Here is a 72,089-nt window from a genome sequence, read left to right on the forward strand (position 1 = left end):
CATGGAACACAGTCCGAGTAGGCATGAGTTGCTTCGTCTTGACATTCAGCTTCTCCATGGTGTCACGGTACAGGATGTTGATGCTGCTCCCGCCGTCTATCAGCACGCGGGAGAAACGGGCAGCGCGTCTATCTGTTGCAAGGGTGGCATCCAAAACCAACGCATAAGAGCCAGGAGACGGCATCACCTCTGGGTGGTCGGTCCGGCTCCAGCTGATAGGTTTTTCTGACCAGTGCATGTGCTCGGCGGGGTTGGCAGCAACCATGCTGACTTCTTGGTGCTCTCGGCGTTTGCTGCGCCGGTCTTCGGGCTGGCTCGTAAAGATGACATAGGCGGCATGCTCGTTGGGGAACTCATCGTGCACGGCTCCGACCGTGGGCCGAGCGGCCGGCGGCTGCGGAGCCGGAGGCGGCAGATCGGCAGGCGGAGGCGGTGCGAGCCCTTCGCCTTTGGAGATTCGGGTGAGCCAGTGGCACTTCCAGGTCGTGTGGTTGGACGGCTTCGCGCCGCTGTGGAACTTGCACGGGGCGTCGAGAGTCTGTTCGTAGGAGAAGGCCGGCTGCCAAGCCGGCTTGCCGCCCCTCTGCTTCTTGGGTGCGGGCCGCGCTTCGGGCTGCTTGTCTTCGACTGTTGCCACCTGCCGACTGGTGGAGGGCGGCACGGGGCCCTTGCGCTTGTGGTCGTTTTGGTGTGGGCGTCGGCTGGAGTCCCCAGCCGGCGTCTTGGGCGCCGGGTTGAGTACCTTTCCGGACGCGTCTACCCGGAGTTCGGTCTTCATCGAGGAGTCGGCGGTGGCGTACTTGTCCGCTATGACCAGAAGCTCGTCGAGGGTAGTCGGCTCGTCGCAGAGGAGCTTGTGCTTGAGGAGGGTGCCTTCTCGGCACCCGGCAGTGAAGTATTCTATGGCTTGCACCTCGTGCACCCCTTCGCAAGAGTTGCGGAGCTCAGCCCAACGCGTGAGGTAGTCGCGAGTGGACTCGGCGGGGCCTTGTACGCACAAGGAGAGCTGTCTGGGCTTGGGAGCCTGCTTGTAGGTGCTGGTGAAGTTGCGGACGAAGGCTTCTGTGAAGTCTAGCCAGCTGTTGATGCTGTATGGGTTGAGGCTGTTGAGCCAGGTCCACGCCGTGCCCTGCAGCATGAGGGGCACGTACTTCACGGCAACGCGCCTGTTGCCGTTGGCTATGATAACCGCCGTGGAGTAGTCGATCAACCAATCTTCCGGCTTCACGGAGCCGTTGTACTTGGGTGTGTCTCTTGGGAGCGAGAACCCTTTGGGGAAGGGCTCGTCACGGATGCGGGGGCCGAAGCAAGGCGGGCCGACATCGTCTTCTTCTTCTAGCGCCAGGGATCGCGCCAGGCGGTCGATCCGATGGCGGGCGTCGTTCTCGCCGACTCCTTCACGGCGACCTAGCCGGCCGCTGAGAGTTGGATGCGCAAGAGGCGGCAGGGTGGGATATCTTTCTCCATGGGGCCGGGGCGGAGGCGGGTTGCCCCGCCACTCCACGGCCCGGGGGTGGCCTTCTGCGTCTCGCTCGATGGAGATTTGGGTTCGGCTTCGGCTGGGAGCCGGCTCTTTCTCGCGCCGCGCGCGGGTTTTGCCCGTAGTCGGCGTCCGGGACGTCGCGCCGTGATCTCGGCATGGGGGAGGGCTTTCCGCGCGGGCGTCGGCTTCGTGCCGCCGTGCGGCCGCATCGATCAGCTGCTGGATGCGTCGGGTCATGTGGGGGAGTTCTTCGGCTCCCAGCCCATCCAGCTCGTCTACGGCCGCCTGGGCGGCGCGCAGGTTCTCGAGCGGAGTGGCGTAGACTGGGCGGTCGACTCCTAGCGTATCAGCGATGACAGCGCCGCGCTGTCTGACAACGCCGGCCTGGCTGGGCCCGCCTGGGGGCGGCGTGCCAAAGGCGGCGCGGTCGGCCTCGCGTCGGTGGGCCTCAGCGAGGCGTTTCATGGAAACCAACTTCCGGCCCTCCGCGAGGAGGGCAAGGCGGCGAGCTTCCAGTGCTTCAGCGTCGGCATCGGCCGGGAGGGGGATGGACAAGTCGTGGACCGCCGCGTGCGGGGCGTCGTGGGCGCTTTCGTCGGAAGCGCCGCCGTGGCCGATGACCATCACCTCGGTGGTGACAGCGTCGTAGCCATCGGCCCGGGGAAGCGGGTCATTGTAGATCGCGACGTCGGTGGGGAAAGTGTCGAGTGAGGCCGTGTCGGAGTCGACAGGCATCGGATCGGTGGAGCCAACCGACTCCAAGTCCACGGCAGGCTCGCCGGAGACGTGGAGCTGGCCGAGGAGGTTGACAAGGTGGTCGGTGCCCGCGTCGGAGGCGAGCTCGTCGGAGATGAGGGTCTTGTCAAGGAGATCGGCGAGGCTGCTCGCCGCACAGATGTTGGTGACGCCTTGTAGCGCGTCGTGGCAAGCGCCATCGGGCGTGCCGGGCTGGCTACGCTCGCGGGGGAGGAAGAGGGTTCCCGTCCAGAACAGGTCTCCGGACGACGGTGCACCTGGCCCCACGGTGGGTGCCAAATGTCGGGTGGTAGGTGCGACATATGCCAACGGGTGGCTTATCATTGTGGGAGCCAATAAGATGTCGCCGGTGCCTGGAAACGGGATGAGGTGAAGACATGCACGCCGGCGAATCTTACCCAGCTTCGGGGCTCTCCGTGGAGATAACACCCCTACTGCTGCTCTGCGGGGTCTCCGCATGATCACTAGATGAATAAGTAGCTACGCGATGCTCCTTGAGCTGTTTGGCAAGAGGAGGAAGAAGGGCAAGGCTTGCTCTCTTCTCCTCCCTACGTGGTGTCTAAAACTAGCAGGGATCGATCTCCCTTTGCATGGATGCCCCGGGGGGTTTATATAGGCCTACCCCCCGGGGGTACAATGTTAATCCGGCTGGGCGCGGGGCCCAGCCGTCTGTGTCTACACTCTCCGGCTTCTGCGCCGGCTGCTGGGGCCCGCCGGCTCGTGGGTCCCGCCGCCTGCCGGCTCCTTGGTCGACAGGCAGGCCCCACTGTCCAGGGCCTTGTCGGCGGCTGGTTACTGTTGCTTAATCTTGGTGACGAGGGCTTCGCCGAGGTGGGCATGGCTACAGTGCCGCCGCCCAGCGGGCGATCGCTGTAGCCTCACCGCGTCTTGTCTCCTTAATGGGGCGTCTTCTTCGAGAGAGGTGGCAAGCCGGCTGTGGGGAGCCGGCTCTATCTTGGGCCGACTGGGGGAGGCCTGGCCGCCTTCGGGTGGCTCTCTGCCCGAATGGGCCCACCGCCCATGGGCCGCGCCGGCGGTCCGTCGTGGTTGACATCAGGGTGATCGTGGCAACAGTGCCGCGCCGGACGGGTCATGGCCACCCGTATGGCGCACTGTGCCAGGCGTGCTCCGGGATTCGGGGGTGGCAGGCTTCACTGTAGCCACGCCCCGTCACATCGCCGTTATGTGGATGCAAACTTCGAGGGTACGATCTTGACCGCTTTATGGGAGCCGGCTTCTCGGAGCCGGCCTTCCCGCGGCGTTTCTTCATGAGGGCTGAAGTCGGGCCGCCTTCCGATAGCCGGCCTGGAGACAGCCGGCAAGGGGAAGGCGGCCCTGTGTCTTGGATTCTTGAGGGCCGAATCGGCTCGTAATTTTTCAGAAGGGCCAGGGGGAGCCGGCTAGGCTACCCATGGTTATTTACTCCGACACCGGCATACCACCATTGGTGGACTCAGGATCAAAAGGTCAAGGGCCTCCTTCTCACCTCCATGGAGGAGGGCATCGTCTGTCAGCTCATCAGCTGCGAGACGGCGCAGGCGGTATGGACGACCGTCGATGCCATGTACGGCGCGCAGAGTCGCGCTAACATCCGTCACATCTGGCGTCAACTCCAGACACTGAGGAAGGAGGAGATGTCCGCGACTGAGTACATGCACAAGATGAAGGCCCTCGCCGACACCATGGCTGCCGCCGGCTCTCCGATTCATGATGATGATCTCATTGATCACATCCTCACAGGACTCAGCTCCGCGTACAACCCCATCGCCGCTTCCCTAGGTGTGAGTAACGCACCTATGCCCTACTCTAGCTTCTACTCGCTCGTCTTGTCATTTGAAGCATTGCAGGCTCAGCAGAGTGCGTCGGAATGGTGGACTCCCTCGGCCAATGCCGTGACTCGCTCCGGCCCCTACGGCCAGGGCAGACGCACTCCCTACTCGGAGCCCTACCGCTCCCAGGGTGGGGGTCGCCCGACCGATGGCAACAGCCAACCCGGGCACGGCCGCCAAGGCGGCAACGGTGGCCGCGACCGCAACCCCTCCTACACTCGCAATGGTCGGCAAGGAGGCAGGGGTAACGGCGGCAACAACGGTGGCGGTGGCCGTTGCAACAATCGCTGGCGCCCCCGGTGTCAAATTTGCAAAAACTGGGGGCACGAGGCCGATGATTGTCGCAAGCGCTATGACCAAGACAACAACACTTGCTCCGCCAACTCGGCCTCCACCAACACCGTCGACTTGAAGGAAATGTGCCCTAGAGGCAATAATAAGTTATTATTTATTTCCTTTATATCATTGATAAATGTTTATTATTCATGGTAGAATTGTATTAACCAGAAACATAATAAATGTGTGAATACATAGACAAATAGTATGTCACTAGTATGCCTCTACTTGACTAGCTCGTTGATCAGAGATGGTTAAGTTTCCTAACCATAGACAAAGAGTTGTCATTTGATTAATGAGATCACATCTTTAGGAGAATGATGTGATTGACTTGACCCATTCCGTTAGCTTAGCACACCATCGTTTAGTATGTTGCTATTGCTTTCTTCATGATTTATACATGTTCATATGACTATGAGATTATGCAACTCCCGCTTACCGGAGGAACACTTTGTGTGCTACCAAACGTCACAACGTAACTGGGTGATTATAAAGGAGCTCTACAGGTGTCTCCAAAGGTACATGTTGGGTTGGCGTATTTCGAGATTAGGATTTGTCACTCCGATTGTCGGAGAGGTATCTCTGGGCCCTCTCGGTAATGCACATCACATAAGCCTTGCAAGCATTGCAACTAATGAGTTAGTTGCGAGATGATGTATTACGAAACGAGTAAAGAGACTTGCTGGTAACGAGATTGAACTAGGTATTGAGATACCGACGATCGAATCTCGGGCAAGTAACATACCAATGACAAAGGGAACAACGTATGTTGTTATGCGGTCTGACCAATAAAGATCTTCGTAGAATATGTGGGAGCCAATATGAGCATCCAGGTTCCGCTATTGGTTATTGACCGGAGACGTGTCTTGGTCATGTCTACATTGTTCTCGAACCCGTAGGGTCCGCACGCTTAAGGTTTCGATGACAATTATATTATGAGTTTATGAGTTTTGATGTACCGAAGGAGTTCGGAGTCCCGGATGAGATCCGGGACATGACGAGGAGTCTCGAAATGGTCGAGATGTAAAAATCGATATATTGGATGACTATATTCGGACATCGGAAAGGTTCCGAGTGATTCGAGTATTTTTCGGAGTACCGGAGAGTTACGGGAATTCGCCGGGGAGTATATGGGCCTTATTGGGCTTTAGGGGAAAGAGATAGGAGAGGTTGGGCGCCCCCCCAAGGCCTAGTCCGAATTGGACTAGGGGAAAGGGCTGCGCCCCCTCCTTCCTTCTCTTCTCTTTTCCCTTGCCTTGACTCCTACTCCTACTACATGGAAGGACTCCTAGTTGGACTAGGAAAGGGGGAATCCTACTCCCGGTGGGAGTAGGACTCCCCTAGGGCGCGCCATAGAGAGGGCCGGCCCTCCCCTCCTCCACTCCTTTATATACGGGGGCAGGGGGCACCCCATAGACACAAGTTGATCCACGTGATCATATTCTTAGCCGTGTGCGGTGCCCCCTTCCACCATAATCCTCGATAATATTGTAGCGGTGCTTAGGCGAAGCCCTGCGATGGTAGAACATCAAGATCGTCACCACGCCGTCGTGCTGACGGAACTCTTCCCCGACACTTTGCTGGATCGGAGTCCGGGGATCGTCATCGAGCTGAACGTGTGCTAGAACTCGGAGGTGCCGTAGTTTCGGTGCTTGATCGGTCGGGCCATGAAGACGTACGACTACATCAACCGCGTTGTGCTGACGCTTCCGCTGTCGGTCTACAAGGGTACGTAGATCACACTCTCCCCTTTCGTTGCTATGCATCACCATGATCTTGAGTGTGCATAGGAAATTTTTGAAATTACTACGTTCCCCAACAGTGGCATCCGAGCCTAGGTTTTTATGGTTTGATGTTATATGCACGAGTAGAACACAAGTGAGTTGTGGGCGATATAAGTCATACTGCTTACCAGCATGTCATACTTTGGTTCGGCGGTATTGTTGGATGAAGCGGCCCGGACCGACATTACGCGTACGCTTACGCGAGACTGGTTCTACCGCCGTGCTTGGCACACAGGTGGCTGGCGGGTGTCAGTTTCTCCAACTTTAGTTGAACTGAGTGTGGCTACGCCCGGTCCTTGCGAAGGTTAAAACAGCACCAACTTGACAAACTATCATTGTGGTTTTGATGCGTAGGTAAGATTGGTTCTTGCTTAAGCCCGTAGCAGCCACGTAAAAATTGCAACAACAAAGTAGAGGACGTCTAACTTGTTTTTGCAGGGCATGTTGTGATGTGATATGGTCAAGACATGATGCTAAATTTTATTGTATGAGATGATCATGTTTTGTAACCGAGTTATCGGCAACTGGCAGGAGCCATATGGTTGTCGCTTTATTGTATGCAATGCAATCGCGCTGTAATGCTTTACTTTATCACTAAGCGGTAGCGATAGTCGTGGAAGCATAAGATTGGCGAGATGACAACGATGCTACGATGGAGATCAAGGTGTCGCGCCGGTGACGATGGTGATCACGACGGTGCTTCGGAGATGGAGATCACAAGCACAAGATGATGATGGCCATATCATATCACTTATATTGATTGCATGTGATGTTTATCTTTTATGCATCTTATCTTGCTTTGATTGACGGTAGCATTATAAGATGATCTCTCACTAAATTATCAAGAAGTGTTCTCCCTGAGTATGCACCGTTGCGAAAGTTCTTCGTGCTGAGACACCACGTGATGATCGGGTGTGATAGGCTCTACGTTCAAATACAACGGGTGCAAAACAGTTGCACACGCGGAATACTCAGGTTATACTTGACGAGCCAAGCATATACAGATATGGCCTCGGAACACGGAGACCGAAAGGTCGAGCGTGAATCATATAGTAGATATGATCAACATAGTGATGTTCACCTATGAAACTACTCCATCTCACGTGATGATCGGACATGGTTTAGTTGATTTGGATCACGTGATCACTTAGAGGATTAGAGGGATGTCTATCTAAGTGGGAGTTCTTAAGTAATATGATTAATTGAACTTAAATTTATCATGAACTTAGTCCTGTTAGTATTTTGCAAATTATGTTGTAGATCAATAGCTCGCATTGTTGCTTCCCTGTGTTTATTTTGATATGTTCCTAGAGAAAATTGTGTTGAAAGATGTTAGTAGCAATGATGCGGATTGGATCTGTGATCTGAGGTTTATCCTCATTGCTGCACAGAAGAATTATGTCCTTGATGCACCGCTAGGTGATAGATCTATTGCAGGAGCAGATGTAGACGTTATGAACGTTTGGCTAGCTCAATATGATGACTACTTGATAGTTTAGTGCACCATGCTTAATGGCTTAGAATCGGGACTTCAAAGACGTTTTGAACGTCATGGACCATATGAGATGTTCCAGGAGTTGAAGTTAATATTTCAAGCAAATACCCGAGTTGAGAGATATGAAGTCTCCAACAAGTTCTATAGCTAAAAGATGGAGGAGAATCGCACAACTAGTGAGCATGTGCTCAGATTGTCTGGGTACTACAATCGCTTAAATCAAGTGGGAGTTAATCTTCCAGATAAGATAGTGATTGACAGAATTCTCTAGTCACCATCACCAAGTTAGTAGAACTCCGTGATGAACTATAGTATGCAAGGGATGACGAAAATGATTCCTGAGTTTTTCATGATGATGAAATCGATGAAGGTAGAAATCAAGAAAAACATCAAGTGTTGATGGTTGACAAGACCACTAGTTTCAAGAAAAGGGCAAAGGGAAGAAGGGGAACTTCAAGAAGAACGGCAAGCGAGTTGCTGCTCAAGTGAAGAAGCCCAAGTCTGGACCTAAGCCTGAGACTGAGTGCTTCTACTGCAAAGGGATTGGTCACTGGAAGCGGAACTACCCCAAGTATTTGGTGGATAAGAAAGGATGGCAAAGTAAACAAAGGTATATTTGATATACATGTTATTTATGTGTGCTTTACTAGTGTTCATAGAAACCCCTCAGTATTTGGTACTAGTTCAGTTGCTAAGATTAGTAACTCGAAACAGGAGTTGCAGAGTGAACAGAGACTAGTTAAGGGTGAAGTGACGATGTGTGTTGGAAGTGGTTCCAAGATTGATATGATCATCATCGCAAACTCCCTATACTTTCGGGATTAGTGTTGAACCTAAATAAGTGTTATTTGGTGTTTGCGTTGAGCATGAATATGATTTGATCATGTTTATTGTAATACGGTTATTCATTTAAGAAAAAGAATAAATTGTTGTTCTGTTTACATGAATAAAACCTTATATGGTTACACACCCAATGAAAATGGTTCATTGGATCTCGATCGTAGTGATACACATATTCATAATATTAAAACCAAAAGATGCAAAGTTAATAATGATAGTGCAGCTTATTTGTGGCACTGCCGTTTAGGTCATATTGGTGTAAAGCGCATGAAGAAACTCCATGCTGATGGGCTTTTGGAATCACTTGATTATGAATCAGTTGATGCTTGCGAACCATGCCTCATGGGCAAGATGACTAAGACTCCGTTCTTCGGAACAATGGAGCGAGCAACAGATTTGTTGGAAATCATACATACTGATGTATGTGGTCCGATGAATATTGAGGCTCGCGACAGGTATCATTATTTTCTGTTCTTCATAGATAATTTGAGCAGATATGAGTATATCTACTTGATGAAACATAAGTCTGAAGCATTTGAAAAGTTCAAAGAATTTCAGAGTGAAGTGGAAAATCATCGTAATAAGAAAATAAAGTTTCTGCGATCTGAACGTAGAGAAGAGAGTATTTGAGTTACGAGTTTGGCCTTCAATTAAAACAATGTGGAATAGTTTCACAAACTGATGCCACCTGGAACACCACAGGATAATGGTGTGTCCGAACATCATAACCGTACTTTATTGGATATAGTACAATCTATGATGTTTCTTACCGATTTACCAATATCATTTTGGGATCATGCATTAGAGACAGCTGCATTCACATTAAAAAGGGGCACCATCTAAGTCCGTTGAGACGACACAATATGAACTATGGTTTGGCAAGAAACCAAAGTTGTCGTTTCTTAAAGTTTGGGCATGTTTTTTTGAATTAAATCATAAGTATTTGAATTTGGGCATTTAAATGCTATAAAATAATTTAAATGCTCAAATAATTCTGGAAATAAGTGTGGGCTGTTGGAAATAATCTAAACAGAGCCCCTGATTATTTTCAGGATTTTTAAAGATGTGTAGGTATTTTTAATAAAGCCCAATAGTTACAGAAAAATAGAAAAAGAAAACAAATCAGAAAAAGAGAGAGAGAAACCTACCTGGCGCGGCCCAGCTATCTCACCCGCCGGCCCACCTGGCGGCCCAGCACTGTGCTGGCCCGCGCCAGCCAGCTGCTTCTTCCCCGCCAGGCAGGCAGGGAGGTGACGCCGGCGTGCCCGAGCTCGCCACGGCGTCACCTGCTTGCCGCCCGCGCCCCTGGACGCCTGGACTCCTCCACGTCGCACCCCGCAGCCCCTAGACACGCCATTCCCCCTGTCTCTCTCCCTTCGCCGTTCACCACCATGGCCGACGCTCCTGTCGCTGCACCATCGTCGTAGCCGTGCCCTCCGTCGTCCTTGCGCCGCGCCATCGTGTCCATGAGCTCCGCCGTCGTCGACTACATCAAGTAGGCCGAGCCCCGAGCGCTCGCCCGCCCCGGAGACGCTGCACTGAGCTCGTCCTCAACTCCGGCCACCGGAGATCCCCTTCGCCGCCCCGCTCGCTCCAGCCCTTCCCCGAGCTCGCCGTTCGCTCCCCTGCAACCGCTGTGAGCTCCGCCATCGTTTCCCCCTCTCCCCGCTCTCGTCCGCGTCCTCTAAGCCCCTCTGCCATCGAAGCCGAAGCTCTCCGCCGCCACCGCACGTCGCCGTCGTGGCCATAGCCACGTTGGGACGCCACCGAGCACACCTTCGTCTTCCACGCGTTCCTAGGAGCCTAACGCACCACTCCCCGCGCCTCGCTATGCCCCGTAGCCTCGGTTTCATCCTTGCCCGAACTTCGGCGACCGCCAAGGTCGTCGCCGGCGTCGTTCCCGGCCTCCCCGAGCCCCACTTCCTCCACCAAACAACGTGGCTCGCTCCCCGCGTCACGTAGCTGCTCTCCGCCGTCGATTTGGTCCCCGGAGACGCAAACCCGAGCCCCTACGCCGCGTCTGTCGTTGCTGGCATCAAACCGCCGACGAGTTGACCCTATTTGACCCCCATGTGGGCCCAGGTAGACCCCCCTGAGTCTATGATAGGTGGGGCCGGTCTGCTAAATAGTTTAGGATTAGTTTTAACTAAATTTAATTAGTTTAGTCACTGACATGTGGGCCCAGGCCCCACTGACAGCTAATTAGTGTTAATTTAATTTCGTTAATTAGTTGTGACACTGACAAAGAGGGCCCACCAGTCAGGTTTGACCTGGCCGACCCAGTTGACCCACTGACGTCACACCTATGTCATGCTGACACATTAATTCAATTACTGGATTTATTCTTTAATAGGAAATTCCAGAAAATAGCCAAAATTTCTAAAAATCATAGAAAATCAACTATAGCTCCAAATGCAAAGATTTATATATGAAAAATGATCAGAAAAATTCAATCTATCCAACTGTAATGGTTTCATGCATGACAAAACAAGTTAACCTTACTGTTTAAGCAGAATAAGGTAATGCTCTAATAAGGCCATGTTTAATGAGCTAATATTTGAATCTTTGATTCAAATGAGTTCATCCCCTTCTGTTTTAGCTTGCATTAGGCCAAGACACTTTCATCTTGCCATGTCATAGCATGCATCATATTGCTACATATTGCCGCGTGTTGATTATGTTCGGTGTGATTTTCATGGTAGGTTCTGCCTCCGAGGATAACCCCGAGTATCCGTCTGAAGGGCAGTACCCTACTACCACTACAACAGGCAAGCAACCCATTGATCATTCCGATACAAACCCATGTTCAAGCTTCTGCTCTTGTTTACTTCATTAAGACAACGCGATTCAATCTGCTGTGTGCTATGGTAGTTGAACCCTTATCCTCTGCATGACCTGTCATTGCCACAGTAACTAGATGAAACCCACTAGCATGTGTAGGAGTTGATTGAGCCATGTATGTGATTCCTACCTTGCTATGCCTGCTATGCCTAGAGTTGTGTCAGGTCTGGTTCATCTGGGTGATGGGCTAGAGTGAAATATTTATGTCGGTAATGTGAGGGATGTGTTGAACATGTTTTGGTAAAGGTATCGATGAGAGGCCATGTAGGAGTACATGGTGGGTTGTTTCATTGAGACTGTCCATAAGAACTGAGATCTGTATGTGTGATTTAAGATGAAGTTACTATCGTACATTGGGCCCGAAACCAATGGACCCTCTCGGCTTCTTAATCACCCTAGTACTCTGTCCAGGAGTTGCAAATAGTTTCTGGTGTTTGTAGGTTATGTGTTGGCGGCCGTGCGTAGCGCTGACCCTAGGGGTGGGCTATGTTGCGGTAGATACACCGTGGCATGGTGTACCGAGTCACCCATTTGGTGTCTCGGGAACCCTGTTCACATCGTTCGGGGCCGTATGTGGAAACCTCGGCCGGACTCCCTGCGGATGGAACCTGGATAGGCGATAAACCTAGACTAGAGACTTAAGTGTTTAGGTAGGCCGTGGCCGACACCCTCGCTGGGCTTCCGCTTGAAGGTTGCCGAGTACATGTCGTGTAAACCGGCGATAAGTGGTGAAAGCGTGTATGAAGAAGTACACCCCTGCAGGGTTAACATCATCTATTCGAATAGCCGCGTCCGCGGTAAAGGACTACTTGGTTGCCTATACAGTTCATAGACAAGTTAATGGTTACTACTAAAAGACTCAAGATAAGTGTGAGTACCGAGGATGGCCCTCTCGTAGGATGACGAGGGAGGATCCCCGGTGGAGTATTGTGTTGGTGATTAGTGGACTCGTGTGCGAAAACTATTTTACTAGTGGAGTTCCGTAGGATAGCTTAGCCAAGAGTCAAAGCTGGCTTGCTGCAATAACCCCACCACCTTCTTGAGAATGAGCATGTATAGTAGTTCTGTTGTAAGACTTGCTGAGTACCTTTGTACTCATGTTTGCTTAATTACTGTTTTCAGACGACAACACCGCCCCCTCCGATGCGTTCTACGTAGACCTTGACGTCGACGAGTGACTAGCCACCCAGGTGGTGATTCTGGCCATGGAGGGCCCTATGTAGATAGACAGGCTTCGAGAAGCCTTCTTCTCTTTCTAATGTCTGTACTCAGACTAGTTGCTTCCGTTGTGCTTGTATGATTGTATGACTTGAGTGTCGGGTGCATGTGACCCCCTTATCTATATGAACCATGTTATGTATGGCTCTCTGGAGCCTTTAAGATAAAGTACTTGAGTTGTAGAGTTTTGTTGTGATGCCATGTTGTATGTACTCATATCGAGCATATTGTGTGTATGATTGAAATGCTTGGTATGAGTGGGATCCGACAATCTAGTTGTTTATCCTTGGCAGCCTTTATTAGGGAGAAATGTAGTCTAGTGTTCTCGAGCCATAGTAGTCCGCTACAGCCGTTCACCGGAGTCCTGCTAGCCCAGCACTACTGCTCAGGACACTTGACTGCCCGGCATGTGTTTCACGTCGTTCCTATGTCTGTCCCTTCGGGGAAATGTCACGCGGTGACATCCGGAGTCCTTCCTAGCCTGCTACAGCCCGGGTTCCCCGGAGTCCTGTTAGCCCAGTGCTACAGCCCGAATTCACTCGCTGATGACCGACATGCTCGATGTGATTCATGTATGCCTGTCTCCATAGGTCTGTGCCGCTTTGGATTCATGACTAGCCATGTCGGCCCGGGTTCTCTGTCATATGGATGCTAGCGACACTATCATATACGTGAGCCAAAGGCGCAAATGGTTCCGGGCCATGGTAAGGCGACACTAATGGGATACCGTGCGTGAGGCCGCAAAGTGATATGAGGTGTTACCGGCTAGATCGATGTGGCTTGGAATCGGGGTCCTGACAGCGTTGGCATCAGAGCCGGACTGCCTGTAGGTTCGTTGAGCCTAACTGGTCGATGTCGAGTCTAGAAATGCTTTAGTTATATGTAGGGGAATTGATTGTGGGAGGGAACGTAAGGCTCTTTTACTCCTTTACCTTATGCCCTCTGATCTGAGTCATTCTCTTCTCATTCACATGGGTTAAGGACTAGGCTCTCTTCTTCTATCAGGTTCACGTGTTACTAATCCGTAGTAGCTTATAGGATTGTTGTTACAAGCCTCAGTACAGTTTCTACTACTTTTAGTATGTTGCCAGTTGAATCAGAACCTTGATATGATGTTGTTGAGTGGTATTGCAAACTGTTGTGGATGTCTCAAATCTTTTTCTGAGCATTTACAGCTGTTATGCTGTCCAATTTTCCCTAGAAATTCTAATGTCTTTGCATTGTGGTTGTGCTTTCAGATGGCCAACCGTGTTCAAAACCAAGTGGTTCGCCTGACCCGGTGCCTCGACGTGCCCGGTCATACTGCTATGTTAGTCCGGGTAATGATCGAGACGGGTTACCGTTGGTATCCCGAATACACCGTCGAAGAGCAATTCCGAGACTTTAATCAAAGCCAATATTTCTGCACCGTCAGGATATTTCCTTCTTATCCTGGATCTACCGAGCCCCTTCACTGTTCCTATGGACTCGGGGTTACTGTTGAGATGGCTGTGCAGGATGCTGCCTATTCCATGATGACCATCATGCGAGTCCGGACTGGCCTGCTTCGGAACACCGACTTCCGTTACATGCCAGCTTCACTTCCGGGAGCGCAAGGGTATCTTCAGGCTATCTATGCTGACTCCACTCAGGAGGACTCATTAACTCGTACCACTGCCGAGATGCTCGAAGATAAGGACCGAGAGAATCGGGCCTTGAGGCTGGAGCTTTTCAATACCCGTGCTGATCATTGGGCCACATTGACTCGGTTTGCACCTGCGGTGCAAGCTGGATGTATGGATACAAGGGATCTGTATCCTGTGAGATCTGCTCTGCCAGACATGGTGGATTGGCGTGATGTAGGAGGCATCACCCCACCCCGTGGTCCCTGCAGCCAACCGTTTGTTGGTCCAAGACCTCATCCTAGCCCCTTGTTGGGGAACGTAGCAGAAATTCAAAATTTTCTACGCATCACCAAGATCAATCTATGGAGAGACTAGCAACGAGGGGAAGGAGAGTGCATCTACATACCCTTGTAGATCGCTAAGCGGAAGCGTTCAAGTGAATGGGGTTGATGGAGTCGTACTCGTCGTGATTCAAATCACCGATGACCAAGTACCGAACGCACGGCACCTCCGCGTTCAACACACGTGCAGCCCGGTGACGTCTCCCACGCCTTGATCCAGCAAGGAGAGAGGGAGAGGTTGAGGAAGACTCCATCCAGCAGCAGCACAACGGCGTGGTGGTGGTGGAGGAGCGTGGCTATCCTGCAGGGCTTCGCCAAGCACCACAGAAGAGGAGGAAGAAGAGATGCAGGGCTGCACCAACGAGAGATCGAATCACGTGTTATGGGCAGCCCTATGCCTCATATATATAGGGAAGGGAAGGGGCTGCGCCCCCTCTAGGGTTCCCACCCCTAGGGGGGGCGGCAGCCCTAGATGGCCAAGGGGTGGCGGCCAAGAGGGGAGAGGAGAGGGAGGCGCAGGGTGTATGGGCCTTAGGGCCCATCTGCCCTTAGGGTTTGCCCCCTCTCCTCTTCTAGGCGCATGGGCCTCAGTGGGGCTGGTGCCCTTGGCTCATGTAGGCCAAGGAGCACTCCCTACAGCCCATGTGGCCCCCCGGGGCTGGTGGCCCCACTTGGTGGACCCCCGGGACCCTCCCGGTGGTCCCGGTACATTACCGATAAACCCCGAAACTCTTCCGGTAACCAAAACAGGACTTCCATATATAAATCTTTACCTCTGGACCATTCCGGAACTCCTCGTGACGTCCGGGATCTCATCCGGGACTCCGAACAACATTCGATAACCACATACAAACTTCCTTTATAACCCTAGCGTCATCGAACCTTAAGTGTGTAGACCCTACGGGTTCGGGAACCATGCAGACATGACCGAGACACCTCTCCGGCCAATAACCAACAACGGGATCTGGATACCCATGTTGGCTCCCACATGTTCCACGATGATCTCATCGGATGAACCACGATGTCAAGGACTTAATCAATCCCGTATTCAATTCCCTTTGTCTAGCGGTACGATATTTGCCCGAGATTCGATCGTCGGTATCCTGATACCTTGTTCAATCTCGTTACCGGCAAGTCTCTTTACTCGTTCCGTAACACATCATCCCGTGATCAACTCCTTGATCACATTGTGCACATTATGATGATGTCCTACCGAGTGGGCCCAGAGATACCTCTCCGTTTACACGGAGTGACAAATCCCAGTCTCGATTCGTGCCAACCCAACAGACACTTTCGGAGATACCTGTAGTGTACCTTTATAGTCACCCGGTTACGTTGTGACGTTTGGTACACCCAAAGCACTCCTACGGTATCCGGGAGTTGCACAATCTCATGGTCTAAGGAAATGATACTTGACATTAGAAAAGCTTTAGCATACGAACTACATGATCTTGTGCTAGGCTTAGGAATTGGTCTTGTCCATCACATCATTCTCCTAATGATGTGATCCCATTATCAACGACATCCAATGTCCATGGTTAGGAAACCGTAACCATCTATTGATCAACGAGCTAGTCAACTAGAGGCTTACTAGGGACATTGTGTTGTCTATGTATCCACACATGTATCTGAGTTTCCTATCAATACAATTCTAGCATGGATAATAAACGATTATCATGAACAATGAAATATAATATAATAATAACTAATTTATTATTACCTCTAGGGCATATTTCCAACAGTCTCCCACTTGCACTAGAGTCAATAATCTAGTTCACATCGCCATGTGATTAACACTCACAGGTCACATCGCCATGTGACCAACATCCAAGAGTCTACTAGACTCAATGATCTAGTTCACATCACTATGTGATAAACACTCAAAGAGTTCTGGGTTTGATCATGTTATGTTTGTGAGAGAGGTTGTAGTCAACGGGTCTTGCCATATTCAGATCCCTATGTATTTCGCAAAACTTTATATCGTAGATGCTGCTGCCACGTTCCACTTGGAGCTATTCCAAATTGTTGCTCCATTATACGTATTCGGTATCTCTACTCAGAGCTATCCAGATAGGTGTTAAGCTTGCATCGACGTAACTCTTTATGTCGAACTCTTTATCACCTCCATAACCGAGAAACATTTCCTTATTCCTTTAAGGAAAATTTTGACCGCTATCTGGTGAGCTACTCCTAGATCACCTTTGTACCCTCTTGCCAGACATGTGGCAAGGCACACATCAGGTGCGGTACTCAGCATGGCATACCGTATAGAGCCTATGACAAAAGCATAGGGGACAACCTTCGTCCTTCCTCTTTCTTCTGCCGTGGTCAATCTTTGAGTCTTACTCAACTTCACACCTTACAACTCAGGTAAGAACCCCTTCTTTGATTGATCTATTTTGAACTCCTTCAAAAACATGTCAAGGTGTGCGTTCTTTGAAAGTATCATCAGGCGTTTTGATCTATCTCTATAGATCTTGATGCCCAATATGTAAGCAGCTTTATCCAGGTCTTCCTTTGAAAATCACTCTTCAAACAACCGTTTATGCTTTCCAGAAATTCTACATTATTTCAGATCAACAATATGTCATCCACATATACTTATCAGAAATGTTGTAGTGCTCCCACTCACTTTCTTGTAAATACAAGTTTCTAGCAAACATTGTATAAACCTAAAAGCTTTGATCACTCCATCAAAGCATATATTCCGATTCCGAGATGCTTGCTCTAGTCCATAGAAGGATTGCTGGAGCCAGCATACCTTTTAGCATCCTTAGGATCGACAAAACCTTTTATTGTATCACATACAACTTTTCTTATGAAAACTGGTAAGAAAACTTGTTTTGACATCCATCTGTAAGATTTCATAATCGAAAAATACAGCTAATGCTATCATGATTCCGACGGACTTAAGCATCGCTACGGGTGAGAAATTCTCATCGTAGTCAACTCCTTGAACTTGTGAAAAGACTCTTTCCCACAAATCGAGCTTCATAGACGGTAACATTACCGCCCACGTCCGTCTTCTTCTTAAAGATCCATTTATCTCAATGGCTTGCCGATCATCGGGCAAGTCCACCAAAGTCCATACTTTGTTCTGATATATGGATCCTATCTCGGATTTCATGGCTTCTAACCATTTGTCGGAATACGGGCCCACCATCGCTTCTCCATAGCTCGTAGGTTCATTGTTGTCTAACAACATGATATCTAACACAGGATTACCATACCACTCGGGAGTAGTACATGTCCTTGTCGACCTACGAGGTTCGATAGCAACTTGATCCGAAGCTTCATGATCACTATCATTAACTTCCTATTCAACAGACGTAGGTGCCACAAAAACATCTTTCTGTGTTGCATCACTCTCTGGTTGAAGTAAAGGTTCGACAACCTCATCAAGTTCTATCTTCCTCCCACTCAATTCTTTCGAGAGAAACTCCTTCTTGAGAAAGGACCCGTTCTTAGCGACAAACAATTTGCCCTCGGATCTGAGATAGAAGGTATACCCTACTGTCACCTTTGGGTATCCTATGAAGATGTGTTTGTCCGCTTTGGGTTCGAGCTTCTCCGGCTGAAGCCTTAAGCATCGTAGCCCCAAACATTAAGAAACGACAACTTTGGTTTCTTGCCAAACCAATGTTCATACGACGCCGTCTCAACGGACTTAGATGGTGTCCTATCTAAAGTGAATGCAGCTGTCTCTAACGCATAACCTCAAAATGAAAAAGGTAGATTGGTAAGAGACATCATAGATCGCACCATATCTCATAGGGTTCGATTACAACATCCGGACACACCATTACCTTGTGGTGTTCTAGGTGGCTTCAACTGTGAAACAATTCCACAATGTTTTAAGTGATTGCCAAACTCATAACTCAGAAAATCCCCTTTTGATCAGATCGTAGGAACATGATCTTATTGTTATGATGATTCTTAACTTCACTCTGAAATCGCTTGAACTTTTCAAACGTTTCAGACTTGTGCTTCATTAAGTAGATATACCTATATCTACCCAAATCGTCAGTGAAGATGAGAAAATAGCGATATCCACCGCACGCTTCAATTCTCATTGGATCACACGCATCAGCATGCATGATTTCCAACAAGTCACTTGCCTGTTTCATTGTACCTGAAAACGGGGTCTTAGTCATCCTGCCCATGAGGCATGGCTCGCATGTGTCAAATGATTCAAAATCAAGTGACTCCAAACATCCATCGACATGGAGTTTCTTCATGCATCTTACGCCAATATGACCTAAGCGGCAGTGCCACGAGAAAGTGGTACTATCATTATTAACTATACATCTTTTGGCGTGAACATGTGTATCACCACGACCGAGATTCAATGAACCATTCACATAGGGTGCATGACCATGAAAGGTATCATTCATGTAAACAGAATAACCATTATTCTCTAATTTAAATGAATAACCGTATTGCAATGAACATGATCTAATCTTATTCATGCTCAACGTAGACACCTGATAACATTTATCTAGGTTCAACATTAATCCCGAAGGCAGATGGAGCGTGCGATGGTGATCTCATCAACTTTGGAAACACTTCCAACACACATCGTCACCTCGCCCTTAGCCAGTCTCCGTTTAGTTCGTAGCTTTTGCTTCAAGTCACCAATAGTAGCAACTGAACCGGTATCCAATACCCAGGTGCTACCAGGAGTATTAGTGAGGTACACATTAATAACACGTACATGCTTTGTTGAAGTTGCCAGCCTTCTTATCTACCATGCATTTTGGGTAATTCCGCTACCAGTGACCGTTCCCCTTACAATAGAAGCACTCAGTCTCGGGTTTGGGTTCAACCTTGGGTTCCTTCACCGGAGCGGCAACTAGTTTGCCATCCATGAAGTTTCCCTTCTAGCCCTTGCCCTTCTTGAAACCAGTGGTCTTGTTAAACCATCAACACTTGATGCTCCTTCTTGATTTCTACCTTTTGCGGTCTTAAGAACCGCGAACAGCTCCGGGATCAACTCCATCCCTTGCATGTCATAGTTCATCACGAAGATCTAGTAGCTTAGTGATAGTGGCTAGAGAACTCTATCAATCACTATCTTATCTGGAAGTTTAACTCCCACTTGATTTAAGTGATTGTAGCATCCAGACATTCTGAGCACATGCTCACTAGTTGAGCTATTCTCCTCCATCTTGTTAGCTAAAGAACTTGTCAGAGGTCTCACACCTCTCAACACGGGCATGAGCCTGAAATCCCAATTTCAGCTCTTGGAACATCTCATATGCTCTATGGCGTTCAAAACGTCATTGGAATCCCGATTCTAAGCCGTAAAGTATGGTGTACTAAACTATCAAGTAGTCATCAGGATGTGTCTGTCAGGTGTTCACAACATCCACAGACGACGTTGTAGGGGTTTGCACATCGAGCGGTGCATCAAAGACGTAAGCCTTCTGTGTAGCAGTGAGGACACTCCTCGGACTACGGACCTAGTCCGCATCATTGCTTACAATATCTTTCAACTTAATCTTTCTCTAGGAACGTATTGAAATAGGGAGCTACAACGTGAGCTATTCATCTACAACATATTTGCAAAGACAATTTAGACTATGTTCATGATAATTGAGTTCATTTAATGAACTCCCACTCAGATAGACATCCCTCTAGTCATCTAAGTGAAACATGATCCGAGTCTACTAGGCCGTGTCCGATCATCACGTGAGACGGACTAGTCAACATCGGTGAACATCTCATGTTGATCGTATCTTCTATACGACTCATGTTCGACCTTTCGGTCTTCTGTGTTCCGAGGCCATGTCTGTACATGCTAGGCTCGTCAAGTCAACCTAAGTGTTTCGCATGTGTCCCGAGGCCATGTCTGTACATGCTAGGCTCGTCAACACCCGTTGTATTCGAACGTTAGAATCTATCACACCCGATCATCACGTGGTGCTTCGAAACAATGAACCTTCGCAACGGTGCACAGTTAGGGGGAACACTTTTCTTGAAATTTTAGTGAGGGATCATCTTATTTAAGCTACCGTCGTTCTAAGCAAATAAGATGTAAAACATGATAAACATCACATGCAATCAAATAGTGACATGATATGGCCAATATCATTTTGCTCCTTTTGATCTCCATCTTTGGGGCTCCATGATCATCGTTGTCACCGGCATGACACCATGATCTCCATCATCATGATCTCCATCATCGTGTCTTCTTGAAGTTGTCTCATCATCTATTACTTCTACTACTATGGCTAACACTTTAGCAATAAAGTAAAGTAATTACATGACGTTTATGTTGACACGCAGGTCATAAATAAATAAAGACAACTCCTATGGCTCCTGCCGGTTGTCATACTCATCGACATGCAAGTCGTGATTCCTATTACAAGAACATGATCAATCTCATACATCACATATATCATTCATCACATCCTTTTGGCCATATCACATCACAAGGCATATGCTGCAAAAACAAGTTAGACGTCCTCTAATTGTTGTTGCAAGTTTTTATGTGGCTGCTATAGGTTTCTAGCAAGAACGTTTCTTACCTACGTGAAAACCACAACGTGATATGCCAATTTCTATTTACCCTTCATAAGGACCCTTTTCATCGAATCTGATCCGACTAAAGTGGGAGAGACAGACACCCGCTAGCCACCTTATGCAACTAGTGCATGTCAGTCGGTGGAATCAGTCTCACGTAAGAGTACATGTAAGGTCGGTCCGGGCCGCTTCATCCCACGATGCCGCCGAATCAAGATAAGACTAGTAACGGCAAGTAAATTGACAATATCGACGCCCACAACTGCTTTGTGTTCTACTCGTGCATAGAAACTACGCATAAACCTGGCTGTGATACCACTATTGGGGAACGTAGCAGAAATTCGAAATTTTCTACGCATCACCAAGATCAATCTATGGAGTAATCTAGCAATGAGGGGAAGGAGAGTGCATCTACATACCCTTGTAGATCGCTATGCGGAAGCGTTCAAGTGAACGGGGTTGATGGAGTCGTACTCGTCGTGATCCAAATCACTGATGATCCTAGTGCCGAACGGACGGCACCTCCGTGTTCAACATACGTACAGCCCGGTGACGTCTCCTACGCCTTGATCCAGCAAGGGGAGAAGGAGAGGTTGGGGAAGACTCCATCCAGAAGCAGCACGACGGCGTGGTGGTGGTGGAGGAGCGTGGTACTCCAGCAGGGCTTCGCCAAGCACCGTAAGAGATGAGGAGGGAGAGGGATAGGGCTGCGCCAATAAGGAGATGTTCTCGTGTGTATGGCAGCCCAAAACCCCACTATATATAGGGGAAAGGGAGGGGCTGCGCCCCCACCTAGGTTTCCACCCCTAGGGGTGGCAGCCAGCCCTAGATCCCATCTAGGGGGGCGGCCAAGGGGGAGAGAGAGGAGGCGCACCACTAGGTGGGCCTTAGGCCCATTTGAGCCTAGGGTTTCCCCCTTTTCCCTTCTCTTCGCCTTGGGCCCTGGTGGGGGGGGGGGCACACCAGCCCACCTGGGGCTGGTCCCCTCTCACACTTGGCCCACGCAGCCCTCTGGGGCAGGTAGCCCCACCTGGTGGACCCCCGGGACCCTCCCGGTGGTCCCGGTACGTTACCGATAGCACCCGAAACTTTTCCGGTGACCAAAACAGGACTTCCCATATATAAATCTTTACCTCCGGACCATTCCGGAACTTCTCGTGATGTCCGGGATCTCATCCGGGACTCCAAACAACATTCAGTAACCACGTATATCTATTCCCTATAACCCTAGCGTCATAGAACCTTAAGTGTGTAGACCCTACGGGTTCGGGAACCATGCAGACATGACCGAGACACCTCTCCGGCCAATAACCAACAGCGGGATATGGATACCCATGTTGGCTCCCACATGTTCCACGATGATCTCATCGAATGAACCACGATGTCGAGGATTCAATCAATCCCGTATTCAATTCCCTTTGTCTAGCGGTACGATACTTGCCCGAGATTCGATCGTCGGTATCACGATACCTTGTTCAATCTCGTTACCGGCAAGTCTCTTTACTCGTTCTGTAACACATCATCCCGTGATCAACTCCTTGGTCACATTGTGCACATTATGATGATGTCCTACCGAGTGGGCCCAGAGATACCTCTCCGTTACACGGAGTGACAAATCCCAGTCTCGATTCGTGCCAACCCAATAGATACTTTCGGAGATACCTGTAGTGTACCTTTATAGCCACCCAGTTATGTTGTGACGTTTGGCACACCCAAAGCACTACTACGGTATCCGGGAGTTGCACAATCTCATGGTCTAAGGAAATGATACTTGACATTAGAAAAGCTTTAGCATACGAACTACACGATCTTTGTGCTAGGCTTAGGATTGGATCTTGTCCATCACATCATTCTCGTAATGATGTGATCCCGTTATCAATGACATCCAATGTCCATGGTCAGGGAACCGTAACCATCTATTGATCAACGAGCTAGTCAACTAGAGGCTTACTAGGGACATTGTGTTGTCTATGTATCCACACATGTATCTGAGTTTCCTATCAATACAATTCTAGCATGGATAATAAACGATTATCATGAACAAGGAAATATAATAATAACTTATTTATTATTGCCTCTAGGGCAAATTTGCAACACACACCGCCGCTGCTTCGTCCGCATCTCCTGCCGCAGGTGCTGTCCCGCCGCTACCGCTGGTGGCACCCGAGTCCGCCTTCATGGCGGGGCTTGCGGCGTCGGTCCCGACCGCAGCGCCATCTGCCCCCGCGCCCTTTGCACCTCCGGCCGCATCCATGGTGCCGCTGACTGCCTCTATGGTGTCCTCACCTCAGGCAGTCTCCTCGATGGGATCGCCGCTGCCACCGCCGTTTCACTTCGGCCACCTCATCACCATCAAGTTATCGTCCAACAACTACATCTTCTGGCGTGCGCAGGTTCTTCCGCTCCTTGGGATCCATTACCTGCTTGGCTACGTCGATAGTTCTCTCCCTTGCCCCCCTCCCGCTCTGGTGGACAGCATGCACGGTCCGGTCTATAATCCGGCCCACCGTGTTTGGATGGGGCAGGACCAGGCAAACCTCTCCTCCATCCAGGGATCGCTCTATCCGGCTGTCGCTGGGCTTGCCGTTTTCGCCAAGACGTCTCATGAGGCATGGACCATACTCGAGCGCTCGTTTGCGGCGCAGTCACAGGCTCGTGTCTCCACGCTTCATTGTCAGCTTGGTGAGTGTGAGAAGCTCGACTCCACGGCCACGGAGTTCTACAACAAGGTCAAGGGCCTTGCTGACTAGTTGGCCTCCATTGGACAGCCGCTCACCGACTCTGAGTTCAACTCCTTCATCGTCAACGGGCTAGACGAGGAGTATGATGCTTTGGTCGAGATCATCAACGAGCGGGGCAACTCGACCGGTTGACCCCCATGATGGCACATCAGGTCTACTCCTTCCTTCTTCTCACCGAACAGCGTGTCGAGGCTCGTCGTGCCAAGGCCAGTCACGGCCCCCTGTCCATGTACGCCACCACCAAGGGTGGCCGCAACTCGTCCAAGGCGCCGCCCCCTGCATCATCGTCGTCACCCTCGGCTCCCCCCCCCCGCCCACAACCCTACCAGGGGTCGGTGGTCGGCGTGTGTGTCAGCTATGTGGCATTGAGGGGCACTGGGCCTCTAAGTGTCACAAACATTTTCAGTGGAGTTTTCTTGGCCTCAGCAATGACGGCAAGGACACACGCAACTTTGCGCATCAGGTTGCCATGGCTGATCGTCCGGCGTCGTCGAAGCAACAAGGACACACTCAGTCCTACTCCATCGATTCCCACTGGTACATGGATTCTGGGGCAACGGAGCATCTGACGAACGAGATGGGAAAGCTTCATACTCATGAACCCTATCATGGATCCGACAAGATCCACACCGCCAATGGAGCAGGTATGCACATCTCTCATATTGGTCAAGCATCTCTTCTCACTAGACATGCAAATAGGAGTCTTCAGCTTCCCAATGTTCTTAGAGTTCCATCTGTGACACGTAATCTTCTTTTAGTTCCTAAACTCACACGTGATAATAATGTGCTTTGTGAATTTCATCCTTTTGATATTTTTATTAAGGATCGGGGCACGAGGGACATTCTTCTTAGCGGACGGTTATGCCAGGTCCTCTATCGTCTGGAGCATCCTGGCGTCGCTCGCGTTTTCAGTGGAGTTCGGGTATCTCCGTCACAGTGGCATGCTCTTCTTGGTCATCCGGCCACACCTATTGTCCGTCATATTTTGCGTCGTCATGAGCTTCCTAGCATGTCTAGTAATAAAGATGTAGCAGTGTGTGATGCTTGTCAGCAGGGGAAGAGTCATCAACTTCCTTTTTCGGAGTCTAGTCGTGAGGTGGAACATCCTTTAAAACTTGTATTTTTAGATGTATGGGGTCCCGCTCAGACTTCTGTCAGTGGTCACAATTATTATATCAACTTCGTTGATGCTTATAGTTGCTTTACCTGGATTTATCTTATCAAATGAAAATCTGATGTGTTCGATATTTTTGTTCAGTTTCAAAAACATGTTGAACGCCTTCTCAAGCACAAAATTGTTCATGTTCAGTCGGACTGGGGGGTGAGTATCGCAACCTCAACTCCTTCTTTCAGTCGCTTGGGATCGCTCACCATTTAGCATGTCCACACACATCAGCAGAATGGTTCAGTAGAACGTAAGCATCGTTACATTATTGAAACTGGTCTCACTCTTTTGGCACATGCATCGGTTCCGTTTCGTTTTTGGAGTGATGCTTTCACCACTGCATGCTTTCTTATCAACCGTACTCCCACTCGTGCTTTGAACATGAAGACTCCCATTGAAGTTCTCCTTAATGAACAACCTAATTACACCTTCTTCCAGGTTTTTGGGTGTGCTTGCTGGCCACACCTCCATCCATATAACAAGCGCAAGCTCGAGTTTCGCTTCAAGAAGTGTGTCTTTCTTGGCTATAGCTCTCTTCATAAAGGATACAAATGTCTTCATGTTCCCACTAATCGTGTCTATATATCTCGGGATGTCGTGTTTGATGAGCATGTGTTTCCCTTTGCCAAACTTCTTGTGTCCACCGCTGAACCACCGTCCACGCATTCATCCTCTGTTGCCTCTGACCAATTTGATGATGTTGCATATTCTCCTATATTGTTGCCTAATCATGGTGAAGGCACTGGACGTGGAGCTCATTTGGAAATTTTAGAGGCGCCATCGCCTCCTTAGTCGTCATCACCTTCCTTGTCGGCACCACCTGTTGTGCACGACGATCATATGGTGCCATTGCATGGCCTCGGTACCCGTGACCATGCACGACCGATCGATGCCCTGGTGCTGCCGCCCGCTTCATCACCCTTGGCCTCTGGGCTGGCATCGCCGCGCGCTCGGCTCGCGACGCTGGTCATGCCAACGGCGCCTGGGCTGGCCTCGCCCGCCCCCGCCTCGCCGCCAACGGCGACTGGGCCGGCTTCGCCCGCCCCCGCCTATGGCGTCTGGGCCATTGTCACCTGGGCTGACCTCTCCCGGGTTGTCTTCATCGCCATGCAACCCGGAGTCGCCTGGCATCGGCTCCCCCAAGGCGTCACCTGGTCCTCTGCTGACCGGGACGCCTCTGTCGCCCTCGCCCAGTCCTGCTGCTGCTGGCTCCTCTGGCGCCACTCCATCGTCGTCCTTGACTTCGTTGGCTCCTGCTGCTGCTCTGCGCCCACATACACGCAGCCACAGTGGCATTTTTCAGCCTAAGCAGCGCCATGATGGTACTATTGCTTGGTTGGCTGCATGCATGACTGCTGCGCTTGCGGATCCCTCCTCTGAGTCGCGCACATATCAAGCTGCTATGCGCATTCCTCATTGGAGAGAGGCCATGGAGCAGGAGTATCAAGCTCTTATTAAAACCATTAAGCTACGCATGAAGGGCGGCCAACCAGCTATGCCACGTGGCGCAAGCTGGTTGGCCGTGGTGAGAAATCTTTTGTTATTTTTTTAGATGAAGGTGTGGATTATTTTTTAAATGTATTTTTTTAGATGGGGATGAGGACCTCTGGTATTTTTTAAATGAAGGGTTATGCAAAGTGGCACTCGCTGATAGGCTGTTGTGGATTTTTTTCTTTTTTACTTTTTTTAGATGAAAGTGAGGACTTTTTTTAAATGTTTTTCAGACATAGGCGAAGACCCGAGGACTCTATGTATTTTTTTCAAAGAAAATATGCGTACAACTTTCTCTCAAGCGGCGCCACCGTGTGGCGCCCCAATCACTAGTTCGCAATAAGACATGGACTCTCGTTCCTCCACCATCGCGGGTTAATGTCATTGACTCCAAGTGGGTTTTCAAAGTGAAGAAGCATTTTGATGGGTCCATTGAGTGCTACAAAGCTCGTCTTGTTGCTCGCAGTTTTCGGCAGCGCTATGGTCTTGACTATGAAGACACCTTCAGTCCAGTGGTTAAGCCTACTATCATCAGGCTTCTTCTTTCTCTTGCCCTTACTCGAGGTTGGTTTCTTCGCCAGCTTGATGTACAAAATGCCTTTCTCCATGGTGTGTTGGAGGAGGAGGTTTATATACGCCAGCCTCCGGGTTTTTTCTGATCCAGATCGTCCTGATCATCTTTGTCGTCTGTCCAAGGCACTTTATGATCTGAAGCAAGATCCCCATGCATGGCATGCTCGTCTTGCAATGGCCCTTCGTGCTCATGGTTTTGCATCGTCGACTGCTGACTCCTCACAATTTCTTCTACAGAAGCCTGAGGTTACTATGTACTTGTTGGTTTATGTGGATGATTTATTCTTGTCAACTCCTCTCAGTCGGCCGCTACTGCTCTTGTTCGCTCTCTTGTGCTGATTTTGCGGTCAAGGACCTTGGGAAGCTTCACTACTTCCTTGGTGTGGAGGTTACTTCTCGGGTTGATGGCCTTGTTATGACGCAGAAGAAGTACTCCTTGGATTTGTTGCAGCGGGCTGGGATGCTTAAGTGCAAACCGACAACTACACCGATGTCTACCACTAACAAGATCACTGCTGTTGATGGTGAGCTTCTATCTTCTGCTGATGCGACGACATATAGGAGTATTGTTAGTGGTCTTCGGTACTTGACGATCACATGACCGGACATTTCTTTTACTGTCAACCGAGTTTGCCAGTATCTGCAGTCACCCCGTGACACTCATTGGTCTGCTGTTAAGCGCATCTTACGCTACATTCGATTCACGGTGTCTCATGGCTTGCATATTCGACTGACCTCCTCTAGATGTCTCTCGGCATATTCTGATGCGGATTGGCCTGGCAGTCCGGATGACAGGCGATCTACGGGGGGTTATGTTGTGTTCCTTGGCTCTAATCTGATCGCCTGGAGTGCTCGGAAACAGGCCACTGTCTCACGTAGCAGTACTGAAGCTGAGTATAAGGCTGTGGCCAATGCTACTGCGGAGATTATCTGGGTACAGTCTTTGCTTCAGGAATTGGGTATATCCCAATCACAGTCTCCTGTCCTTTGGTGTGATAACATCGGTGCTACATACCTCTCTACAAATCCGGTATTCCATGCCCGAACGAAACACATTGAAGTTGACTATCACTTTGTGCGTGAACGTGTCTCCCAGAAGCAACTACAGATCAGGTTCATCTCTTCCAAGGATCAACTTGCAGACATCTTCACCAAGCCATTGCCTCTACCACAGTTTGAGGCTTGCCGGCGCAATCTTACCCTTATAGATTCTTTAGAAAGTGGCTAAGATTGAGGGAGGGTGTTAGACTGTATAGCCTCCGTATTCATACGTGTATATTGTAACATTGTATCCCACTCATTATATATATACATACATACATACATACATACATACATACATACATATATATATATATATATGATAGGCCACCCCTAGAGGGTTGTGCCGGTTCCCCCAAACCTATTGTCTTACAGACACTCCATGTTGAGGATTTCTTTTTTAAGATAGAAATGGTTGATGTGAAGGAGAAGAAGAAGGGAGATTCCCATTCTTTGTATAGACTTTACGAACATTAGTGATGTGCTTTTCTCTAGGGATATCCTGATGCCTTCGCTGCATCTAGTAGTTTAGATTAGGTTTGTTAGTCCTCGCGGGTGCGGTGCTCGGACGGATGGCGACGTTTATTCTTTAAGTTTGTCTTTTGGACACTGATCCTACTCGGGTTCGTTCGCATGGACGTAGCTGACGAAGCTCCGGCGTAGATTCCTGTTGTCTCCTTGGGGCGGTGAGGTTCGGATTTCTCGTCATGTGGCGAGTGCTTTAGATATATGCATGGGTTCAATGATAGCGACTGCGACTCCAAGGCGCTAGTCCATAGAGGCACGTGCATAAAGACTTCCCGACTATCATCGACAAAATCAAGACGGCTCCAATAGAGGAGAGGCACAGCAGCAACTCGTTATGGCGGTAGTAGTGGTCTTCGGTGGTTGCGGAATCTCGATGTAATTTTTATTATGTTTGAGATTCTTTGTATAGATCTGATTGTATTGCAAAAAAAAAAAAAACGTTTAACCCCAAACGTGTTCCTACATGATGAGTTATCATCTATCACATCTGCACATAGTAACTCCCACACAGTCATGCCTTGCCCCGAAATAGTTGTTTCTATCGGCACATCGACAGATGAGCTAGCTTGGCATGTTGGCCGGCTAGCTACTGCATACGCGGCCACATGCGCTAGCCAACCGTTGTGCGAGTGGCTTTCGTCTAATGGTCGGGGGTGCTTCTCTAAATATGCTACACCTATAGGGAGGTTGCCACCGATCATCTTTACGGTGAGATATGAGGTTCTTCCAACCACACAACTCCCCTGTCATATACAACTAAGGCCCCATTTGATGGCAAAATATATTTTCTAAGTATTCTTAGAATACCAATATTTTTTAAACTTCCATAGTTTTATTCTTGTTTGTTGTTAACCGATAACCAACACAAGAAAAAGGGTCAGTCGTCTAAAACTCTAATACTTGTGGTGTGTCACCATAAAAAATGAAATGAATGAAAATAAAGAAAAATATGAAATTCCTAGAAAAGAATGAATTAGTGACATTTGTATTTCCCTTAAAAGAAAAGTATAAAAAAACATTGACAAAATTAGAACACAATATACACAGAAATTGTGCTTTTTATGATATGCAAGAATAAACATATAGTAATAGAGAAATTTCACAACAAGAGGAAGTTTACTAAGAAGGAATGAATTAGTGGCATCAGTATTATCACAAAAAAATAAAATGAAACAAAAAGTAAAACAAAATCAAAATAATGAAGTTTTTTAGGAAAGAATGAATTAGTGGCTTTGGTATTACACTTTAAGAAGAAAGAAAATGAAAAAAATCATTATTTCGATTTAGATTTGGTATTACCCATTTAGATTTTTTTTCAAGAAAGAATGGATTTGTGGGATTGATATTACCAGTTAAGAAGAAGAAAATGAAAATATTTTTAAAAAATATTACAAAATATGCACACAATTGACACAATAATTATGTTTTCTTATACAGAGTAATATGCAAGAAGTTTCCTAAGAAGAAATGAATTAGTGGGATTGCAATTGACAATAAAAATAAATAAAATAAAATAAAAACTAAAACAAAATCAAAATAACGAAGTTTCTAATAAAAAATGAATTAGTATTTTCAGTATTATCCTTTAATAAAAATAAAATAAAATAAAAACTAAAACTAAAACTACAAAAAAATAAGGTCCTCTAAGTAAGAATGAATTAGTGGCACTGGTATTACCCTCTAAGAAGAAAGAAACTTAAAAATCCAAAAAAACAATGAAACTTTTTGCACACAATATACACCAAAATTGCGCTTTTTAAAAATATGCAAAATTAAGCTTATAATAGTGGAATTTTGGGGAAAAGGTTTCCTAAGAAGGAATGAATTAATTAGTGACGTTGGTATTACCCTTAAATAAGAAATCGTTTAAATAATAAATAAAACTTAATCCAAATAATGAGGCTTCCTAAGAAAAATGGATTAATAGCATTGGTATTTCCCTCTGAAAAGATAAAATTAAAATAAATAAAACAAATAATGACAAAATTTGCAAACAATTTATGCAAAAATAGTGCTTTTTTATAATATGCAAGAATACACATACAATAGTGAAATTTTTACAAAAATGAAGTTTTGTAAGAAGTAATGAATTAGTGTGCCCCTAAAAGAAGAAATAACATGAAATATAAACTAAAATAATGAAGTTAGCGAAGAATAAATTAGTGTCATTGGTATTACTCTTTAAGAAAAATGATAAAAATGCAATAATGACAAATTTAGCGCATGATTTACACAAAAATCGCACCTTATTACTATTGGAAATAACAAGCATATGATGGTGGAATTTGGGGAAAATATTTTTTTACAAGAAGGAATGAATTAGTGGCATTGGTATTACTCTTTTAAAAATAAAGTAAAAATAAAAATAATTAAGTTTTCTAAGGAAGAATGAATTAATGATATTGGTATTACCCTCTAAGAAGAAAGGAAAAATGAGAAAAATTGCATATAATGTACTCATAAATTGTTTTTTTGTCTTATGCAAGAATAAGCATATAATATTTGAATTGCAAAAGAATATTTTCTACGAATGAGCGAATTAGTGGCATGGGTATTACCCTTAAAAAGAAAAAATAAATAAAAACAAAACAAAAATAATGAAGTTTTCTAAGAAATAATAAATTGGTGGCATTGGTATTGCCCTTTAAGAAGAACGGAAATTAAATAAAAACTTTATAAAAATTCACACAACTTTGCACTGAATTTGACCTTTTTAATATGCAAAAATAGGCATATAATAGTTCAATTTCCATACTCTGGTGTAATTTAAACACATAGTATATAGCACTTGCAAGTGTGCATTTCAACTCATCCAACATGCCAAAAATACACTTGTAGAAAAAAGGAAAACCTAAAAGAACATACCAAAAAAGGCAATGTGTGACGGGCTTCAAGACCAATAGGAAATCGCTCTCCCTAAGCAGGGGCAAGTCAAAAATTTAGGCAAAGAAAAAATTGACTGGTCCCAAACAGAGATAAGTTAAAAGGTAGCCTAAGAAGCCATGAAACAACACAAGGAAATAAAGAACACGAATATTGACAAAAAAGATCAACGGTCAAAAAATTGACTTACTCAAATTTAGAAATCAGGCGACTTACAGATAGCCGAAGTGTTTTCTCTAACTGTTCTAGACAGGTTGGAAATGGAGAAAAACACTCTTAGGGAATATTGTAAACAACAGGAAAACAACATATATCATTTGCAGTTGCAGGGGTGCTTACAACAGAGACTATCTAAGAGGATTTACTTATACGGCGAGAGAGACTAGACCTTTATCATTTGGCAGAAGTACATTACGATATTCAGTCAAACAGCATGCAAACAGTGCGCGATCGCATCTTCTTGTTGACGGCTGCATGCCTGCAATAATCCACAGCCAGCTCCTTGTCGACAACAAAACGGACCGAAAATGGCTAATGAAGTTTCTCCTCCTTTTCCAGGTTCAGACGGGCGCTCTTGCCGGTAGCCCTGCAAACCAAATAAAACCAAACCAACGATCGTTATCTGTTCCCGCCGCCCATAATTACATACAGAGGGCGCAATGCATGCATACTTCTCGATGAGGCCCGTGACGACGCGGAAGCTGAGGTGGCCTTCCAGGGGTTCCTTGTCGGCCGGGGCGCCGTCGGCTCCCGGGCTCGCCGCCGGCGGGCTCTAATAAAAAAATGAATTACTATTTTCAGTATTATCCTTTAATAAAAATAAAATAAAATAAAAACTAAAACTAAAACTACAAAAAAAATAAGGTCTTCTAAGTAAGAATGAATTAGTGGCACTGGTATTACCCTCTAAGAAGAAAGAAACTTAAAAATCCAAAAAAACAATGAAACTTTTTGCACACAATATACACCAAAATTGCGCTTTTTAAAAATATGCAAAATTAAGCTTATAATAGTGGAATTTTGGGGAAAAGGTTTCCTAAGAAGGAATGAATTAATTAGTGACATTGGTATTACCCTTAAATAAGAAATCGTTTAAATAATAAATAAAACTTAATCCAAATAATGAGGCTTCCTAAGAAAAATGGATTAATAGCATTGGTATTTCCTTCTGAAAAGATAAAATTAAAATAAATAAAACAAATAATGACAAAATTTGCAAACAATTTATGCAAAAATAGTGCTTTTTTATAATATGCAAGAATACACATACAATAGTGAAATTTTTACAAAAATGAAGTTTTGTAAGAAGTAATGAATTAGTGTGCCCCTAAAAGAAGAAATAACATGAAATATAAACTAAAATAATGAAGTTAGCGAAGAATAAATTAGTGTCATTGGTATTACTCTTTAAGAAAAATGATAAAAATGCAAATAATGACAAATTTAGCGCATGATTTACACAAAAATCGCACCTTATTACTATTGGAAATAACAAGCATATGATGGTGGAATTTGGGGAAAATATTTTTTTACAAGAAGGAATGAATTAGTGGCATTGGTATTACTCTTTTAAAAATAAAGTAAAAATAAAAATAATTAAGTTTTCTAAGGAAGAATGAATTAATGATATTGGTATTACCCTCTAAGAAGAAAGGAAAAATGAGAAAAATTGCATATAATGTACTCATAAATTGTTTTTTTTGTCTTATGCAAGAATAAGCATATAATATTTGAATTGCAAAAGAATATTTTCTACGAATGAGCGAATTAGTGGCATGGGTATTACCCTTAAAAAGAATAAATAAATAAAAACAAAACAAAACAAAAATAATGAAGTTTTCTAAGAAATAATAAATTGGTGGCATTGGTATTGCCCTTTAAGAAGAACGGAAATTAAATAAAAACTTTATAAAAATTCACACAACTTTGCACTGAATTTGACCTTTTTAATATGCAAAAATAGGCATATAATAGTTCAATTTCCATACTCTGGTGTAATTTAAACACATAGTATATAGCACTTGCAAGTGTGCATTTCAACTCATCCAACATGCCAAAAATACACATGTAGAAAAAAGGAAAACCTAAAAGAACATACCAAAGAAGGCAATGTGTGACGGGCTTCAAGACCAATAGGAAATCGCTCTCCCTAAGCAAGGGCAAGTCAAAAATTTAGGCAAAGAAAAAATTGACTGGTCCCAAACAGAGATAAGTTAAAAGGTAGCCTAAGAAGCCATGAAACAACACAAGGAAATAAAGAACACGAATATTGACAAAAAAGATCAACGGTCAAAAAATTGACTTACTCAAATTTAGAAATCAGGCGACTTACAGATAGCCGAAGTGTTTTCTCTAACTGTTCTAGACAGGTTGGAAATGGAGAAAAACACTCTTAGGGAATATTGTAAACAACAGGAAAACAACATATATCATTTGCAGTTGCAGGGGTGCTTACAACAGAGACTATCTAAGAGGATTTACTTATACGGCGAGATGCTTACAACAGAGACTATCTAAGAGGATTTACTTATACGGCGAGAGAGACTAGACCTTTATCATTTGGTAGAAGTACATTACGATATTCAGTCAAACAGCATGCAAACAGTGCGCGATCGCATCTTCTTGTTGACGGCTGCATGCCTGCAATAATCCACAGCCAGCTCCTTGTCGACAACAAAACGGACCGAAAATGGCTAATGAAGTTTCTCCTCCTTTTCCAGGTCCAGACGGGCGCTCTTGCCGGTAGCCCTGCAAACCAAATAAAACCAAACCAACGATCGTTATCTGTTCCCGCCGCCCATAATTACATACAGAGGGCGCAATGCATGCATACTTCTCGATGAGGCCCGTGACGACGCGGAAGCCGAGGTGGCCTTCCGGGGGTTCCTTGTCGGCCGGGGCGCCGTCGGCAGCCGGGCTCGCCGCCGGCGGGCTTGTGCCCTCTTCCGCCAGGTCCCGGTGCTCCGTCGCCGTGGCCGTGGCCGTCGAGACGAGCAGCAGCAGAAGCATGCACACCGTCGCCACGCGCATGGCCGTGGTCCTCGCCATCGATCGTCGCACGTCCTCCTCCTCCCTGCCTCCTCGCGGTCGTCAGTTCGTCACGCGCGCGCACCGTCGCTTCCCTTTTGTTGCCTATAAATAGCTTCCGCAGCGCGCGCGGTTCAAGCTATAATAATGCCACGCTGCTTGCTCGCCCATGAGTTGGTGGTCGTCGCCACAGCTTACAAAATTGGGCGATCGGAATATTTGAGTGGTGCTGTGCATGGCTGGGTTTGCGGCCGATATCACCGATGAGGACATTGCGCGCCCACTAAGAACTTGGTTTCTTCGAGAGCAGGGCCGCGCGGGAGAGTGAGAGGACTGGGAGGGTTGGCCCAAGAGTAATCCATGCGGGCCAACAAGTGCTACGCGGCGACTATTTATCACATTAAGCGAGACGGGAAGTTTCCCTCGCTGGAGCATCTGCAGCTGATCGATCCTGCGATCTACTGGTTACTACGCAGCAGTGTTGCCACTAAGCTAATAGCAAGCTTTTTTTTTTGCGAAAAAGCTAATAGCAAGCTCGTGTTCAATAAGCAGGCCACGAGCTACTAGAAGGAGAACAGCAGGGTTTTTTTTTTCCTCTGTATTCTCTGGGTTATTTTATTTTTCGTTTTCCATTGTTTTTTTGGTTTCTCTTTTTTTCCATTGTTTTTATCCATATATATTTTCTCTCTCCTTTTTCCTCGTTTTTTTTTGTTTTCTTTCTCCTTTTTCTTCATTCCTCTTTGTCTTCTTTCTCTTTTTTTGTTTCCTCTTTTGCATTTGTTTCTTCGGTTTTATTTTTCATTTTACTTTTCTCTGGTTTATTTTCATTTCTACAAATTTTTGGATACATGGTCAACATTTTTCCTACACATTTGTAACATTTTCCTAATACAAGGTCAACATTTTTTGTATATATTTTAGCATTTTTTAACGCTTCGTTAATAGTTTTCAAATAAAAATATTAACACTTCTTGAATGCGTAGTCAATAATTTTTATATACACATTTAACATTTTTCAAACGCTTGATTAACATTTTTCAACACGTCTTCAACATTTTGTTCAAATGCTTGATTACATTTTTATATACATGATTAAAATTATTTCATCATTTATTCAATACATGATCACATTTTTTCTATACACATTTAACATTTCTCAAATGCCTGATTAACATTTTTGGAATACTTGTTCAACATTATTTTTAAACGCTTGATTAACATTTTTATATATATGATAAAAAACATTCATCATTTTTTTTCATAAGTGATCAACATTTTTTGTAATCAACATTGTTCGACCGCTTGTTCAATATTTTTCAAATACTTGTTCACCATTTTTTAAACACTTATTCAACATGTTTCTTATACATGGTCACCATTTTTTGTATACACATTTAAGATTTTTGAATGCATGATTAACGTTTTTCAAATAATTATGTAATGTATATTTTTTAATACATATGTTTATAATTTTCGGTAGTGTAAACAAAAGTGAAAAAAAATAAAAACATGAAAACATGAAAGAAACACAAAAATAACAAGGATGTGCTCTGCACCGCACCTGAGCTGGTCCACCTAGAGCTGCCCTGGCGCGAGGGTCTCACTAGGTCTCGCTTAAAGCGAAACATAGGGGGGGCCCAAAATGCTATTGGTCGCTTACTGCAAGCAATAAACGATCGATCGTCGGCGGTGTCCCTCCTAGTGGGCCAGCCCATTAGATCGGACGAGCTTGGGAGACGGGTTCTCAGCCGGTTTTGGGAAGGCTCCAAGCCTGTTTTTTACCAGTTTTAGGAACCAGAAGATCTGTCAAGCACGAGTGTTTCGTTAAGGGCTGTAGTATCAACCGGCGCCAGGAATTTTTGGTTCCCTTGCCTCCGGCTGCCATTTTGGCGCTATGAGGTGATGGGACCTTGCATCTTGAAGAGTTCTAGGTTTTTGTCGTCATCTACTGATCATCATCGTATGTTGTGAGAATAAATTTACTCTTATTCTTTTGACGGTGCTATGAGATTACAGAGTTTTCTGTCCTCAATAGAATCTAATGAGTTTAAATTGGTGCATCAAGCTTTTTTTGGGTTTTGATTCTTTGTGGAGTTGAGACCTTACTGTTTTGTTTGGTTAAGATATTATGATCCAATGGCCGGCACTTCTAGGGGATTATCCCAGGCCTAACTATGTTCGTCAATCAAGGCTTCCCATCTTTTTGGATGGGCGACTCAAGGTACTTTCGAAAACCATTATTGGTAATGTTCATGCGGGTGAAAGAGGGATAACATCGTTGCTCCAATATAATTGCAGTCTCCCGAAGTCTTTGGAGTTTTTCTTCTAGCAGAGATTGATACCACGAAGAAAGTATTGCCAAGAGATTTCGTTGTAATTCTTAGTCATAGGAGTTACTTTGCATTTCTTTGATCTTAGATCTAAATCAGTGTACCTGTAACTGTTATGAGTATGAATAAAATTACATGTGTTTCTAAAAAAATCGGTTTTAGGAACCTTTGAACCTTCTAGAAGGTTCCTTAATCGGCTATTCTTTTCCAGGTTTTTCTTTTTTTTCTATTTTTCATATATATTTTTTCTGTGTTCTTTTTTTTATTTTTACAATTCAAGAATTTCAAAATGGTCAAATTTATTTGAAAATTCAAAAATGTTCAAACTTTTCATTTTTAGCTTTTTCTTTCTTCTTTCTTCTTTTTGTTTTTATGTGTGCTTCTTTTTCTTTTTGTTCTTTTAATTCAGAAAGCTCAAAAAATATTCTTGTTTTTCAAATTTGTTAAAATATACGCGCTTTCAAAAAATGTTCAGAAAAAATTTATTTGAAATTTCAAAAAAAGAATGACATATTCATAAACATATTCGGAAATTTCAAAAAATATTTCTGTTTTGAAAAGTGTCCTTGTTTTCAAATATTATTCACAGTTTTCAACAATTGTTCACATTTTTCAAAAGTGTTTGGAATTAAAAAATATTTCTATTTTCAAACTTTCTTCACATATTCTAAAATGTTTAAATTCTAACAAAAAATATTCACATTTTAAAAATATTCACAATATACACAAGCACCATGCCTTGAGACCCGACTGACACGCAGGGGCAGGCACACTTGGCGTGCGGGGCTTCCACCCTTATGGACTTCTTGTTGATATACATGGCCGGCCTTCGCAGAAAAGTTTTCCCACCAAGCAGGCTGACTCCCTCAAGGTTTACAACAGATTTGAACATTTTTCCCTTAGCCGAGCTTCGAGCTGACGCCCTCAACGTGTACAACAGATAAATATAGCATCGATCTCTGACAATATGAATGGGTCATCCACTCCATTTGCGTCGGGGGCGCTTGATGGCAATCATACATGCGTTCATTCCGTTATCACACGCGCATTTCTTTTTGCTGCGAAAAGAGATCTAGGTCTATAATCAAAGTTCACCGGAAATATGAAATATCTCCAATATAATAAATTTTATATTGAGATTTTGAGTCTACCAAACGACCGCCACCAGAACGTGCCGCTGATGCGCCGCTGTCGTCGCTCTTCTAACGAAGCTAGATTGACCTTATTAATGACAGCCGATAAATCATTGTGTATGTGTCCTTAAGAGCAACTCCAATACGGCGACTCATTTCGTCCGTCGCCGTCTGTTCGGATCGGCGCGAACAGAAAAGTCGACCCAACATGTCGACCCAAACGAACGTGCGTCCGCTTGGCGTCTTCCTGTCGACCCATTTCTGGCTCATTTTTGAGCCGGAATTGCGTCGGCGCGGACACGAAACGGACGCGCGAGCGCTCGCCCTCTTCCCTTCTCGGGCCCGCTGGTCGGTGTCACATTGGTCTCTTCCCATCGAACAGCATACCCTCGCCCGCCTCCTTCGTCGGCTCGTCGCCGACGCCACTGTACATTTTTTTTCGATAGATAAAGGATATATAGATTGTTCTAGTATAGACATAAAAGATCAATTACTCGTCGTTTTCCGACTCCGACTCTGTAATGTCCTCCTCTGACGTCTGAATGTAGGCGTCCACATACCGCTCGTTCTCGGAGTTTCAGGACGACGCTTCTCCTAGCTTCATGTTTAATTGAGTGGTCTACTTGCGCGAACGCTTGTCCTCTCGATAGGCAGCTCGCTCCATCCTTCTTGCCTCTCTCTCCGTCCTTCTTTGCTTGTAGAACTGGCGCTTATTGACGATGTCCCGTGGGGAGCGTTCGCGCCACACCGTCATGGCTTCCACGTCCATCTCGGCGATGGCGAGGCGACACTGCCGCCTTCGGTTGCCACGACGATCCTCGTCGGTGGAAAGTCGTGGGAGAGGCGCGAGATCCTGTGTCCGCTGGCTCGTCGACACGCCGTGAAAATTCATCTCTCGACGAGGCCGCCGGAGGCGCCACGCTGCCACGTCATACGCGCGGGCCGCCTCCTCTGAGGTGTCGAAGGTACCGAGACCGAGGTGTTTCTCGCCAAATCAGATCTCGGAGGAGAAGCCGCCGTAGCGGCGCTCGCGGACTCCGCGAAAATCCGAAGTGTCCAGACGGCGCATCGACATGGTGGCGCGGTGGCGGCGAGGCTAGTGAGAGGGGGGCAAGGCAAGAGGGCGATGGACAGAGTGTGAAGGGAGCACCTTCTTAACGTGCGCCGGACGAGGCGCGCCAAAACCAGCGCGCGCGCTGGAGCGTCAAAACCAGGACAACAACATGGCCGCTGGCATGATCTATGGTCGCGGGCCTTTTTTTAAAACTGAGCGCGGACATGAAAATGGTCGGCGCGTGACGCACTACCGATCCAAATGCAAAAGAGGACGGATACCGGGCGGGCGGCCGACACAAACAGATAAAAAACGGACAAATGCGACATCCGTTTAGGTCGGGCCATTGGAATTGCTCTAAGGGCCAGCTCCTTAGACATTGAACCCTTGAATTGGTCTCGAGCACCGGATATTAAATCTCGCTGCACGAATAGAAACCCTAACCTCACCATCCCACTTTCCCAAAAAGACGATAGGATTCATACATCGGAGCTCCGTCGAGTATACTTCCTTTGGATGAGCCGAGTTGTTATGATCAGACTCGCTCCCCGATCGAAACGATCCTCCACTTGGGTGTGGCATTTTTGCAGTCTCCTTTTGCTTCTGACACCCGATTAGTCTATCCACTAGCCAGCCACCCATTCGCGTTGACTACTGAAGTAAGTACGTGCAAGTCGAGTAAAAATTTGATGAGAAGGTTCCATCCTTTTTACTACGTTTCCAGGACGGGGTTGCAGAGGACGACGGATTTTTCTACTCCTAGTAGCTGCTTAATCAATAGCCGTCGAGATGCTGGCCAACTTGCAGAGAGACGGAGATCGAATTAAAGGCTCGATCATGCTGCTGTGGTCAGACTGAGCCTGAAGACCACTGACAACAGGAGGAGTAACCCTTTGATTTGATTTGCACGATCTGCTCGCTGATTCGTCACGGATCGATCAGGCAATCAATCGGAGCACGTAATCCGAGGTATGTTCTGACACCTGATTAGCCATTCGCACGCGTTGGCTACCAAATTGGAAGATACATTTGGAGTTAATTGCGTCAGCATCACCGCCTTTACTCTTTGAAATACTGCCTCCATTTCAAAATATAAGACGTTTTGGTAGGTGAGGCGGAGGTAGTATTTCTAAACATCACACTCTCTTCCGAACAAAATGTAAGAGTTTTTCTTATTGGTTCAAAAACAAATGTAAGAGTTTTTTATAACAACAACGCCTTACATTTTTGTACAGAGGGAATACCAAACAACACATACTCCCTTCGTCCGGTGAAGAGTGTACATCTAAAGATTTTAGGACAAATTATGGAGTGAAGTAAAAAAAGCATTGAAAAGGTGCAAACCATCATCTCTCTCCTTTTTAATTACCCAACCCCCAATGAGCTAAGTGTATGCACAAATTAAAAAGACCATGTGTAGATTGTTATTGGTATTGATTACCGTGTGATGAGAGAGAAATATTTTTTTTCACTTTAAAATGCATTGGGAAGATAGAAGTACAATCTTTTATGGACAAATTTCGAAACTAAACGTACACTTTTCATCGGACGGAGGGAGTATACAATTAAGTGACATTATGTTGGCTATGTTTTTGGGTATCTACGGCTCAGTCAACTGGGAAAAACTTAATCCTACAGCCACCTCAGATTTTTGCTTGTATTTGTACGTTTTGGGTGGATCCGGGTTTTTAGGCCCAAACCCGGGGGCTGATGCCGGGCTAGAAGTGAAACGTGTTCCCATTCAATCCTACTATCGTGGTCGGGTGGTCGTGACATGGATGGTCGGTGGTGCCTAGGGGCATGGATGCCGGGGCGGCGGTCCCGGACGGCGGGCTTCATGTTGGCTTTCCGGCAGGCCTCGTGGTGGCGGTGGTGGCTCCATTTCTTGGTCGTGTGGGCGACTAGGGATCTAGTGGCGGGAGGCTCTGGCATGCTCTGGCAGTGCCCAGATCGGCAAGACAAGTTGGCCCTCGTTGAGATGGCGGTCGAGACTCCTCTTGGCGGTGCAAGCGCGTGTCCGAGTGAAAGCTCCGCACTTCTGGCGCCGGCGACGGCGGCACCCATGGGTGTCGCTTGCTTCTTAAAGACGGCGTCGTGGATCACAACCCTATGCCAGGGCTCACGGTGAAAACTTTTGTCTATCCTCAGACTCAGCAGCGGCGATGCTTCGCGCCGTCACCCTCCTGGGGTGTTGTCATATAGCTCGGGGGTCTTTATTCAGGCTCCGGCGAGGTGTTAGGCTTGTTCTAGGCTCATGTTGTTGATTTTGATCTGCTTTGTAAGGGGGCGTCCTCACCATATAATGTATCGTTCGGTCGTGTAGTTCGGTTCATTACTTTATTTATAAAAGCGGGGCGAAAGCCTGTTTTGAGAGGTAGGCCAGATTCAGTTCAAATTCATTTGCGAATGAGATTGGGTATTAGTAGCGTACTATTTCTGAAAACCAAAACAAAACATAGTTCTGACTTGAATAAAAGACTAGGTGGGAATGAAAAACAGAAAATTCATAGGTACTCCCTCTGTAAACAAAAATAACCAATTACACGTTTACTAAAAATTAAGTAGCGGAAAAGGTACAACTTAATTGTACAGAACGTGCAACTAGGTACTTCAAAATACTATACCAAAAACAAAAACAAACCCTGAAGAGTATTTTCAAAATATGATTTGTTGATAACTGTCAAAAAAAGGGAAACCGTCCCCCCAGCATGAGTAGTAGCCATCATGTGCCTGCAGGATCGATGACTAAGAGCATCTTCAGCCGTTCGGCCTCACGGGACGCCAACAAAACGCCGTCTGGTGCTGAATCGGCATTTGCTTTCGGCATGTGGGCGATTGCGTTCCCAGTCGCCCCCAAAATCACGCAAACTCGGCAATCTGATACGAATCTGACACAAACTCGACCATTTTTCATTGAAATTTGTACAAAAACGGAGAAAACAAACAAACTATGCCTAGCCCTGCCACGCCACGGCCGCCACCCCGCCTTCTAAATACCGAGGAGCCCGTAGAACCGGATGTAGTCGCCCCCGCCCCCGCCGCCCTGCGCCCCGCTGGAGCCGCCGCCGTCCCTACTGCTCCCCTGCCAGGGTCGCCGACGCGCGGGGGGTTGGATGGTCCGAGCTCGTCCTCGTCGTCGCTGTCGAGGACGACGACGCTGCCATCCTCGCGTCCGCGTCGCCGGGCCTTGATCTCCGCGTATGCCCGGCGCTGGCGGAGCACCTGCTCGTGGACGTAGTCTGCCTTCGTCCACTTGAGGGTGGTCTCATCGGCGGCGGCCATCTTCGCGTGCTCCGGCTTCATGGGGGAGCAGCCCCGGCTCGGGCTTCGGCCGGACAAGGTGGAGGGAACGCGGGGAGGGGCGGCCGCCCTCGTTGATGACAAGGGCGCCGTTGTGGGTGCGGCGCCCAAGCGGCGTCTCCTGCGGCTCCGGCTTGACGGGGTGGAGCGCCGGCGAGCCAGAGGAGAGCGGGCCGGAGCCCAACGATGAGGAGGTCACCGCCTCCATTCGTCGCGGCGTCCAGGAGCTGCCACGGCGGGGAGAGAATGACGGGCGCGGCGGGTACCCGAGACGCGGCGTGTTGCCAGTATCGATGTGGTCGAGGACGGCCTCGAGGGTGCGGCCGGGCACTCCCCACCACTCACGCCGCGTCGGTGTTGAGGCGGCCGTGGGGGATGATGTCGTTGGTGGAGGCGATCTGGTCTTCGCGGCTGTGCTCGAAGTACATCGTCCACAGTGTGTGGTTGTCGGCGTCGTACCTCAGCTCGTTCCGCTGCGCCTCCGTCAGCGACGAGCGGATGCGGGCGATCTTGGCCCGCCGTTCAGCCCCGGTGGGTGCCAGTGGTACCGGGACATTGCCGGCGCTCAACTTCCACAAGCCCGGCACCCGCGTGTCTGGGGCGCCGGATAGTCGGCCTCGTAGAGGAGGCGCGCCTCGTCCTCGTGGAGATGACGTCGGCCGAAGCCGTTCGCCGTCGCGAAGTCGCCCGGGTACCGCTCAGCCATGCTCGTCGGCGGGAGGAAGAGAGGGGAGAGGTGGCTTCTGGGGGAGACAAGGCGAGAGAAGGCGAGTTGTGGCAACTATGGTGTTCACCGGCGGGGATGTCGGCTTTTATAGCCGAGGCGGGGTGGTGAGAACCTACATGTCGGGCGACGCATGGCGGGAGTGGGTGGGATGCGTGTCGCGACGCCTTCACTGCGCCGCCTATGAGGCATCAATGCAGGCTGATCGGCGCGGCAGCGCGGCAGCCTTGGCATTGATTCCAGCGGGAACCGAGGTGATGAGGACGACGAAGCGGCGTGTCGCTGACTCGGCGGGCCCATTCCCGTTCGTGCCAAAAACGCTTTTCCCGGCGCCCCTCAGCGCGCCGGGTTCGGTCAGGGTCCGCCCGCGCCAGTTTTGGCCCAAACCGGCGAAAAATGGGCTCCTAAGAACGTGACTGGGCCGTTTTTCGGATGTCGTCGCCAAAAAATGGCCTGGGAGCTGTTGGGGGCGCAGCTGAAGATGCTCTAACACCACAAATGCTCGTAGCCGGCCTACGTAACCCAAGCAGCAGAGCCAATCACGTGTCACCGACGTCTCTCTTCCCTTCCCTGCACATATAGCAAGCACCACTATGTGGATCCCTCAGCTCAAAACCAAGAAGTGAGCCATCCACCTTAGCTACCTCAGTCCAAGAAAACCCAATGCACGCCATCGCCGGTGCCCCTCTTTCGATCGCCCATGGTAGACTCACCGCCGGCAACAATCATCTACGCAGAGTGCCCTTAGTGCCCGCTGCCACCCACCTGCCCATCCCACAACAGCGGATGTGGGATTCCGGCGACTCTCTCCGATACCAATATATCTAATATTATACCAAACAACACATATTTTACAGAAATGTGTAGTTGCACATTATTGAAAAAAAAACAACTTCAGTTCACTTAAATGTGTACCTATCACTTAAATGTGTAGCTATGAATAATCAGGAAAATTTAAAAAATACATATAGCATGAACTTCGATCCAGTTTAAGGCTCATGGGGCCAATGCCGCCTCCCCCCTCCCCCAACCCAACCTCACCCCAAACATTTTGTTAGAACCTTTTTACTAGTGCATGCTTATATTGGCAAGGTGAGTCTTGTGCACAGTCGCTAGCACGTATATAAAAAATACGGGACGCGCCTAGCCAGGCCGCCTAGGATTGTTAGCAAGCGGCCGACATTTTAGGAAATTTCTTGTCCCTCTTTCAAATTAGGAAAGCTTTCTCATCCAATCTTTTTTCCCGCGACGTATTAAATGCAAGCATATCCATCTCCTCTGGTGCATGTGTTCTCTTGTGCATTTAATTTGTGCTTTGAAAATTTAAAAAAGGCATATCTTTCAATCCACGCTTGGGAATTATGATCTATTTTCACCGTTAAAATCCTCGCGACATGCGCTTTGAAATTAGATCTCGTATGAGTATGTATCGACGAACTTTTGTGTATGCAATTTAGTCCCGTTTGATGTAACTGTCTAGGAGTTAATGTGCCCCTACTTGTGAACGTGCATTTTTCAATGATGCAAACAGGTGTGAACACATTTAATTCGGTTTTCGTTTTCCCAAAGGAAGTAATAACTTTTGAAGTGGACGTCAAAATTAAGATCCGCCTTCTTTGTAGAAATTCTCACGACGTTCTCTTCGAAACTAGATCTTGCATGTGTATGTTTCGATGAACTTTTTTGTGTGCAGTTTAGTCCCGTTACGTGCAAGTGTCTAGCAGTTAATGTGCAACTTTCCGTCTGCCCCGTGGACATGCAGTTTTCGCTAGTGCCACCTCCACCCCAAACTACCATCAACCATTGAGATATGCAACTTCATCTACTATTACGTCCAACTAACTAGTAGTTGATGTGTAACTTTTTCCCTGTCTGTGGATGTGTAGTTTCCACTGTTGTTACATCGGTCAACTACCTAGCAGTGGATTTGCAACTTCTAATGCTACCCCGAGCAACTGCCCGACAGTCGACGTGCAACTTTTCCCCATACCTCATGGATGTGTAGATTTTACATCTAGCACCCTGTCCCAACCACCCCTTCTTAGTGAGATGACCAACTTTAGGGCCCCGCCTATAGGCCACTTTTCTCTTCTCTCAAGGTTGTGTAATTTTTTACCATCCAACAATCTCTCTTAGTGAGATGTGCAAGTTCGCCCATTGTCGCGGCCAACTATCTTGCAGGCTATGTGCAACTTTGTCAGTTCCCCTGGCAACTGAAACTACACATCCACAAGTAGGAAGGGGGGAAAGTTGCACATTGACTACTATGCAGTTGGCCGAAACAATATACTAGGTTACACATATCGCTCAAGGTGTGCCTATAGTGAATAATACACATCTACAAGTAGGAAGGATGGTTGCAAATCGACTACTAGGTGACATTAGACTAGTTGCACATCTCAAAAAGTTAGTCGTCATGGTTGCTAAGTTACAACCACATTGGAAATTGGATCATGCAACTCTAAAATTGGTTTTGTAAAAAATTGCATTATGCAATACTAAAGTTGTATCATGTACTAATAGAGTTGCACCATGTAGCACTAAAGTTGGCATTAAAAATTTTTATCGAGACATATCCATGCGGGATCTAGTTTCAAAGATCTCGTCACATAGATTCCAACGGTGAAAACGGATCTAAAGATGCGAATTGAAAGCCCAAAATAAATGCAAATGGACCTGTTTTTTTCAAACAAGTAACTAATACAAACGCATTTAATGCCGACAGCCACATGAGCAGTCGTTAGTGCGTGCACGATTGTGTATTTTTGAAAAAGCCGTCTAGCCTATCTTTCCTGATGCATAGACCGCCGCCATCTCGCCGTGACACTACCCCCAACGGACTTCCAACAAGCAAAACTAACGATCGACTGCCTGATCGGTATTACCGAATACTCCTACTTCACACACTAGAAATATTGAAAAATTATCGCATTAGAGTGTGATTAAGAACTTATTGGGATCGGAGTACCAGCACGCGCTACATGTAGCACATACTGGTGGTTGACAAGGAAGAGGCACGAGACGTGCCTAGACGAGCGTGTGCGTTCATGTTGTTTTGATACACGATACACCCACGAGCGTGTGCGTGCCTTTACGTACAAATACATTTCTTACTATGACCAACCTTAGTCTATCTATACATCCATTTGTTTAGCAAGCTAGCCAGCTAGCCATTCGCGTTGACTACTAAACTAAGTGCAAGCCGAGTAAAAAATTGATGAGAAGGTTCCATTCTTTTACGTTTTCAGAGCGCTGTTACAGAGGGCAGTCGATGGATTTTTCAATTGCTAGTAGATGGAGTACTGGTAGTTGTTTAATTAACTTAATTTTAAGATGATGGTATCCCATTTGCAGCCGGGCAGAGATGGAATTAGATCATCTACAGACAGGCGCCCCAACCCGTCTCAAGCACACAGGCGGACGACCCGGTTACTGACCGGTACGAAAATTCGACCCAGACAGATGCCTCAAACGGGTCTCAAACATCCGGACTGACTGATACCCCTCATATCCAACCCAAGCTTATTGAGGAATTGTTCGTAAAGCTGCAATGTGTGAGAATCAAAAACTTTGTGGAAGCTCATGACCTCGTGTTATTTTACACAATATAATTATCAAGGATGAGGGCGATGGTGTTGCCCAAACCAATGATTTTGAAGCGTCTGGAGAACAAGTTCAAATCCCGAAAGATTAAGATGCAGCTCAGCTTATGAACTTTCTACAGATGCATCCGAATCTTCGAGATCATCATGTCCACGCGCAGCTACTCAATGATCTTGTGGAGTATATGTGGATCCACAATGAAAACCAAAGAGTTGATGTTTGACTTGTGCACTTAAAATAAATTTTATGTAAACGCTATGTATTTTCGGTATCAATATTTGTTATTTACATGTGACATTGACATGTATGATTCACGTGCATGGATTCATATGGATTTAAGAGTCCGGATTTGAAATATATGAATGTCAGACACGATATATAAGGGGTCGTCTGGATACGTCCGCGGGCATGCCTGGGAACGTTCGCGGTCGTTTGAGTGACCGAATTTATCAAGTTTGATTGTAGATGCTCTTAAATGCTAGCTCGATGTTGCCGCTGCTCGGTCTGAGCTGACGACAACTGATAGTAGGAGGAGTGACTCTTTGATCTGATTTGGATAATGATCTGGTTGCTGATTCTGTCACGCATCCACTGGATCGGGCAATTGGTCGACAGACCACTGAATTTACTGCCACTGCTACTCGTGCTGCGGCATTTTAAAAAAATCATTTTAATCTATTTATCTTCAATCATGATAATATAACAAACATAAAAAAATCAGTGACGATTACAAGCATTAAAGCAAGCCATGACAATATTATGGCACCTGATTGATTTTGTCCATCTATTTCAATCTGCTTCGCCAACTATGGCCATCTGCAGGCGTTGACTATTAAAAATGCATCCTTTGATCTTTTTTACTCTGCATATAAAAATTGTCTGAAGTTAAACTTTATAAAATTTGACCATATTTATATGAAAAAATATCACCATCTATCATACTAAAGTTATACAATATGAAAATTTAACTAATGACATATCTAGTGATATTGATTGTACATTGTGAATGTTGATATTTTCTTTTATAAAGTTGATTAAACTTTAATAGGTTGACTTCACACAAGTTTTATTTACGAACTAAAAAGGACGAGGGAGTACGTGCCAAGTACTAGTAGCCACATACTCTACTCATCGATCGACCAAGTAAAAGAAAATTACTCTGTTCAGCGCTCGAGTAAGTAAAGCCGGATCGGAGGAAGGTTCCGTGCATGCATTCTTTCACGACGTTCCAGACCGTGGTTAATTACATGGCTAGGCGTGAAGATGGCATGCGTGGTGGCCAACTTGCACACAGAGTAGTACATTATTATCGTATTCTCCGGCCGGCAGCCGGCCGGCTGAGTAATCATTTTTTTTTCTCGAATACGCAAAGCTTGCGTATCTTTTCATTAATAGAAGGAGTAGAATGAGTATATCGAGGGATACAACACATGACATGAACGCAGGCAGACGTGAACATGGTGCCCGGAGCAGAGAGAAGTGATACTCGGCCCGAATGGAGGAAACAACACAGCTAAACCTACCAAACCCAAAACCAAGAGTGGCCAAGACGAACCAGGCATAACTCCAACATCACCCGAGACAATACAACGGACACCGCGAGTGAGCAAGATAGCGCCTTCAAGAAGGAAAACGATGCCGAGACGTCGTCGCCATCCGGTCCGGAGGAACCAAACCTAGGGTTTCCCCTGAGCTCGAAGAGGGGCGCAGCTGAAGGCCTTGACAACGCCTCCAAGAAGGAAACGACACCCACAGGTGCCGCCGTTGCCAGCACCAGCAAGCCGAGCAGGGATTTCTCCCTAGCCTGAAGCTGAGCAATCTCATAGCCGCCGAATTGGGGGTCGAAGATGAGGAAGCCAATGTTGGTCGGAATCACCGTGTCGGAAGCGGGTTGGCAGGGCTGCACCTACCGTCGGAGGGTGGCACCGCCTCCGAATCTAGGAGCTTTGTATCTGGCAAAAGGAGGAGGCTTTGAGGCATATAGGGAAGGGCAGGCAACGAAGCAAACCACACGGGAGGTCAGGACGACGGCGTCAGCAACGCCGGCAAGCAAGGACTGGAGGGACGCAGATCCAAAACTGTCGTGGCCTTGCCGTCGAAACATGGGCGAACCAGGTGAGCCGGAAGGGACGCAGTCACCCAGTTGCCAAGGCCGGAGCCGCCCAGCAGAAGCACCGACGGCGGGGGACACCGGAGAGACGCGGGCCCGAGACCGCCGGGGCCGAAACAGCTCCAGCAAGGACCTGCCGCGAGGGGCCCCGTGTCTGCCAAATCCCTAGAAGCATCGCCGTCTCCATCCAGAAGCCGTCACCGAGGCCTGGGGGGGAGGTTCCACCGGAGACGAGGGGGGCCGCCTGCATAAGGAAGGCCGCAGGCTGCGAATTCCTCGGCATCCAGCCGCAGGTCCGGCACACCACCCATGGCCGACAGCAGCACCAATAGCGGCTGGGCCGCGCCGCCGCAGGTGGTGAGGAAGACCGTAGGGGAAGGCGCCCAAGGCAACGCCGAAATCACCGCCGGACCGGCAAGCGAAGGCAGCAGCTGGAGAAGACGCCGGCGAAGCACCGGGGAAGAGACCCGGGGTCGCACGGGAGGGGGAGGGGCGGAGGTGGCGTCCTCAACGGCCGGGGAAGTCACGCGAGCCCGAGACGGAGGGGAGGGACCGGATCCGGTCGCTCAACATGGCCTGGGTGCACCGCAGCCGCGCCGGACCGACCAGGGGTCGCCGCCGGGGAGGGGGACGAAGGAGTCGCGAGGCAGAGCGGGGGCGGGGGTGGGGAGCGAGAGAGGCCAGATCCGCCCCGCCGCCACCTTCCTGGGGTCCGGCACGGCTTCGCCGGCCGGCCCTCCGGCGGCGGCGATGCGGGGGTGAGCGCTGGGGTTGGCCGCTAGCTGCGGCGGCTAGGATTCCCCCGTGCCGCTAGAGGTAGGCAGACGCGGGGGGAGAAAAAAAAAGGTTTTTCGCTGAGTAATCAATCAAGCAAGCTCTTGTCATCTTTTCCAGTAAGCAAGATGAGAGGGAGGGACTGATCAAGAGCAGTGGTCCGATCGAGCCTCCTGGCTGGCTTCTCACAGTAGCACTTCGTACGTCTTTCCCTTTGATTCGACTTGTCTGCATTCTGTACGTACGTACAGTATGCTTGTCCAGAAACTACAAGCGAATTACGTGCTAGCGCTACAAACACGCAGGCGCAGTGAGCATACACATACACACAAGTTGCATAGTACACAACGCCGGCCGCTGCACCCACCGACAAGCCGCAGGCAAGATCAAAATCTGAAGCTAAGCCGGTAGCATTACCGACTGGCAGTACTCCTACCGACGATTAACCAGGGCACCGACGATGGTTGTTCGAGGCAAGGCAAGCACAGATCGATGGCACCGGCTGGCCGGGTCTCCGATCGTCCGTTGGCGCGTCCCATCCGATTCCGATGGGCGTACGGCTCACCTCACTGTCAACCGCAACCACCCACACGCAAACCTTGATCATTTCCACGACCGACGCCCGCCTCCACCCCTTTTCCCCCCGCCGATCATCATTGATTGATTAGTTACGCGCCCACGAGCCATATATGCGGCCTCCTCGCTTTCCTTTGCGCATCAATCAAATCATTGTACGCCAAAGGGGAAAAATAATGGAGAAGAGGCTGGATGCGGAAGGTACGCGCCACCTAACCCCTAAAGCCTAATCCATCCTAACCTAACCTAACCATCATGCAAGCCGTGATCAGATATCCAGATCAGATCAGGGTCAGGGTCGGGACGAGCCACCGACAGCAAACAAGGGAGGCGCGAAAGGGGGTCGGAGAAGGGCCGAAATGTGCGGGGCAGGAACCAGAATTGGACTGTGCTACACAACGTGCTCGGCATCCACCAGCAACACATCAGAATTTTATGTAGAGTATGTGCATATGCCTCTGGATCAAGCAGCAGGCCATTGGCGAGTGGTGCGCTGGGGCCGGGGCCGGCAGGCAGCGGCGAACATGGGACGGCACGTGCATGTGCAGTCATATCTTTTGTCAAGTAATATGTGGCATGGCGCGGCGCGGCGTACGTGCCGTTGTGCCTGCGCGCCGTGCGATTCGGTTCCGCCCACCCCACTGGGCTGCCCTGCGCCTACACTGCACTGGCACTGCTGTAACAACGCTTAACAGTTAAGCATGGCCGGCTCCCCTCCCGTGTCTGGACCACGGCCGGGGAAATCCAGCGGTAACCATGTGGGCGGAATTCACAGCTAGCTGTTGGTCGGTCGCAGAATCGCAGGGCGCAAAGCTATGGCATGGTCCCTTGAGAGTTAAGAATCCTGGCCTGGCAGACTTTCAGTTTTATGATACCGACGCCACTGGAAATCTGTGTGTCATTATAAGCAGATGATGCATACAACTAGAACTAGATAGAGGAAGAAGATAGCAAGCTAACAATCCCTACCATGAATGGGCAGCAAGCATGCAGGCATTTTTCCATGTTCGAAACTTTCCAAACAAGCTAGATAAATAATGTGCAGCTTCCTCTATTACAAACGGCATTCTTGCCTTACAGAGAGAAAATACAAGTTGTTTTCAGTTTGTACATACATAATAATACATCCTTCGGGCATAGCATTACAGACGACAGCTCTCAGTTTCGGCAAATCAAGGTCAACAAATAAAGAATCGCTGGCTGGCTGGACAATGAAACAACACTGGAACTGACTGACTGACTGACTGACTTGCTGCCTGTATTCTTTCTTCTTCGTGGCCGAACTGCACAGAGGTGAAGAAGGGTTGCCGCAGCCTCCCGTCTGCCCAAATATTTTGCATATATGAGGCCCAGCTACCCACCATGGAACAAAACCAATAACTTAACACTTGTTGCATGTTTGTTTTCTATCTACACAGGGGATGGGGGAATGGAAGAGAAAAAAATTATGGGCACAAAAACACCTTCAAAATTACTCCACATGATGACTGATGTTGATCCATCCTTTCATCTCCTAGGTGCAGTCCAGACCGCACTCCTCCAGAAGAGGGCCGTCGGTCTTGGCGAGGAAAGGGTTCACACGCACCCACAGGAGCGAGATGATCGAAGCCAACAGGATGGACCAGACGATGACGATCGTCGGGGTCCTGTTCTGCCTTCCAAGAAGACCCTTGAGGAACGGGTAAAGATGGACAATAACCCAGAATGCGAAGAAGAGCTTCCCGAAGAGAGGCCCCCATGACTCATATCCGTTGTTGATCGCGTTGGAGATGCCGGCAACCACCCCGATGAAGTTCAGCAGGAGCAAGGTGGTCGGGGGTATCAGCAAGGTTGTCCATTTGAAGGTGTACAGTTCCGAGAACTCCTCATCATCTCCAGCCTTTGTTGTGACGGTGAAGCTTGTGTCCACACCAGCTATCACCTTGAGAAGTCCTTGGAACACGGCAAAGAGATGGGCAGAGACACCTCCAATGACCCAGAACTGCTCATTCCTCCACCAATCGTCAACCGCGACACGAGCCCATCTCATTTCCAGAATACCCGTAGCAAAAATGCAGATGAAAAGTGACATGTACCAGATACTGGCAAGATTGCTAAGCTGCAAGACAGAACCAAAAGGGAAGGGGTAAGGTTTAAATCGTACCAGACTTGCCACTTCACAGAAGATAGAACTAGAAGCTAAGTATGCTTTACCTCTGGGGTGATGAACTTTCCCGTTAACAAGCAGATGGCCGGCAACGTACAGTAGGCCAGAAGTGGAATGGATGTCCAAGGATAGACGATGGAGTTGATGTAGGAAAATCTTTCCAAAAATTTCAGTCCACCACCATACCCATACCAAAGAGGGCAATGGTTGCTGAAGAAGATCTCAATAGACCCAAGAGCCCACCGAAGAACCTGGTTAAGACGATCCGAAAGATTGAGAGGCGCAGAACCTTTGAATGCAGGCCTTTTAGGTATGCAGTAAATCGACCGCCAGCCATGGCAATGCATCTTAAACCCAGTGAGGATATCCTCTGTAACTGACCCATAGATCCAGCCAATCTGCAATAAATAAATAAACAAATGGTTATGATTTACTACTAGGCAACAGATATTTGGACTACCTAATCAGCACACAGCAACCAAGCTCCTGACTTTACCTCTTTTCCCCAGTCTGTCTTGTCTTCATAGCCACAACCGATGACATGTATAGCTTCCTTCAGAAGAGAAGCTGGACTATCACACCTCAGGGTTCCACCATTCTCAAGAAGCGTGGATGCAACAAAAACAGCAGACTGGCCAAATTTCTTCTCTAACTTCTGTTGGTTTACAATACCAGCCTTCTGAGTTTCAGCTCCTGCCGAAAACATTGCAAAGTAGGGCATGTTAATACTAACTATTGAGGATGTTTCTAAAATAACCAAAATGCTGGAAGTCGAGTGGTACCTGCAGCTGCTTCGTCAATTTCACTGAGTGCGTACGCAGGTGATTGATTTTCTTCCTTCTTGAAAAACAACCTCTTCTTCTTCTCTGTCTTTGGCTTGGTAACCTTCTTCTTGTTCTTCCTGTTACCAAAGCAGAAACAGCACACACACCACTTTGGCCAGCAGTTGCAAGTCCTTGACGGTGGCTTCTTTGTTTTGGGAGCATCATAACCGTACAGCGCCTGCCTTCTAAAGACACATCCAGTACCAACATAGATGGGGCCTTGAATACCATCCAAACCTTTCATGTTGATCTGTGTGAGACAAATAATGTTAGGGAAACTTCATCGAAGTTACACAGAATGTAGCCAAGAGAAATATCTCAGAAACATGAAATCCAAGACTTACATCAAAGAAGACGACATTCTTGTTAGCATATCGATCGTGACGATCAATGGAGTCGAATCTTTGTGGGAACTGCACATAGCAAACTTTCTTTCCTACCAGAGGATCCATCATGAAACACATGGCTTCCTTGACTGCCTTGCTGTTGTTCACATAGTGATCACAATCCAAGTTAAGCATATATGGAGCATTCGTTAGCACAGCAGAGACACGGACCTGTAAAAGAGCAAACCATTAGAAAGGAACTTAAAATCACTGTGTGCTACTACTAGCTATAGAGAAGACTGGCTGAAAATGCATCCAAAATATTATTATTACCAATGCATTCATAGCACCAGCCTTCTTGTGATGGTTATAGCCTGGCCGTTTTTCTCTTGAGACATAAACCAATCGAGGCAGCTCATTTCCTTCCACATCAAGGCCACCACTTTGACCAAGGAAGACCTATTGGTAGACAAAATAGGACTTCATTAGGGCAAAGTGGGAAGAAGAAAAAGAAAAAGGAATAACCATTTGATGTCAGCATATAGGCTGGATAGCACCACGAACTGTAATAAGCATACCTGAATCATTCCAGGGTGATCACGGACATTGTTTCCAGGCCAGGGAGTTCCATCCTGCATGGTCCATCCTTCCTCAGGAACTTTCTGGGCTTTAGCAACCAAGGCATTGATTCTGATCTTGAATTCCTCATACTCTCTCTGGAAAAGAAGACACGGCCAAAATTAGCATACACTTCTATCAACTGAAGGAACATAGCAAAGTGGCTCAAATTATGCACCTTCATTGCTCTCCTGTCCCTAACAAAGTTTGGTACCACCTTGTCTTTCAGGTAGTCTATCTTCTGTTGGAAGTACCACTCTGGAGCACGAGGCTCAATGCTATACTTCTTACAGAAAGGAACCCATTTCTTTGCAAATTCAGATGTTTCAGACAATCCTTCGAATGTCAGCATGGCAGCACCATCATCAGAAACATAGCAAGAAAGCTTGTCAACCGGATAATCTACCGCCAGGATAGATAGGATAGTGTTTGCTGTGACCAGCGGAGGCTCCTTTGCGGGATCGACCGTACTGACAAAGAAATCAACTGGGGCGAGTTGAGATGGCTGGCCTTCCTTGTCGAACCTAACAATACAACACAAGCAGTTAGCTCCATAACTTTGGGAGAATAACAGAAGGCAAGTATTAATAGGTGGCAGCAGTAACCAACCTCAATGTCAACCGGTCAAGGTAAGTCTCCCTCTCAATAGGGAACCACTTGGGGAACTGATCAAGAATCCAAGACATGGCAAACCATATCTCACATATGACAGATATGAGCCACAAAACAAATGCATCATGCACCGGATGCATAACACGATAGTGGAAGAAGAGACACACAATCACCAAACGGATCACAATGATCATTCTGTAGGGATTAATCAGGCTTGAAGGAATGGGAACCTTTCTGGACAGTGGCTGCCTAGCTTCATCCATGCTGGTAAATAAAATCAAGAAAAAGTTAGTACTCGAGTACAGAGTCTAGTAACACATTTTTTACAACAAAAAAAAGTTTTGTCTAAGCAAAGACCAGATAGAATTTTCTTCCTTGTAGTCAAAGATACAAATAAAACAGAGAACTATTGTTTTTCTAGCATGTAGTCATTACTAAATGGCACTTGCGCAGTGACATCTTCACCCAGCTTAGACAAATGCAGCAGTTTTAAGATAGATCTAAGGAATACGAATTCGCCGGTTTGTTTCCATGTTTTAGCAAAATGTACATCTTCTTTTGGCATTTTAGGTCCTCTACGGAGCGCATCGCGACACTCAAATGGATATTCTTTTGGCATTTTAGGTCCTCTACGGAGCACATCGTGACACTCTAGTTGAGCATGAACTATCTAGTCTGTTTGACCGATACTAATGCAGTTAAAACCAAGAATTAATCAGAAAGGCGCTAAAGACCAAACTAATAGATGCGAAGCGAGTTTCTAGTGTCGTACAGTGGCAGATCTGCATCGTCGCCATCCCCGTTCCAGTCTTTACCGCCATCATTTCTGGCCTGATGCAGCCTCTCCTGCTTCTGCTTCCAGCTCTCCATCCTCTCCTTCCAGGCGACGCTACCGTACCCGTAGGAACCAATATCCTTGGATGGGTCCATGGATCTCGGTTGCACTGCAGCACAACAACCATCAGTATCCCTGAACCACTGTTACAGCTAAATGCTAATAGGAGATGATGATATTTCCAAATGCGCACCAGGAAGGTTGGAATCAGCATAAGGGAGCGGGTGGATCCTCTTTCCCCCGCCGCCGACGAAGGAAGGAACAAGGGCGTGCTGCTCCGGCGGGATGTCGTCGACCTACACACGGGGAGCGAGCAATTGAGCATCCAGCAAGGCAGGCAGTCTGATATTACGGCAGAGGAGGGTGAGTTAATTACCATCTGGCCATTGGTGAGGAGTGGAACATTGGGGTTGGGCTGGAAGGGCTGGTGCACGCCGTCGAGGTCGCCGCCGCGGCCGTAGGTCATGTGGGCGTGGAGCATGGACTCGGCGGCGTACTGCGAGTCGTCCCTGTCCCTCCAGTTGAACTCGTCCTCCAGGTCGTCGGCGCCGTCCTCCTCCTCATCCCCGGGCACGCGCGCGCACCCTGCAACCAAATCCGAGTCAGAAAACGCGTGAAGAAATCCCATCGAAATTGGGAGACCTAGGGTGAGCTCGCTCGCTCGGTCGCTGGCGGCATTGGGGTGGCTACGAGTGAGACTGACCCTTGAGGCGCTTGTAGCGGGTCTTGCACTGCGGGCAGTTCTGCGTGCCCTCGCGGCGCTCGTACTCGTAGCAGTCGCGGCAGACGGGGAAGGCGCACTCGTTGCAGGCGACGAAGGGGTCGCCGCCGGGGCCGAGCCCGAGGTCGTCCCCGCAAATCTGGCACGCCCCGCGGTTCTGCTGCTTGAGCGGCCTCGCCTGCATCCACCGCCACACAAACAGAAGAAGAGATTGAGAAACGGCAACCCAACAGAACCTCCGCCCGACCGACACGGAGAACAACAGCCTCCGGAACCCTCGCGCGCGGATTCCGCGGCGCCGACGACCTAGCCAGACCAGAACCAGAAGCGAAGGAAGCGGCGGGGCCACTCACCCCTGGCTCCCCGTCGCGGCGGATGACGACGAGCTCGTTGCGGTTGTGCGAGCCCGCAACCAGCCCGGCGCTGGCCTCCATCCCTCAGACCCGCACCAGATCCCCCGGATCCCGATGCCCGCGCCGAGGCAGAGGAGGTCGGGGCGCGGCGCGGCGCGGCGGCGGGAGGGGGATTGGGGGAGGGGAATGGGGAACGAATGGAATGAATTGGGGAAGGGCTGGGGGGGCTTCCGCCTGGTGTTGTAGTACCACTGCGATGTGGTGTGGTGTGTTCTTTTTTTTTTATTCGGCGAATCGGTGGTGGTGGTGGTGGTTGCCCTCCTAGAAACAGCTCATCGCCGCCCCCAACCCGCTGTGCCTGTGCCTCTCTCTCTCTGTGTTTCGACGACAGCTCCCCCTCACATGCGCCCCAGTTTTGTACTACTCGCTCGCCCCGTCGGTCCTCCCTCCCCTCGCTTTCTCTCTCTACACCCACCCACGCCCCTGCGTTTCTCTCTCTAGACTGTCGGTTCCCTACTTCCCTCTCCCTCTCTGAATTATTATTATTATTATTATTGCGAGTTAACAATCGGTACCTTGCTTGTAACCACGGCGCAACCACCCCCTTGGCATGTGCGGGCAGGGTTTTTTTTTCCTTGAGCCGCATGTGCGATCAGGGTTGTAGAGAGAGAAAGGGGAGGAGGAAAGTGTCGGTGACGGTGTGGCGCTACCACGCACCGGAGCCCGGACCGGGCCGGATGACTGTTGACCCTAGACTCTACTACTGGTTAGACAGAGGGAGCGGGGTTGCGTTGGTTGGGCTGTCCGTCTCGCACTGGTCAACAAGGTTGTTATTACGCTCCTTTGAGAGGAAAAACAGCATGGGCTGGGCGCTATCTATTTTCTCTGCTCAGGGTGTGAAAATGAAAATTTTGGTAGCCTGTACGTGTCTGGCTACAGAGGATCGTCCGCTTTGCTTTGCTTGGGAAAGGAGACGAGAAGGTCGCCGCTTGGGCTGAAATATCCATGGTACAAAAAGGGATTTACTGCCGCTAATGTTTGTTCTTCTGGAAAGAAGAAAAGCATAGTGGGGAAAGTGGCGACGGAGGAGGATCGTCCATGTGCCCGAATTGCTCCATGTGCACACGGTACTAACACTACTCTGCTCCGGAGACTGATTGCAATTTGCAAATTTCACCTCCTCCTATCCTTGTCCTTGTGCAAAAAGAAATTATACACTGAATAATACTCTATCCATCCGAAAATACTTGTCAAAGAAATTGATAAAAATAAATATATCTATAGAACTAAAATACGTATACATATATTTATTTCCTTGACAAGTATTTCCGGAAGGAGATATTATGATTAAGATTGCGCTCTCCAACGGAGTGAGCGTAAAATCAGAGAAATATTTTGGACGAAACTGATGAAGGACGGTGACGTGAGGGAGACCGGTAGGAAAAAAGGAAATGAAAGAGAGAAAGGAGCCCGCCAACTAACGCGAAAAACAAAATAAATAAATAAACAGCAGCATGAGTATCATAATTTAGCGGAGAAGAGTTCCGTTTCGATGATGGCGTATTTGCATTGCAGCGAGAGAAGAGAGCAAGTGTCGGTACGAAGTGGAGCGAGCGAGCGTTGGTTCACTGGTGATGATGACGATGATGATCTCGACCCACCAACCCACTCGCTTATTCGCTCATATTTTATCTCTCGGACCGTGACAGCACAACATACTCGTTTTCTTCATTATACTACTCGGCTCCTCCACGACCCGATCAGGATCGCCTTTAGCCCGTGGCCGGAGATTAGTTAGGAGAATAATAATCCGGATTATATTATTTTTTTGAAAGTAATAATCCGGATTATTGTTTGGAGCGGCAGCCTGGGATGATGGGGCCGGATGTCTCTGTCGGTGGGCCCGCCCGTGCCTCCGCCCACCGACTGGGCTGGATTAGCAGTAGTTCGCGCGAGCTAGCTAACACTGCGCGTCCGTGATTACTGCGGCCGGCCGCCTGCACATCTCTGTCGCCTCTTAACTCCTCTCCTCTCTCTCTCTCTCTCTTCAGACGGAATTGGACGGTGCATTTTCTTTTCTTGTTCTTTTGGACGACACCGCAGTTACTTTTGGTAGTCGGAGGAGCAGTGCTAGATGTGGTCTTTGGCCGGAGATGGCATAGAAGGGAAGCCAGCCAAACATGGCTGCAATCAATGTGGCTCCGTAGATTGGTCGCTTCTTGTCTTTGTACGCACACTCCGTGGTACAGCACGTCCGCAGCAATTGGCCCTGCACCGAAACCCATCGGCAGTTACTACCTCTTCTTGCCGGTAAATCGTAAGCGTGTTTTTCGTCGCCATTCCGGCGAGCGAGCGTGGCTCCGTTCGTGCGTGCGTGCGCGCGCGCGAGCGTTGACCCCGTTGCGCGGTTACGGTCTACGTACCACGGCGCCCCGTCCGGCCGGGAGTTTAATCTACGACGACGCGGGGTAATTACTGCCGCCACGTTTGCGCGGTTAGACATTTTGTTGGGACGCACGCGGAAAAGTGATCCTTTGCTTGTAGTGCTGCTGCTATAGTACTAGTAGTGTTTTCCTCTTCGGTCGTGGGCCGTCTGATGGCGGGGCATCGGACGGTGGAGATGGCGCGCTCGTGCTCTAGCCCTTTCTCCCAGTGGAAGATGGTACTGTACTACTCCTTGTCTAGCTAGCTGGGGAGTGTGTGATATCTCTGCGTGTGTGTAAACGCTTTCCCCGGCCCACCTCTCCCTTTTGGCCAGCCACAGACTACCGACACCTGAACTAACACACACACTCCCCGTCTCAATCATCACCATCATGGCGTTCCACAAAAGGGTAAACGAACCCCGTGATTAAGGGGCCTTAACCCCCACGACGCCTAAGCTAAACTAACTAAACTAAAAGCTCGCCCGGTTGGTGGGCCGGCGTTAGTTAGCATTAGCACTACCGCTGCTACAGTACACAGTGAGCCAGCGAGCGAGAGAGGACTCGAAATACTACTCTTTTTTTTACACCGATCAATTAAGCGCGTTGGCTTCTCGGGCGCACGAGATCCAGAGGGAGGGAGGGAGGGAGGGAGGGAGGGAGGGTAGGTCGATTCGATTGCGTGGCATCAATGGCCGCATCATTGCCGGACCGTCTCGTCTCTCTTTTTAACCCTGTACTGCTACGTGTGATCGGGAGCACGTCATTCGCTTCCTTCCTGGCAAAGCCTGCGCCTGCGAGCGCGTGAATCCTCTGCTGCCGTAAAAGCTCCACCGTCCGAGATCCCACGATACTACTACGTGCAGTCCCGAGCATCGGCAGCTGCGGAGTCGTCTGTCTGTATCGTTATCCGGGGACAGCTTAGCTCCGGTGCGTTCCACACAATTTTCACTCAAAAGCTGAGGCTCTGCACAGATTGTAAAATAACGGCGCAATTAAGCATGTGCACGGATCACATGGCAATTAATTTGACCGCGGGAGTTTATGATTTAATTACTGCTGGCTTTGCAACTGGCAAAGCGAAGGAGCTTGATCTGATCCGATCTGATCTGATCGCGCGCCGAGTCAAGGTCGCCACCCATGTGTTTGGATGGCTCGATGCAGTGCGGCTGGCTTAATTGCTCCACCTAGCCTAGCTGTACCACGCCCGCGCGCTCCCGAATTTAGCCTCATGCATGCCTACTTGCACGCCCTTTGTTTCTTTGTTTGTTATTATACGTACCTCTCAACGATCCTCCGGAGATCCCTTTTGTCTTCTTTTTTGGTTCAGATCGTTCTCCTCAGAGCGACGATCCTTCCGCGTGCTGGTTTGGCGGCCATTGCTGGAAATCGAAAAGGGGGCGAGCCCCAAATAGAATTGTAGAAATTCAGTTAATGCATGCCATGATAGCGTTGCTCCGCCTTGCTTCTTTTTGCTTGCCTTGCGTTTTGCCTTGTTTGACCAAAACAAGGGACGGGACGGGAAGGAACTGTACTGCTCATGTCCTTCCTTGTCCAGGTTTCCCTACTTCTTTTCAAGAAAAAATATATTTTCATTCTTTTTTTACAAGTGCCCCATAAATTTGACATAGCAAGTCTATACAACCGGGTATAGCAAGTTCACAAAAGATCGGACATAGCTAAACGATAGATAAAAGTTAGATATCGGACGCCGGACTTCACCACTTCCTCGACGACCTTCCTCTTAGGGTCTCCGGAGTGGCGGTAGTACTCCTCGGTGTAGGAGGGCCACTCGGACACCTCCATGTCGGGCCGCAGTGCCTTGGCATTTGCATTGATGGTGAAGGGTATCAGCAGATGACGTCGCGGTGGGCAGTGGCCTAAGCACAAATCTACAGGACCCGCAACCGAACCATCTATATCTAGCCAGCGCCGCCCTCTTCCTTCCATGACGAGCAAACCGCTCCTCTGGATCGGGAAGCCATGGGCACGAGCACCCAACGCCGTCCGGAAGGAGCAGCGGCTGAAGGAGCTAGAATTTGACTTGGCGAGTGCGTCCCAATCAATGGGGAAGGGAGGGGGATATACGAGGAGGGTGCAGATCGGAGCAGAGTGTGAAGGAAGCTTAGCAGTTGAGAGTGCTTGGGTTTGGTCCAAATGGGGATGGTATGGGGTTTATGTGGGGTTGGGATGGGGAAACATGGGTCAGCCTGACATGACAGCCACTTCCAACATGTACGGACTTCGTCATATTCGTCTCACATATGGACTGGATTTAAGGGGTGCCAAATAACCTAGACAATTTGGCCAAATATTAGGTGTCCGGTTGAGTGCGGTTTTTGGGTCCGGGTTGTCCTACGAATAAATGAGGGGCGTGTGGGAGGTCCAGTTCTGGACGCTCTAAGAGCATCTACAGTCGGGCGTCTCAAACCCCCTCAAACGCTCAGGTTGGCTGCCACGTCGAACCCAATACCTCGACCCCACCACAAATTCACCCCCCCCCCCGATCTATCGATTTCATTTGCTCTTTCTCCTCTTTTATTTCTCCTTCGTGCCAACCTTCTCGTAGCTCTGCCGCCATTCGCTCCTCCTCCACCGGTTGGAGCCTTCGCGTCGTCAGCGCGGAAGTTGTCGCCGACCCGGGCGCCACCTTCCGATGCTTCGTCGTATGAGGCGTATGGACTAATGGAGCTTAATAAAATGTATTGGTTCAACACAACAATTATAGGGGATCGCAACAGTCTTCGAGGGTAGTATTTCACCCAAATTTATTGTCTCGACACTGATACGTCTTCAACATATTTATAATTTTTATTGTTTCATGCTTTTATATTATCAATCTCGGATGCTTTATACGCTTTACTTATATCATTTTTGGGACTAACTTATTAACTCAGTGCTCAGTGCCAGTTCCTATTTTTGCTTGTTTTTGGCTTTTCAGAAAATCAATACCAAGCGGAGTCCAAATACGATGAAACTTTATGGTGATTTTTTTCTAGACCATAAGGGACCCTCGAAGGTTCGGAGGGAGGCCAGAAGACCCACTGGAGAGTCACAAGCTCACCGGGCACGCCCCCTGTACTCGTGACTCCCCTTCTCTCCTTGGCCGGTGCAAGGGGAGGGGAGTCCTTCTCCTCCTCTTGGCTGCCCGTCTCCCCTCCAATCTATATATACATAAGGTATTGAGCTCTTTTGAACACACAAGTTTTGGAGTCTCCTCTAGTTCTAGTTGGTCCCAGTTGAGTAATTAGAGCTAGACTAATCCTCCCATCCTCATAATTAGAAGCCCAATGTGATTCTAATCTCCTCCCTCTGATTCTCCGGCGATGATTAGCTCTGGATGCCAAACCGCTGCCGGATCGTGAAGGTTGCACGCTTGCAACCAAGTAGAGAGGCCGTGCTTTCGGTCTTCAGTTCGAGGGACTGTTCGTGGGCGGTTCACAGGATCGTTCATCGACGGTTCAAGGGACTCCAAGTACAATCTACACCGACACGTTCTTCTTCTGCTGCAACTCTGTGACGATGACGATCTTGATCCCGACCCGTTATGCATCTTCATATTGATCTTGGGTGTGTGTAGACGCGATTTTGTTTTTGTTTTCTAGTACGTTTACCAACAACTACAATGTCAACAGGCGCGACTACAACATGGAATACTATCTTGTAGGTGGCATCTATCCTTAGTGGGCAATGTTTGTGAAAACCATATCCGGACCACAAGGCAATAAACAAATCCACTTTGCAACAATGAAGGAAGCAGCTAGGAAGGATGTGGAGAGGGCATTCATAATGTTTCAAGCTCGTTGGGTGAAAGGATCGATATTGTCAATTAGAGGGGGTGAATAGGCGACTAACATTTTTTACCTCTTTAGAAAAATTTAGGTTCAACAAGTTGTCTGAATATGCAACTAGGTGGGCAACCTATATGACAAGCAACACAAGAACAAGTGCAAGCACAATAAACTCACAAAAAAAGCTTGCACAAAGTAAAGAAAAGAAATAACCGCACGTGGAATCAATGGAGACGAGGATGCATGTGTGTTCCCGGAGTTCCCTCCTTTGGGGGAGGTATGTCTTCGTTGGAGAGGTGTGGACGCACAATGCTCCCTAGGCGTCCCTAAGTCCACCTTATTCTCCTCATCCCCTGCACAATGCAAGGTGCCATGAATCCACTAGCGGTGCCCTTGAAGGCGGCAACTAGAACCTTTACAAACAAGGTTGGGGCTCTTTACACAACTTAATTGGAGGCTTCCAGCACAACCACGAAGCTTCACCACGATGAAATGTGGCTTTGAGGTGACCTCTTCCATCTAGGGTGCCCAAACATCCCAGAGTAACAAGATTCATAAGTGAAAGTATGGGAGAATCAAATTTCCTTTGATGGAAGTGTAGATCTAGGTCTTCTCCCTCAATTCCTAGCAAATCAGCAAGTTTGGTTGGTTAGAAAAGGAGATAGGACAAGAAATAGCTTAGGCATCAATGGAGAGAGAAAGGGGCAAGAGATGAGTGGGAGGTGGAAGAACCATCTCCCTTTTATAGGGTTGACCCAAATCCCATCGTTATGTGCAAGCCCACACAAGGGCGGTACAACCGTTGGGGCAACAGTAGAACTGCGTGTCCCGGCTGTACCAATTTGTAAATATAAATCGAAACAATTGGTCGGTCATTGCTCGGCACCGCACCCCAAACCTGAGTGGAATCATCCTACTCGTGGTGGTTGGGGCGGTACCTACACTGATAGAACTGACGAGAATGACATCTAATAGTTGTTAAGTCCCTGGTGGGGTAACTGTTGGAAATATGCCCTAGAGGCAATAATAAATTGATTATTATTATATTTCCTTGTTCATGATAATCGTTTATTATCCATGCTATAATTGTATTGATAGGAAACTCAGATACATGTGTGGATACATAGACAACACCATGTCCCTAGTGAGCCTCTAGTTGACTAGCTCGTTGATCAATGGATGGTTATGGTTTCCTAACCATGGACATTGGATGTCGTTGATAACGGGATCACATCATTAGGAGAATGATGTGATGGACAAGACCCAATCCTAAGCCTAGCACAAGATCATGTAGTTCGTATGCTAAAGCTTTTCTAATGTCAAGTATCATTTCCTTAGACCATGAGATTGTGCAACTCCCGGATACCGTAGGAGTGCTTTGGGTGTACCAAACGTCACAACGTAACTGGGTGACTATAAAGGTACACTACAGGTATCCCCGAAAGTGTCTGTTGGGTTGGCACGAATCGAGACTGGGATTTGTCACTCCGTGTAAACGGAGAGGTATCTCTGGGCCCACTCGGTAGGACATCATCATAATGTGCACAATGTGATCAAGGAGTTGATCACGGGATGATGTGTTACGGAACGAGTAAAGAGAATTGCCGGTAACGAGATTGAACAAGGTATCAGGATACCGACGATCGAATCTCGGGCAAATATCGTACCGCTAGACAAAGGGAATTGAATACGGGATTGATTAAGTCCTTGACATCGTGGTTCATCCGATGAGATCATCGTGGAACATGTGGGAGCCAACATGGGTATCCAGATCCCGCTGTTGGTTATTGACCGGAGAACGTCTCGGTCATGTCTGCATGTCTCCCGAACCCGTAGGGTCTACACACTTAAGGTTCGATGACGCTAGGGTTATAAAGGAAGTTTGTATGTGGTTATCGAATGTTGTTCGGAGTCCCGGATGAGATCCCGGACGTCACGAGGAGTTCCGGAATGGTCCAGAGGTAAAGATTTATATATGGAAGTCCTGTTTTGGTTACCGGAAGAGTTTCGGGGTTTATCGGTAATGTACCGGGACCACCGGGAGGGTCCCGGGGGTCCACCAAGTGGGGCCACCAGCCCCGGGGGGCCACATGGGCTGTAGGGAGTGCTCCTTGGCCTACATGAGCCAAGGGCACCAGCCCCACTGAGGCCCATGCGCCTAGAAGAGGAGAGGGGGCAAACCCTAAGGGCAGATGGGCCCTAAGGCCCATACACCCTGCGCCTCCCTCTCCTCTCCCCTCTTGGCCGCCACCCCTTGGCCATCTAGGGCTGCCGCCCCCCCTAGGGGTGGGAACCCTAGAGGGGGCGCAGCCCCTTCCCTTCCCTATATATATGAGGCATAGGGCTGCCCATAACACGTGATTCGATCTCTCGTTGGTGCAGCCCTGCATCTCTTCTTCCTCCTCTTCTGTGGTGCTTGGCGAAGCCCTGCAGGATAGCCACGCTCCTCCACCACCACCACGCCGTTGTGCTGCTGCTGGATGGAGTCTTCCTCAACCTCTCCCTCTCTCCTTGCTGGATCAAGGCGTGGGAGACGTCACCGGGCTGCACGTGTGTTGAACGCGGAGGTGCCGTGCGTTCGGTACTTGGTCATCGGTGATTTGAATCACGACGAGTACGACTCCATCAACCCCATTCACTTGAACGCTTCCGCTTAGCGATCTACAAGGGTATGTAGATGCACTCTCCTTCCCCTCGTTGCTAGTCTCTCCATAGATTGATCTTGGTGATGCGTAGAAAATTTTGAATTTCTGCTACGTTCCCCAACAGTGGCATCATGAGCCAGGTCTATTGCGTAGATTCTATGCACGAGTAGAACACAAAGTAGTTGTGGGCGTTGATTTTGTTCAATATGCTTGCCGTTACTAGTCTTATCTTGATTCGGCGGCATCGTGGGATGAAGCGGCCCGGACCGACCTTACACGTACTCTTACGTGAGACTGGTTCCACCGACTGACATGCACTAGTTGCATAAGGTGGCTAGCGGGTGTCTGTCTCTCCCACTTTAGTCGGATCAAATTCGATGAAAAGGGTCCTTATGAAGGGTAAATAGCAATTGGCATATCACGTTGTGGTCTTTGCGTAGGTAAGAAACGTTCTTGCTAGAAACCCATAGCAGCCACGTAAAACATGCAAACAACAATTAGAGGACGTCTAACTTGTTTTTGCAGGGTATGCTATGTGATGTGATATGGCCAAAGGATGTGATGAATGATATATGTGATGTATGAGATTGACCATGTTCTTGTAATAGGAATCACGACTTGCATGTCGATGAATATGACAACCGGCAGGAGCCATAGGAGTTGTCTTTATTTATTTATGACATGCGTGTCAACTTAAACGTCATGTAATTACTTTACTTTTATTGCTAACCGTTAGCTGTAGTAGTAGAAGTAATAGATGACGTGACAACTTCATGAAGACACGATGATGGAGATCATGATGATGGAGATCATGGTGTCATGCCGGTGACGATGATGATCATGGAGCCCCGAAGATGGAGATCAAAAGGAGCAATATGATATTGGCCATATCATGTCACTATTTGATTGCATGTGATGTTTATCATGTTTATACATCTTATTTGCTTAGAATGACGGTAGTAAATAAGATGATCCCTTACAACAATTTCAAGAAGTGTTCTCCCCTAACTGTGCACCGTTGCGACAGTTCGTGTTTCGAAGCACCACGTGATGATCGGGTGTTAGATTCTAACGTTCACATACAACGGGTGTAAGACAGATTTACACACGCGAAACACTTAGGGTTAACTTGACGAGCCTAGCATGTACAGACATGGCCTCGGAACACAGAAGACCGAAAGGTCGAGCATGAGTCGTATAGAAGATACGATCAACATGAAGATGTTCACCGATGTTGACTAGTCCGTCTCACGTGATGATCGGACACGGCCTAGTTGACTCGGATCATGTAATCACTTAGATGACTAGAGGGATGTCTATCTGAGTGGGAGTTCATAAGATGAACTTAATTATCCTGAACATAGTCAAAAGGTCTTCGCAAATTATGTCGTAGCTCGCGCTTTAGTTCTACTGTTTAGATATGTTCCTAGAGAAAATTTAGTTGAAAGCTGATAGTAGTAATTATGCGGACTAGGTCCGTAAACTGAGGTTTGTCCTCATTGCTTCATAGAAGGCTTATGTCCTTAATGCACCGCTCAGTGTGCTGAACCTCGAACGTTGTCTGTGGATGTTGCGAACATCTGACATACACATTTTGATAACTACGTGATAGTTCAGTTAAACGGTTTAGAGTTGAGGCACCGAAGACGTTTTGAAACGTCGCGAAACATATGAGATGTTTCGAGGGCTGAAATTGGGATTTCAGGCTCGTGCCCACGTCAAGAGGTATAAGACCTCCGACGATTTTCTTAGCCTACAAACTAAGGAGAAAAGCTCAATTGTTGAACTTGTGCTCAGATTGTCTGAGTACAACAATCATTTGAATCGAGTGGGAGTTGATCTTCCAGATGAGATAGTGATGTTTCTCCAAAGTCATTACCACCAAGCTGCTAGAGCTTCGTGTTGAACTATAATATATCAGGGATATATATGATGATCCTTGAGATATTCGCGATGTTTGACACCACAAAAGTAGAAATCAAGAAGGAGCATCAATTGTTGATGGTTGGTAAAACCACTAGTTTCAAGAAGGGCAAGGGAAAGAAGGGATACTTCATGAAACGGCAAATCAGCTGCTGCTCTAATGAAGAAACCCAAGGTTGAACCCAAACCCGAGACTAAGTGCTTCTGTAATAAGGGGAACAACCACTGGAGCAGAATTACCCTAGATACTTGGTAGATGAGAAGGCTGGCAAGGTCGATAGAAGTATATTGGATATATTGTGTTGATGTGTACTTTACTAGTACTCCGAGTAGCACCAGGGTATTAGATACCGGTTCGGTTGCTAAGTGTTAGTAACTCGAAATAAAAGCTATGGAATAAACAGAGACTAGCTAAAGGTGAGATAATGATATGTGTTGGAAGTGTTTCCAAGCTTGATGTGATCAAGCATCGCATACTCCCTCTACCATCAAGATTGGTATTAAAACCTAAATAATTGTTATTTGGTGTTTGCGTTGAGCATAGACATGATTGGATTACGTCTATCGCAATACGGTTATTCATTTAAGGAGAATAATGGTTACTCTGTTTATTTGAATAATACCTTCAATGGTCTTACACCTAAAATGAATGGCTTATTGAATCTCGATCGTAGTGATACACATGTTCATGCCAAAAGATAGTAATGATAGTACCACCTACTTGTGGCACTGCCACGTAAGTCATATCGGTATAAAACGCATGAAGAAGCTCCATGTTGATGGATCTTTGGGCTCACTCGTTTTTGAAAGGTTTGAGACATGCGAACCATGTCTATTGGTGTATTTGCATGAAGAAACTCCATGCAATTGGACCGTTTAGACTCACTTGATTTTGAATCACTTGAGACATGCAAATCATACCACATGGGCAAGATGACTGAAAGCCTCGGTTTCAGTAAAATGGAACTAGAAAGCAACTTGTTGGAAGTAATACATTTTGATGTGTGCAGTCCAATGAGTGCTGAGGTATGTAGTGGATATCGTTATGTTCTTACTTCACAGATGATTTGAGTAGATGTTGAGTATATTTACTTGATGAATCACGAGTCTGAATTATTGAAAGGTTCAAGTAAGTTCAGGGTGAAGTTGAAAGATCGTCGTGACAAGAGGATAAAAGATCTATGATATGATCATAGAGATGAATATCTGAATTGCGAGTTTGGCACAAAATTAAGACATTGTGGAAATTGTTTCACAACTAATACAGCCTGGAACACCATAGTGTGATGGTGTGTCCGAACATCATAACTGCACCCTATTGGATATGATGCATACCATGATGTCTCTTATCGAATTACCACGATAGTTTATGGGTTAGGCATTAGAGACAACCACATTCACTTTAAAAGGGGGACCATGTAATTCCGATGAGATGACACCGTATGAACTATGGTTTAGAGAAACCTAAGCTGTCATTTCTTAAAAGTTTGGGGCTGCGACGCTTATGTGAAAAAGTTTCAGGCTGATAAGCTCGAACCCAAAGCGGATAAATGCATTTTCATAGGACACCCAAAACAGTTGGGTATACCTCCTGTCTCAGATTCGAAAGCAATAAGGGATTGTTTCTAGAATCGGGTCCTTTCTCGAGGAAAGGTTTCTCTCGGAAGAATTGAGTGGGAGGATGGTGGAGACTTGATGAGGTTATTGAACCGTCTCTTCAACTAGTGTGTGGCAGGGCACAGGAAGTTGTTCCTGTGGCACCTACACCAATTGAAGTGGAAGCTTATGATAGTGATCATGAAACTTCAGATCAAGTCACTACCAAACCTCGTAGGATGACAAGGATGCGTACTACTTCAGAGTGGTACGTAATCCTGTCTTGGAAGTCATGTTGCTAGACAACAATGAACCTACGAGCTATGGAGAAGCGATGGTGGGCCCGGATTCCGATAAATGGCTCGAGGCCATAAAATCCGAGAGAGGATCCATATATGAAAACAAAGTGTAGACTTTGGAAGAACTACTTGATGGTCGTGAGGCTGTTGAGTACAGATGGATTTAAAAGGAAGACGGACAATGATGGTAAATGTCACCATTAAGAAAGCTCGACTTGTCGTTAAGAAGTTTCCCGACAAGTTCAAGGAGTTGACTACGGTGAGACTTTCTCACTCGTAGCGATGCTAAGAGTCTGTTGGAATTATATTAGCAATTACTGCATCATTTATGAAATCTTGCAGATAGGATATCAAAACATTGTTTCCTCGATGATTTTTGAGGAAAGGTCGTATGTGATACAACCGGAAGGTTTTGTCAATCCTGAAATATGCTAATAAGTATGCAAAGCTCCAGCAATCCTTCTGAGGACTGGAGTGAGCACCTCGGAGTTGGAATGTACACTTTGATGAGATGATCAAAGATTTTGGGTTTATACAAAGTTTATGAGAAACTTGTATTTCCAAAGAAGTGAGTGGGAGCACTATAGAATTTCTGATGAGTATATGTTTTAACATATTGTTGATCGGAAATGACGTAGAATTTCTGGAAAGCATATAGGGTTATTTGGAAAGTGTTTTCAATGGAAAACCTGGATTAAGCTACTTGAGCATTGAGCATCAAGATCTATAAGGATAGATCAAAACGCTTAATGGTACTTTCAAATGAGCACATACCTTGACATGATCTTGAAGTTGTTCAAGATGGATCAGTCAAAGAAGGAGTTCTTGCCTGAGTTGTAAGGTATGAAGTTAAGACTTAAAGCTCGACCACGGCAGAATAGAGAGAAAGGACGAAGGTCGTCCCCTATGCTTAAGACATAGGCTCTACAGTATGCTATGCTGTGTTCCGCACCTGAAGTGTGCCTTGCCATGAGTCAGTCAAGGGGTACAAGAGTGATCCAAGAACGGATCACAGGACAGTGGTCAAAGTTATCCTTAGTAACTAGTGGACTAAGGAATTTTCTCGATTATGGAGGTGGTAAAAGAGTTCGTCGTAAAGGGTTACGCCGATGCAAACTTTGACACTAATCCAGATTATTCTGAGTAGTAAACTGGATTCGTATAGTAGAACAGTTATTTGGAATAGCTCCAAATAGAACGTGGTAGCTGCATCTAGGAGATGACATAGAGATTTGTGAAGCACACACGGATCTGAAAGGTTCAGACCCGTTGACTAAAACCTCTCTCACAAGCAACATGATCAAACCCAGAACTCTTTGGGTGTTAGTCACATGGCGATGTGACCTGTGAGTGTTAATCACATGGCGATGTGAACTAGATTATTGACTCTAGTGCAAGTGAGAGACTATTGGAAATATGCCCTAGAGGCAATAATAAATTCATTATTATTATATTTCCTTGTTCATGATAATTGTTTATTATCCATGCTATAATTGTATTGATAGGAAACTTAGATACATGTGTGGATACATAGACAACACCATGTCCCTAGTGAGCCTCTAGTTGACTAGCTCGTTGATCAATGGATGGTTATGGTTTCCTAACCATGGACATTGGATGTCGTTGATAACGGGATCACATCATTAGGAGAATGATGTGATGGACAAGACCCAATCCTAAGCCTAGCACAAGATCATGTAGTTCGTATGCTAAAGCTTTTCTAATGTCAAGTATCATTTCCTTAGACCATGAGATTGTGCAACTCCCGGATACCGTAGGAGTGCTTTGGGTATACCAAACGTCACAACGTAACCTGGGTGACTATAAAGGTGCGCTACAGCTATCTCCGAAAGTGTCTGTTGGGTTGGCACGAATCGAGACTGGGATTTGTCACTCCGTGTAAAGGGAGAGGTATCTCTGGGCCCACTCGGTAGGACATCATCATAATGTGCACAGTGTGATCAAGGAGTTGATCACGGGATGATGTGTTACGGAACGAGTAAAGAGACTTGCCGGTAACGAGATCGGGCAAGTATCGTACCGCTAGACAAAGGGAATTGAATACGGGATTGATTAAGTTCTTGACATCGTGGTTCATCCGATGAGATCATCGTGGAACATGTGGGAGCCAACATGGGTATCCAGATCCGCTGTTGGTTATTGACCGGAGAACGTCTCGGTCATGTCTGCATGTCTCCCGAACCCGTAGGGTCTACACACTTAAGGTTCGATGACGCTAGGGTTATAAAGGAAGTTTGTATGTGGTTACCGAATGTTGTTCGGAGTCCCGGATGAGATCCCGGACGTCACGAGGAGTTCCGAAATGGTCCGGAGGTAAAGATTTATATATGGGAAGTCCTGTTTTGGTCACCGGAAGAGTTTCGGGGTTTATCGGTAACGTACCGGGACCACCGGGAGGGTCCCGGGGGCCCACCAAGTGGGGCCACCAGCCCCGGGGGGGCCACATGGGCTGTAGGGAGTGTTCCTTGGCCTACATGGGCCAAGGGCACCAGTCCCACTAAGGCCCATGCGCCTAAGTGATGGAGAGGGGGCAAACCCTAATGGGATATGGGCCTAAGGCCCATATTCCCTGCGCCTCCCTCTCCTCCCCCCTTGTGGCCGCCACCCATAGATGGGTTTGGGGCTGCCGCCCCCCCTAGGGGTGGGAACCCTAGAGGGGGCGCAGCCCCTCCCCTTCCCCTATATATATATGAGGCCTAGGGCTGCCCATATGACACGCGATTCGATCTCTCGTTGGTGCAGCCCTGCATCTCTCTCTCCCAAGTCCTCCTCCTCTCCCGCGGTGCTTGGCGAAGCCCTGCAGGATAGCCACGCTCCTCCACCACCACCACGCCGTTGTGCTGCTGCTGGA

The 72,089-nt window shown here is 47.6% G+C and overlaps 2 protein-coding genes across 3 annotated transcripts; both read right to left on the bottom strand.

Annotated features, from left to right (window-relative positions):
- Positions 1-34,167: 34,167 nt before the first annotated feature.
- Positions 34,168-34,538, bottom strand: LOC125554939. Its single transcript, XM_048718298.1, has 2 exons — positions 34,308-34,538; positions 34,168-34,222 (listed from the first exon to the last, which is right to left on the bottom strand). Exons 1-2 carry the CDS (start codon positions 34,520-34,522, stop codon positions 34,168-34,170), a joined length of 270 nt encoding a protein of 89 aa, XP_048574255.1. The 5' UTR covers positions 34,523-34,538.
- Positions 34,539-51,136: 16,598 nt separating this feature from the next.
- Positions 51,137-56,918, bottom strand: LOC125553054 (probable cellulose synthase A catalytic subunit 3 [UDP-forming]). Of its 2 annotated transcripts, XR_007303892.1 has the most exons (15): positions 56,541-56,918; positions 56,170-56,365; positions 55,843-56,051; positions 55,660-55,762; positions 55,404-55,575; positions 54,629-54,895; positions 54,198-54,543; positions 53,980-54,117; positions 53,735-53,860; positions 53,420-53,632; positions 53,034-53,325; positions 52,748-52,944; positions 52,299-52,649; positions 51,569-52,203; positions 51,137-51,426 (listed from the first exon to the last, which is right to left on the bottom strand). XR_007303892.1 is itself a non-coding variant. In XM_048716805.1 (14 exons), the coding sequence occupies exons 1-14, from the start codon at positions 56,619-56,621 to the stop codon at positions 51,619-51,621; spliced, it is 3,276 nt and encodes a 1,091-aa protein (XP_048572762.1). In that variant the 5' UTR covers positions 56,622-56,918; the 3' UTR covers positions 51,137-51,618. The 2 variants fall into 2 exon arrangements, 1 of the variants encoding a protein (XP_048572762.1); XM_048716805.1 differs by having other exon boundaries at positions 51,137-52,203.
- Between the last annotated feature and the right edge of the window lie 15,171 nt (positions 56,919-72,089).

The sequence above is a fragment of the Triticum urartu genome, chromosome 4 (assembly GCF_003073215.2).
Source record: "Triticum urartu cultivar G1812 chromosome 4, Tu2.1, whole genome shotgun sequence".
NCBI lineage: Eukaryota > Viridiplantae > Streptophyta > Magnoliopsida > Poales > Poaceae > Triticum > Triticum urartu.

Excerpts from the sequence above, each read along its gene's own strand:
- LOC125554939 (XM_048718298.1), bottom strand. The coding sequence starts at position 34,522 with ATGGCGAGGACCACGGCCATGCGCGTGGCGACGGTGTGCATGCTTCTG. Across the intron at positions 34,223-34,307 it reads GTCACGGGCCTCATCGAGAA|GGCTACCGGCAAGAGCGCCC; the intron begins GTATGCATGCAT and ends TTTGGTTTGCAG.
- LOC125553054 (XM_048716805.1), bottom strand. The coding sequence starts at position 56,621 with ATGGAGGCCAGCGCCGGGCTGGTTGCGGGCTCGCACAACCGCAACGAG. Across the intron at positions 56,052-56,169 it reads CCGCTACAAGCGCCTCAAGG|GGTGCGCGCGCGTGCCCGGG; the intron begins GTCAGTCTCACT and ends ATTTGGTTGCAG. Across the intron at positions 53,861-53,979 it reads ATCACCCTGGAATGATTCAG|GTCTTCCTTGGTCAAAGTGG; the intron begins GTATGCTTATTA and ends GTCTACCAATAG.